General features: G+C 43.8%; 1 protein-coding gene across 2 annotated transcripts; it reads left to right on the top strand.

Moving 5' to 3' along the window:
* The first annotated feature begins 27,756 nt into the window (after positions 1 to 27,756).
* On the top strand, positions 27,757 to 62,018 carry LOC106588414 (sodium/potassium-transporting ATPase subunit alpha-3). Of its 2 annotated transcripts, none has more exons than XM_014177362.2 (22): positions 27,757 to 27,939; positions 28,233 to 28,315; positions 42,531 to 42,662; positions 43,388 to 43,447; positions 43,590 to 43,793; positions 44,732 to 44,845; positions 45,892 to 46,026; positions 47,884 to 48,001; positions 49,400 to 49,668; positions 52,364 to 52,562; positions 52,994 to 53,238; positions 53,587 to 53,779; positions 54,040 to 54,352; positions 55,207 to 55,357; positions 55,635 to 55,803; positions 56,438 to 56,592; positions 59,053 to 59,176; positions 59,311 to 59,456; positions 59,786 to 59,916; positions 60,088 to 60,189; positions 60,427 to 60,518; positions 61,005 to 62,018. In XM_014177362.2, the coding sequence occupies exons 2-22, from the start codon at positions 28,310 to 28,312 to the stop codon at positions 61,031 to 61,033; spliced, it is 3,087 nt and encodes a 1,028-aa protein (XP_014032837.1). In that variant the 5' UTR covers positions 27,757 to 27,939; positions 28,233 to 28,309; the 3' UTR covers positions 61,034 to 62,018. The 2 variants fall into 2 exon arrangements, with proteins under 2 accessions (XP_014032837.1, XP_014032836.1); XM_014177361.2 differs by having other exon boundaries at positions 27,778 to 28,068.
* Positions 62,019 to 72,089: the final 10,071 nt, after the last annotated feature.

Raw genomic sequence — 72,089 nt, 5'->3', positions numbered from 1 at the left:
CATCGAAAACTCCCCGCAATACATTCGGAGGATATGGTGGCTAAACAAAATATACAACCACAACCTGTAGAAGAAAAAAATTCAACAGGAGGCCATCAGTAATGTAATCAGGAGAAGGAAATGGACTGGACATACACATCAAACATAACACGACTACAACCCATACGGAAAAAGAAAGCAGGGAAGGCCAAAAACCAACTGGAGATCTTCCACTCTTCAAGAACTGAGTAAAGTAGGGATCTCCTGGCTAGAGGCAAAAAGCCCTTGCTCAGAAAAGAGTGAGGATGGGGGCCATGGTGGGGGCCCTATGCTCCCAACGGTGCCAAGAGGTTTATGTCAAGTAAGTCAGGCGATCCAATCCGTCAGCTGGCATGGAGTCAACCCGGAATTGCACTCAGTCCCAGAGACCTGATTGGCTCGTGCAACGGGTGTGGGGAGCGGGCTCACGTGGTGCACACACACACACACACACACACACACACACACACACACACACACACACACACACACACACACACACACACACACACACACACACACACACACACACACGTTCATGTGAGTTATTGAACTAATACAGAAACTTTTCCCAAAAGTGATTCACAGTACTTCTCATGCTCCGCCGGAACCAGTGTGTCATGGCTAGATGGCTGGTTGGATGCGGGCGAGCGAGAGCAAGTCAACCTGAAGAAAGTGGAAGAGCGAAGGTGGAGAGGAGAATAGAGTGTGATGGGGAAATAGAGTAGCAATGAGAGATTGAGAGTTTAGGGAGGGTGATGGAGAGAGAGAGATGTGGAGAAGGAGAGAGTAGAGAGAGAGAGAGATTATTGGTGAAAGAGGGGGAAAGGAAGAGAGAATGGAATCACACCATATTGTGGTCACCACGGCTAGCAGTTTGATCCATTATGTATGAGACCTCCCTATTGGCAGTGATGGGCCACTCCAGTATGGATTGCGTGACCTCTTTAAAGGCACAGTGAAACACTATCCCTTCCCTCCCCCCACACACAAAGCTACAAACAAAGTACTACTACAGGGGTTGGGTTAAATGTGGAAGACACATTTGAATGCGTTCAGTTGTGCAACTGACTAGGTATCCCCTTTCCTTTCCCTTTCCCTAAAAGCAATATAATATACTTAATATATAGTACATGTTCTGCTTAATATATTAGCCCCAGGGACTGGTTTCTACGTATCTTATGACAAAGCAAGGAAAGAATGCAGTGTTGTTAAATGCAGAAGTCTGGCACCCTAGTGGCTGAATTAGATGACATCATTGAGATAGAACGTCGATGATGTCATATTTTGATCTAGAGCTCAAAGACTGAGGTTATGAATGATATCCGTTTTTAGGTATCCTCTGTCATTTGCGTAGAAAGATTCCTGCTAATTGTGTGCTCCCCAAAATGCCATAGTATCAACGTCTGATAGTCATTTTAGGGGTATATGTGGCCGTATAAAATGATTAGTGCTGAACACACAGCAGCAGGAAGAGAGAGGGGGTTCAAAGGAGGGGAGGGGGTGGGGAGACAGAAAAACAGCTGGGAGGCAGATTAAGCACACAATAACAGAGAGGGGGGTGGAGAGAGAGATAGCTGTAGCAGCAGCAGTAGTACTATAAATATTAATAGTAGTAGTAATAGTAGTAGTAATGGTGTTGATCTTAACAGTAGTAGTATGGCCCTGGTAGTGTTGAAGTGCTCAGTAACAGTAGTAGCAGTAGTTGCTGTGCTAAGCTGTGGCACTCGTCTCCAAAACCTAGCCTCATTCCACCGCACTGTCGGTCTAATGTGACATCACAGCAATTACGCAATAGCTGTTAGTGATCTTGTGAGAAAGACACTGCACAGGTCAAGAGGTGTTCTCGTCTGATAAAGGATGGATAGACTGGCCTGGTCAGTGCATATCTATCTTCTTCCTCGTCCTCTGTCTGATCCTCCCATACTCATCAGCCACCCTTAAGAGTACCATAAGGAGCCCTTGTTCTCACATCTCAAGGAGCTTATGCAACAGCACAGCATGTGTCTGTGTGTGTGTGGTGTGTGTGTGTGTGTTCTCCCCTGCTCTGTGGACCAACGATAATGTTATTCAGAGGATCCATGACATCTCCCTTAACCCTAACCTTAACCTTTAACCTTACCCTAACCGTAACCACAAACCCTAATTGTAACCCTAACTGTAATTATAACCCTAAGCCCCTAAGCCTAAAATAGCCTTTTCCTTGTGGGGACCGGCGAAATGTCCTCCTGATCCCCACAAGTAGAGTAAAACCAAACACACACACCTGATCCTCAGTCAGACTCCTGCCATTGACTGCAAAAATAAATGCATTTCCTGTTTTCCAAATCCCACGCTACTCTCTTCTCCTCCCTCACTCCTATCACCTTCTGTCACAGTTCTCACACTCAGTCCACTCCTCCCCTTCTCATCGTTGCCTCTTTTCATTTTTCTCCCTAGCTCTCTGTTCTCAGTCATCCTTAATGTTGCTTTCATGCTCCGTTCACAGTCTCCCTTCTCCATGTACACCTTGGCCCATCTGCTGTTGCTAGCCCTAATTCTGACTTGTGCTCTGATATCTGTTTCACCGATTTTTGCTCTCGTAAAAGCCTGGGTTTTCTGCACGTTAACACCAGAAGCTTATTACCTAAAATGGATCAATTGAAAGTGTGGGTTCACAGCTCCAATCCAGATGTGTTGGTCATAACTGAGACGTGGTTAAGAAGGTGTTTTGAACACTGATGTTAACCTTTCTGGTTAGAACCGTTTTCGGCAAGACAGATCTTCCAAAGGTGGTGGTCAGTTGTCTCCACCAAGTCTGTCTCCAAACAATTTGATTTGCTGGTTTTAAACATTCAACTTTCAAATAGCTCTTTGTTGACTGTTGCTCTGTGTTATTGTCCACCATCAGCACCGGCCTGTACCCTACCTGCCCTAAGCTCTCTCCTGGCCCCTTACACTAAGTCTAAATTTGTCCTGCTAGGTGACCTAAACTGGGACATACTTAAACCACCTGACCAAGTCCTAAAGCAATGGGAGTCCATAAATCTTTCTCCAATTTTTTACCAATCCCACAAGGTATGACTCTAAACACCCAGAAAAGGCTACTCTCCTTGATGTTATCGTCACAAATAATCCTGATAGGTGTCAGTCTGGTGTTTTCTGTAATGACCTTAGTGATCACTGTTTTACAGCCTGTGTTCGTAATGTCTGCTCAGTGAAACGACCTGTCCTGGTGTGTCATAGACGCTTGCTAAAAAACTTGAATGTGCAAGCCTTCGTTCATGACCTGGCATCTGTAAATTGGTAGAGATCCCCTCTGTCAAATATGCTTGGACCTTCTTTTTCTATATTTTCAGTGGTATTGTTAACAAACACGCCCCCGTATAGAAAAAACAGGTTCAGCCCCTGGTTCGACCGTGATCTGGCAGAATTACTCCACCTCAAGAATTCCATTTGGCGAAAGGCTCGGCACACGCATACTCAAGCTGTGACTGGCTCTTGTTCAGGCAAATGAGAAATAAGTGCACTCAGGCTATCCGGAAGGCTAAAGTTAGTTACTTTAAGGAGCAGTTCTCTCTATGGGTCTAACCCCAAGAAGTTATGGAAAACGGTTAAAGACCTAGAGAATAAACCCTCCTCCTCACAGCTGCCCATGTCCCTTAATGTTGATGATGTGGTTGTTACTGACAAGAAGCATATGGCTAAGCTCTTTAATCACCACTTAATTAAGTCAGGATTCCTATTTGACTCAACGATGCCTCATTGCCCGTCCGACATTTCCTCGTCTCCCACCCCTTCTAATGCGACTAGCCCCGATGCTCCGCCCTCTTTTTCTCCTGCCCCACTACAAAGATTCTCCCTGAGTCTGAGGTGCTAAAGGAGCTCCTTAAACTTGACCCCAAAAAAACATCTGGGTCAGATTTAGATTTTAGTCATTTAGCAGACGCTCTTATCCAGAGCGACTTGCAGTAGTGAATGCATACATTTCATACATTTTTTCTTCATACTGGTCCCGCGTGGGAATCAAACCCACAACCCTGGCATTGCAAACACCATGCTCTACCAACTGAGCCACACGGGACCAGATGGTTTAGATCCTGTCTACTTTAAGGTTGCAGCCCCTATCATCGCCAAGCCTCTCTGACCTTTTTAACATCTCTCCTTTCTGGTGAGATTCCCATTACTTGGAAAGCAGCCATGGTGCGTCCTTTATTTAAAGGGGAGAAGCTAATCCTAACTGTTATAGGCCTATTTCTATTTTGCCCTGTTTATCAAAAGTGTTGGAAAAACTCAATAATCAACTCTTTCTGGTATGCAATCTGGTTTCCGCTCAGGTTATGGATGTGTCACTGCAACCTTAAAAGTCCTAAATTATGTCACCATTGCCCTTGATTCTAAGCACTGTTGTGCTGCTCTTTTTATTGACTTGGCCAAAGCTTTTGATAAGGTAGACCATTCCATTCTTGTGGGCCGGTTAAGGAGTATTGGTGTCTCTGAGGGGTCTTTGGCCTGGTTTGATAACTACCTCTCTCAAAGAGTGCAGTGTATAAAGTCAGAACATCTGCTGTCTCAGCCACTGCCTGTTTCAAAGGGAGTACCCCAAGGCTCGATCCTAGGCCCCACGCTCTTCTCACTTTACTTCAACAACATAGCTCAGGCAGCAGGAAGCTCTCTCATCCATTTATATGCAGATTATAGTCTTATCCTCAGTTGGCCCCTCACAGATTTTGTGATAAAAACTCTGCAACAAAGCTTTCTTAGTAAGCTTTCTCTGCCCTTAACCTTGTTCTGAACACCTCCAAAACAAAGGTCATGTAGTTTGGTAAGAAGAATGCCCCTCTCCCCACCGGTGTGATTGCTACCACTGAGGGTTTAGAGATTGAGGTAGTCACCTCATACAAGTACTTGGGAGTATGGCTACACGGTACACTGTCCTTCTCTCAGCATATATCAAAGCTGTAGGCTAAGGTTAAATCTAGGCTTGGTTTCCTCTATCATAAACGCTCCTCTTTCACCCCAGCTGCCAAACTAACCCTGATTCAGATGACCATCCTACCCATGCTAGATTACGGAGACGTAATCTCGAGCGGCTAGATGTTCTTTACCATTCGGCCATCAGATTTGCCACCAATGCTCCTTATAGGACACTTCACTGCACTCTATACTCCTCTGTAAACTGGTCATCTCTGTATACCCGTCACAAGACCCACTGGTTGATGGTTATTTATAAAACCCTCTTAGGCCTCACTCCCCCCTATCTGAGATACCTACTGCAGCCCTCATCCTCCACATACAACACCCGTTCTACCAGTCACATTCTGTTAAAGGTCCTCAAGCACACACATCCCTGGGTAGCTCCTCTTTTCAGTTCGCTGCAGCTAGCTGCAAAAACACTCAAACTGGACAGTTTAATCTCCATCTCTTCATTCGAAGAATCAATCATGGACACTCTTACTGACAGTTGTGGATGCTTGATGTATTGTTGTCTCGACCTTCTTGCCTTTGAGCTGTTGTTTGTGCCCAATAATGTTTGTACCATGTTTTGTGCTGCTACCATGTTGTGTTGCTACCATGTTGTTGTCATGTGGTGTTGCTACCATGCTGTGTTGTCATTTGCCTTGCTCTGTTGTTGTCTTAGGTCTCTCTATATGTAGTGTTGTGGTGTCTCTCTTGTCGTGATGTGTGTTTTGTCCTATATTTTTTTTTTGAATCCCAGCCCCCGTCCCCGCAGGATGTCTTTCGCCTTGTGGTAGGTCGTTATTGTAAATCAGAATTCGTTCTTCACTGACTTGCCTAGTTAAATAAAGGTTAAATACAACATAAAATCCCTTCTCCATTCACAGCCTCCCTTCCATTCCTTTTTTGTGTAATGACAACATAAATCTGTCTGTCTCTCGCTTCCTCCCTGTTTTATTCTGGGGGTCTGTAAAACAAACATACACACACACACACACACCACTGTGGTGATCTCATCTGAGATTATGTCAACCTGGATTACAGTGTTCATATTAAAGCCCCCCGGAGCAACATGCATTAATAATAACACACAGCTATGTCGTCATAGAGTCACATGTAGCGACACGCTCACATACATTGTCTTTGACACAACATAGAAATTCCCATTAACAAGTCACACAATCGTGTGCGCCACAGGAGGTTGGTGGCACCTTCATTTGGGAGGACGGGCTCGTGGTAACGTCTGGAGTGGAATTAGTGGAATGGTATCAAATACATGAAACACATGGTTTGATTCCATTCCATTTGCTCCATTCCAGCCATTATTATGAACCGTCCTCCCCTCAGCAGCCTCCACTGATGTGCACATACTTTACTAACTCAAAACATTTCCGTTGGTGTGCTTACTGTACTATACTGCACTGTAATGTACTATACTACTATTGTTTGACTCTAACATATACACTGAACAAAAATATAAATGCAACATGTAAAGTGTTGGTCCCATGTTTCATGAGCTGAAATAAAAGATCCCAGAACTGTTCCATAAGCACAAAAAGCTTATTCATCTCAAATTTTGTGCACAAATTTGTTTACGTCTCTGTCAGTGAGCATTTCTCCTTTGCCAAGATAATCCATCCACCTGACAGGTGTGGCATATTAAGAAGCTGATTAAACAGCATGATCATTACACAGGTGCACCTTGTTCTGGGGACAATAAAAGACCACTCTAAAATGTATAGTTTTGTCACACAACACAATGCCACAGATGTCTCATGTTGAGGGAGCCTGCAATTGGCATGCTGACTGCATGAATGTCCACCAGAGCTGTTGCCAGATAATTTAATGTTAATTTTCTCTATCATAAGCCGCCTCCAACATAGTTTTAGAGAATTTGGCAGTACGTCCAACTGGCCTCACAACCGTAGACCATGTGTAACCATGCCAGCTTAGGACCTCCACATCCGGCTTTTTCACCTGTGGGATCGTCTGAGACCAGCCACCTGGACAGCTGATGAAACTGTGTTTTTGCACAACCGAAGAATTACTGCACAAACAGTCAGAAACCGTCTCAGGGAAGCTCATCTGCATGCTTGATGTCCTCACCAGGGTCTTGACCTGACTGCAGTTGGGCGTCGTAACCGACTTCAGTGGGCAATTGCTCACCTTCGATGGCCACTGGCAAGTTGGAGAAGTGTGCTCTTCATGGATGAATCCCATTTTTAACTGTACTTGGCAGATGGCAGACAGTGTGTATGGCATCATGTGAGCGAGCGGTTTGCTGATGTCAACATTGTGAACAGAGTGACCCATGGTGGTTGTGGAGTTATGGTATGGGCAGGGATAACCTATGGACAACAAACTCAATTGCATTTTATCGATGGCAATTTGAATGGACAGAGATACCCTGACAAAATCCTGAGGTCCATTGTCATGCCATTCATCTGCCACCATCACCTCATGTTTCAGCATGATAATGCACGGCTCCTTGTTGCAAGGATCTGTACACTATTCCTGGAAGCTGAAAATGTCCCAATTATTCCATGGCCTGCATAATCACCAGACATGTCACCCATTGAGTATGCTCTGGATTTGACGTGTACGACAGCATGTAACTTCACACAACCATTGAAGAAGAGTGGGACAACATTCCACAGGCCACAATCAACAGCCTGATCAACTCTATGTGAAGGAGATGTCTCACTGCATGAGGCAAATGGTGGTCACACCAGATACTGACTGGTTTTCTGATCCACGCCTTTACCATTTTTTAAAGGTATCTGTGACCAAGAGATGCATATCTTTATTCCCAGTCATGGGAAATCCATATATTAGGGCCTAATATATTTATTTTAATTGACTGATTTCCTAATATGAACTGTAACTCAGTTAAACCTTAGAAATTATTGCATGTTGCCTTAAAAATGTTGTTCAGTGTACATTATTGTGGTATATACAGTGCATCGTATGGTTGTCTACCATCCTGTATATGAATGGTAAGGATTGGGGCTAGGGTTAGGGTGGAATCAGGATGTGGACATGAAGCTAGGGTTAGGGTTGAACCAGGATGTGGACATCAAACAAGGTTTAGGTTAGGGTTGTGGTTTAGGATAGGGTTAGGGTTGAACCGGGATGTTGATAGGAAACTAGGGTTAGGGTTAGGGTTGTGGTTGAGTCTACGGTTAGGGTTGAACTGGGATGTAGACATGAGACTAGGGTTAGGGTTGAACCAGGATGTGGACATGAAGCTAGGGTTAGGGTTGTGCTTGGAGCTAGGGTTAGGGTTGAACCAGGATGTGGACATAACACTAGGGTTAGGGTTGTTGTTGAGACTAGGGTTATGGTTGAACCAGGATGTGGACATCAAACTAGGTTTAGTGTTAGGGCTGAGGCTAGTGTTACGGTTAAACCAGGATGTGGATATAAAGCTAGGGTTAGAGCTGAGGGTTAGGGTTAAACCAGGATGTGGACATGAAGCTAGGGTTAGGGTTGTGGTTGTTGTTGAGACTAGGATTAGGGTTGAACCAGGATGTGGACATGAAGCTAGGGTTAGGTTAGGGTTGTGGTTGTTGTTGAGACTAGGATTAGGGTTGAACCAGGATGTGGACATGAAGCTAGGGTTAGGTTAGGGTTGTGGTTGTTGTTGAGACCAGGATTAGGGTTGAACCAGGATGTGGACATGAAGCTAGGGTTAGGTTAGGGTTGTGGTTGTTGTTGAGACTAGGATTAGGGTTGAACCAGGATGTGGACATGAAGCTAGGGTTAGGTTAGGGTTGTGGTTGTTGTTGAGACTAGGATTAGGGTTGAACCAGGATGTGGACATGAAGCTAGGGTTAAGGTTGTGGTTGTTGTTGAGACTAGGATTAGGGTTGAACCAGGATGTGGACATGAAGCTAGGGTTAGGTTAGGGTTGTGGTTGTTGTTGAGACCAGGATTAGGGTTGAACCAGGATGTGGACATGAAGCTAGGGTTAGGTTAGGGTTGTGGTTGTTGTTGAGACTAGGATTAGGGTTGAACCAGGATGTGGACATGAAGCTAGGGTTAGGTTAGGGTTGTGGTTGTTGTTGAGACTAGGATTAGGGTTGAACCAGGATGTGGACATGAAGCTAGGGTTAGGTTAGGGTTGTGGTTGTTGTTGAGACTGGGATTAGGATGGACCAGGCTGCAGACATGAAGCTAGGTTAGGTTAGGGTTGTGGTTGTTGTTGAGACTAGGATTAGGGTTGAACCAGGATGTGGACATGAAGCTTCATGTAGATCCTTTAAGATAGGGATCATGACTGAGCATGTTTGAGTTCTATTAATATCTCCCAGTCTTCCTATGGGGACTGATTATAAACATCATCTTGTGGATGGAGGGTTAATTGCCTTTGTTCCACTTTTCTTTTTAAAACAGTGCAGCGGAGGATAGGAGATAATTACTCTAGCAATTAATCTCTCTTTCACGCTTTTGCTCACTCACTCTGTTTGTCTAATTCTCTCCCTCTCACACCTTTCCTGAACCTGCCTTTATCCCTCTTTGTCTACTGTCTCATTTTTCCAATTTCGTTTCATTTAGTCAGCACTGATTAGGAGGCAAGGTTACCTGACAGTCGGTGCCATAGCGACCAGGTTAAGTTTTCTTGTTCAGTGTACATTCTTGTGGTATATACAGTGCATGGTATTGTTGTCTACCATCCTGTATATGAATGGTAAGAGTTGTGGTTGAGGGTTAGGGTTGAACTGGGATGTTGATAGGAAACTAGGGTTAGGGTTGTGGTTGAGGCTTGGGTTACTATTGAACCCGGCTGTGGACGTGAAGCTAGGGTTAGGGTTGAACCAGGATGTTGATAGGAAACCAGGGATAGGGTTGTTGTTGAGGGTTAGGGTTGAACTAGGATATGGACATGAAGCTAGCGTTAGGGTTGTGGTTGACTCTACGGGTTAGGATTGAATCGGGATGTGGACATGAAGCTAGGATTATGGTTCTGGTTGTGGTTGGAGCTAGGGTTAGGGTTGAACCAGGATGTGGATATGAAACTAGGGTTAGGGCTGAGGGTTAGGGATCAACCAGGATGTGAACATGAAGCTAGGGTTAGGGTTGTGGTTGAGACTAGGATTAGGGTTGAACCAGAATCTGGACATGAAACTAGGTTTAGGGTTAGGGTTAAACCAGGAGGTGGATATGAAACTAGGGTTAGGGCTGAGGGTTAGGGTTGAACCAGGATGTGGAGATGAAGCTAGGTTTAGGTTAGGGTTGTGGTTTAGGATAGGGTTAGGGTTGAACCAGGATGTGGACATCAAACAAGGTTTAGGTTAGGGTTGTGGTTTAGGATAGGGTTAGGGTTGAACCGGGATGTTGATAGGAAACTAGGGTTAGGGATAGGGTTGTGGTTGAGTCTACGGTTAGGGTTGAACCGGGATGTAGACATGAGACTAGGGTTAGGGTTGAACCAGGATGTGGACATGAAGCTAGGGTTAGGGTTGTGCTTGGAGCTAGGGTTAGGGTTGAACCAGGATGTGGACATGACACTAGGGTTAGGGTTGTTGTTGAGACTAGGGTTATGGTTGAACCAGGATGTGGACATGACACTAGGGTTAGGGTTGTTGTTGAGACTAGGGTTATGGTTGAACCAGGATGTGGAAAGGAAACAAGGGTTAGGGTTGTTGTTGAGACTAGGGTTATGGTTGAACCAGGATGTGGACATGAAACGAGGTTTAGGGTTAGGGCTGAGGCTAGTGTTACGGTTAAACCAGGATGTGGATATAAAGCTAGGGTTAGAGCTGAGGGTTAGGGTTGAACCAGGATGTGGAAATGAAGCATTCCCTGTAGCTCAGTTGGTAGACCATGGTGTTTGCAACACCAGGGTTGTGGGTTAGATTCCCATGGGGGGCCAGTACGAAAAAAAATTATGAAATGAAATGTATGCATTCACTACTGCAAGTTGCTCTGGATAAGAGCGTCTGCTAAATGACTAAAATGTAAAATGTAAGCTAGGGTTAGGGTTGTGGTTGTCACTAGGATTAGGGTTGAACCAGGATGTGGACATGAAGCTAGGGTTAAGGTTGTGGTTGTTGTTGAGACTAGGATTAGGGTTGAACCAGGATGTGGACATGAAGTTAGGTTAGGGTTGTGGTTGTTGTTGAGACTAGGATTAGGGTTGAACCAGGATGTGGACATGAAGCTAGGTTTAGGTTAGGGTTGTGGTTGTTGTTGAGACTAGGATTAGGGTTGAACCAGGATGTGGACATGAAGCTAGGGTTAGGTTAGGGTTGTGGTTGTTGTTGAGACTAGGATTAGGGTTGAACCAGGATGTGGACATGAAGCTTCATGTAGATCCTTTAAGATAGGGATCATGACTGAGCATGTTTGAGTTCTATTAATATCTCCCAGTCTTCCTATGGGGACTGATTATAAACATCATCTTGTGGATGGAGGGTTAATTGCCTTTGTTCCACTTTTTTTTTAAAACAGTGCAGCGAGGATAGGAGATAATTACTCTATCAATTAATCTCTGTTTCACGCTTTTGCTCACTCACTCTGTTTGTCTAATTCTCTCCCTCTCACACCTTTCCTGAACCTGCCTTTATCCCTCTTTGTCTACTGTCTCATTTTTCCAATTTCGTTTCATTTAGTCAGCACTGATTAGGAGGCAAGGTTACCTGACAGTCGGTGCCATAGCGACCAGGTTAAGTTTTCTTGTTCAGTGTACATTCTTGTGGTATATACAGTGCATGGTATTGTTGTCTACCATCCTGTATATGAATGGTAAGAGTTGTGGTTGAGGGTTAGTGTTGAACTGGGATGTTGATAGGAAACTAGGGTTAGGGTTGTGGTTGAGGCTTGGGTTACTATTGAACCCGGCTGTGGACGTGAAGCTAGGGTTAGGGTTGAACCAGGATGTTGATAGGAAACCAGGGATAGGGTTGTTGTTGAGGGTTAGGGTTGAACTAGGATATGGACATGAAGCTAGCGTTAGGGTTGTGGTTGACTCTACGGGTTAGGATTGAATCGGGATGTGGACATGAAGCTAGGGTTATGGTTCTGGTTGTGGTTGGAGCTAGGGTTAGGGTTGAACCAGGATGTGGATATGAAACTAGGGTTAGGGCTGAGGGTTAGGGTTGAACCAGGATGTGAACATGAAGCTAGGGTTAGGGTTGTGGTTGAGACTAGGATTAGGGTTGAACCAGAATCTGGACATGAAACTAGGTTTAGGGTTAGGGTTAAACCAGGAGGTGGATATGAAACTAGGGTTAGGGCTGAGGGTTAGGGTTGAACCAGGATGTGGAGATGAAGCTAGGTTTAGGTTAGGGTTGTGGTTTAGGATAGGGTTAGGGTTGAACCAGGATGTGGATATCAAACGAGGTTTAGGTTAGGGTTGTGGTTTAGGATAGGGTTAGGGTTGAACCGGGATGTTGATAGGAAACTAGGGTTAGGGTTAGGGTTGTGGTTGAGTCTACGGTTAGGGTTGAACCGGGATGTAGACATGAAACTAGGGTTAGGGTTGAACCAGGATGTGGACATGAAGCTAGGGTTAGGGTTGTGCTTGGAGCTAGGGTTAGGGTTGAACCAGGATGTGGACATGACACTAGGGTTAGGGTTGTTGTTGAGACTAGGGTTATGGTTGAACCAGGATGTGGACATGAAACGAGGTTTAGGGTTGGGCTGAGGCTAGTGTTACGGTTAAACCAGGATGTGGATATAAAGCTAGGGTTAGGGCTGAGGGTTAGGGTTAGGGTTAAACCAGGATGTGGACATGAAGCCTTCCCTGTAGCTCAGTTGGTAGACCATGGTGTTTGCAACGCATGGTGTTTGCAACACCAGGGTTGTGGGTTAGATTCCCATGGGGGGCCAGTACGAAAAATATGTATGAAATGAAATGTATGCATTCACTACTGTAAGTCGCTCTGGATAAGAGCGTCTGCTAAATGACTAAAATGTAAAATGTAAGCTAGGGTTAGGGTTGTGGTTGTTGTTGACACTAGGATTAGGGTTGAACCAGGATGTGGACATGAAGCTAGGGTTAGGGTTGTGGTTGTTGTTGAGACTAGGATTAGGGTTGAACCAGGATGTGGACATGAAGTTAGGTTAGGTTAGGGTTGTGGTTGTTGTTGAGACTAGGATTAGGGTTGAACCAGGATGTGGACATGAAGCTAGGTTAGGTTAGGGTTGTGGTTGTTGTTGAGACTAGGATTAGGGTTGAACCAGGATGTGGACATGAAGTTAGGTTAGGGTTGTGGTTGTTGTTGAGACTAGGATTAGGGTTGAACCAGGATGTGGACATGAAGCTAGGGTTAGGTTAGGGTTGTGGTTGTTGTTGAGACTAGGATTAGGGTTGAACCAGGATGTGGACATGAAGCTAGGGTTAGGTTAGGGTTGTGGTTGTTGTTGAGACCAGGATTAGGGTTGAACCAGGATGTGGACATGAAGCTAGGGTTAGGTTAGGGTTGTGGTTGTTGTTGAGACTAGGATTAGGGTTGAACCAGGATGTGGACATGAAGTTAGGTTAGGGTTGTGGTTGTTGTTGAGACTAGGATTAGGGTTGAACCAGGATGTGGACATGAAGCTAGGTTTAGGTTAGGGTTGTGGTTGTTGTTGAGACTAGGATTAGGGTTGAACCAGGATGTGGACATGAAGCTAGGGTTAGGTTAGGGTTGTGGTTGTTGTTGAGACTAGGATTAGGGTTGAACCAGGATGTGGACATGAAGCTTCATGTAGATCCTTTAAGATAGGGATCATGACTGAGCATGTTTGAGTTCTATTAATATCTCCCAGTCTTCCTATGGGGACTGATTATAAACATCATCTTGTGGATGGAGGGTTAATTGCCTTTGTTCCACTTTTTTTTTAAAACAGTGCAGCGAGGATAGGAGATAATTACTCTATCAATTAATCTCTGTTTCACGCTTTTGCTCACTCACTCTGTTTGTCTAATTCTCTCCCTCTCACACCTTTCCTGAACCTGCCTTTATCCCTCTTTGTCTACTGTCTCATTTTTCCAATTTCGTTTCATTTAGTCAGCACTGATTAGGAGGCAAGGTTACCTGACAGTCGGTGCCATAGCGACCAGGTTAAGTTTTCTTGTTCAGTGTACATTCTTGTGGTATATACAGTGCATGGTATTGTTGTCTACCATCCTGTATATGAATGGTAAGAGTTGTGGTTGAGGGTTAGTGTTGAACTGGGATGTTGATAGGAAACTAGGTTTAGGGTTGTGGTTGAGGCTTGGGTTACTATTGAACCCGGCTGTGGTCGTGAAGCTAGGCTTAGGGTTGAACCAGGATGTTGATAGGAAGCCAGGGATAGGGTTGTTGTTGAGGGTTAGAGTTGAACTAGGATATGGACATGAAGCTAGCGTTAGGGTTGTGGTTGACTCTACGGGTTAGGATTGAATCGGGATGTGGACATGAAGCTAGGGTTATGGTTCTGGTTGTGGTTGGAGCTAGGGTTAGGGTTGAACCAGGATGTGGATATGAAACTAGGGTTAGGGCTGAGGGTTAGGGTTGAACCAGGATGTGAACATGAAGCTAGGGTTAGGGTTGTGGTTGAGACTAGGATTAGGGTTGAACCAGAATCTGGACATGAAACTAGGTTTAGGGTTAGGGTTAAACCAGGAGGTGGATATGAAACTAGGGTTAGGGCTGAGGGTTAGGGTTGAACCAGGATGTGGAGATGAAGCTAGGTTTAGGTTAGGGTTGTGGTTTAGGATAGGGTTAGGGTTGAACCAGGATGTGGATATCAAACGAGGTTTAGGTTAGGGTTGTGGTTTAGGATAGGGTTAGGGTTGAACCGGGATGTTGATAGGAAACTAGGGTTAGGGTTAGGGTTGTGGTTGAGTCTACGGTTAGGGTTGAACCGGGATGTAGACATGAAACTAGGGTTAGGGTTGAACCAGGATGTGGACATGAAGCTAGGGTTAGGGTTGTGCTTGGAGCTAGGGTTAGGGTTGAACCAGGATGTGGACATGACACTAGGGTTAGGGTTGTTGTTGAGACTAGGGTTATGGTTGAACCAGGATGTGGACATGAAACGAGGTTTAGGGTTGGGCTGAGGCTAGTGTTACGGTTAAACCAGGATGTGGATATAAAGCTAGGGTTAGGGCTGAGGGTTAGGGTTAGGGTTAAACCAGGATGTGGACATGAAGCCTTCCCTGTAGCTCAGTTGGTAGACCATGGTGTTTGCAACGCATGGTGTTTGCAACACCAGGGTTGTGGGTTAGATTCCCATGGGGGGCCAGTACGAAAAATATGTATGAAATGAAATGTATGCATTCACTACTGTAAGTCGCTCTGGATAAGAGCGTCTGCTAAATGACTAAAATGTAAAATGTAAGCTAGGGTTAGGGTTGTGGTTGTTGTTGACACTAGGATTAGGGTTGAACCAGGATGTGGACATGAAGCTAGGGTTAGGGTTGTGGTTGTTGTTGAGACTAGGATTAGGGTTGAACCAGGATGTGGACATGAAGTTAGGTTAGGTTAGGGTTGTGGTTGTTGTTGAGACTAGGATTAGGGTTGAACCAGGATGTGGACATGAAGCTAGGTTAGGTTAGGGTTGTGGTTGTTGTTGAGACTAGGATTAGGGTTGAACCAGGATGTGGACATGAAGTTAGGTTAGGGTTGTGGTTGTTGTTGAGACTAGGATTAGGGTTGAACCAGGATGTGGACATGAAGCTTCATGTAGATCCTTTAAGATAGGGATCATGACTGAGCATGTTTGAGTTCTATTAATATCTCCCAGTCTTCCTATGGGGACTGATTATAAACATCATCTTGTGGATGGAGGGTTAATTGCCTTTGTTCCACTTTTCTTTTTAAAACAGTGCAGCGGAGGATAGGAGATAATTACTCTAGCAATTAATCTCTCTTTCACTCTTTTGCTCACTCACTCTGTTTGTCTAATTCTCTCCCTCTCACACCTTTCCTGAACCTGCCTTTATCCCTCTTTGTCTACTGTCTCATTTTTCCAATTTTGTTTCATTTAGTCAGCACTGATTAGGAGGCAAGGTTACCTGACAGTCGGTGCCATAGCGACCAGGTTAAGTTTTCTTGTTCAGTGTACATTCTTGTGGTATATACAGTGCATGGTATTGTTGTCTACCATCCTGTATATGAATGGTAAGAGTTGTGGTTGAGGGTTAGGGTTGAACTGGGATGTTGATAGGAAACTAGGGTTAGGGTTGTGGTTGAGGCTTGGGTTACTATTGAACCCGGCTGTGGACATGAAGCTAGGATTAGGGTTGAACCAGGATGTTGATAGGAAACCAGGGTTAGGGTTGTTGTTGAGGGTTAGGGTTGAACTAGGATATGGACATGAAGCTAGCGTTGTGGTTGTGGTTGGAGCTAGGGTTAGGGTTGAACCAGGATGTGGATAGGAAACTAGGGTTCTGGTTGTGGCTGAGGCTAAGGTTAGGGTTGAACCAGGATGTGGATATGAAACTAGGGTTAGGGCTGAGGGTTAGGGTTGAACCAGGATGTGGACATAAAGCTAGGGTTAGGGTTGTGGTTAAGACTAGGATTAGGGTTGAACCAGGATGTGGACATGAAGCGAGGCTTAGGTTAGGGTTGTGGTTGAGACTAGGATTAGGATTAGGGTTGAACCAGGATATGGATATGAAGCTAGGATTAGGGCTGAGGGTTAGGGTTGAACCAGGATGTGGAAATCAAGCTAGGGTTAGGGTTGTGGTTTAGACTAGGATTAGGGTTGAACCATGATGTGGACATGAAGCTCAGGTTGGGGTTAGGTTAGGGTTGTGGTTGAGACTAGGATTAGGGTTGAACCAGGATGTGGACATGAAGCTAGGATTAGGGCTGAGGGTTAGGGTTGAAACAGGATGTGGCCATGAAGCTATGGTTAGGGTTGTGGTTGAGACTACGATTAAGGTTGAACCAGGATGTGGACATGAAGCTAGGGTTGGGGTTAGGTTAGGGTTGTGGTTGAGACTAGGATTAGGGTTGAACCAGGATGTGGACATGAAGCTAGGATTAGGGCTGAGGGTTAGGGTTGAACCAGGATGTGGACATGAAACTAGGTGTTACATTCCCCAGTTTCTGTGTTGTGGGTTTGCATGTGTGTCTATTTCAGGAAATGGCTTCCCGGATTCTTAAAGCAGCTGATTGGTCAGCCCCATCGCTGGTTGGAGCTCTGACCCCTCCCACTCGTCAGGGGATACAGCTATTTCTTCAATTCCCAACTCTTTCTCCAGTTTGATAAAACCCAGTGTTCCTTCGTCAGAGAGGAGAGCTTCTTTTTATGTCCTGTGTTGGTTGTGGTGGTCAGTGAAAGTTTTTGGGATATTATTTTGTAGTCGCTCCTTCAGAGGTATGTGTCTGACAATAGGACTTAGTGTTTGTGGTTATTGACATTTCATACTTAAAGTATTGGTAAATTATTCTGTGTTTCATTTGTTCCCCGGGGGAGGGGGGCGGACGGACGCACGCACGCACGCAACTTGGGAGTGTTTAGGCAAGAGGCCTGCGGGCATACATAACCCGTAGTATTTAATCTGTCTATGTACACTAGGTAAGACCTGGGCGGACCACCCCCTGTATTTTGGTTAGCGCGCCAGGTGGTGCTAAAGGTTAGGTTAGAAGTGGGAAGGTAGGTAAGGTAGGAGAGGGGATTCCTTAACTTTTACTTTCTTTGCTTTGGTTCCGTCCAGCCCCTTTTCCCCACATTACCGTGTGTTAGGAATAATAAATTCCCTGTAAACGGTATTTTTCTCTGCCTCTGTCGTCCTTCCCCGCACCAACAATCACATACTTTTTTCCCTCCACGGGGAGTTGAGATGGAGTGGGGTGTTGCGTTCCCTCCTCCGAGAGGCGTACGTAACACTAGGGTTGGGGTTAGGTTAGGTTTGTGGTTGAGACTAGGATTAGGGTTTAACCAGGATGTGGACATGAACCTTTCTGTAGTAGATAGGGATCATGACTGAGCATGTGTTACGGGAATTAAGTTATCAATGTTCTTAAACCGAACTTCAATTTAACTACTCAGTTTGTATACCAGAAGTCGTAAGGTTCTGGTTGAAGGAAACAAATTGAGACCCAGCCTACAATGATCAGAATGTTTATTTACGAGAGCTCTAAAATCCACACAATGCACACAGCCTTTTATATTACACATTTCGTCATACAAATGCCCCTCCTCTTCTCTAACACTGACGATGCAGTTTACAAACTTTTCGACAACACATACATTGTTTATCATATCTTGCACCTGCGACCTAATCTACTGTAGCCTCAATGTTTCTCCCCTCCCCGGGACAGGGAGACCTTTCTTCCTGTTATCAGTTCCTCCGTGCTCACAAGTTGTCTGCTGTCTGTTAACAGTTCCCCTTCTCCTTGAACGTCTCACTTCCATTGCTACATATTAAAGTCTCAGCTTGTCCCATGCACACACATTAGTACATTAACCTTATAATCACTCGGTTATACATTTTCAGGGTGAAATCATTTAGTCAAACCTTTAATCATATAATTTCCATTACAGCATGTTTTCCACCAGATGAGTTCTATTAATATCTCCCAGTCTTCCTTTGGGGACTGATTAGAAAACATCATCTTGTGGATGGAGGGTTAATTGCCTTTGTTCCATAAAGACCACACCTAAAAAAAAATATATAATTTTCCTCACTCACTCTGTTTGTCTAATTCTCTCCCTCCCACACCTCTTCCGAACCTCCCCGTATCCCTCTCCTTCCACTGTCTAATTTCCCCCATTACGTTTCATTTAGTCAGCAGCCTGATTAGGAGGCGAGGTTACCTGACAGCCGTTGCCATAGCGACCCAGTTAAGTTCTCTCTCTCTCCTCTCATACTTTCGCTATAGGCCAAGTCAAAGAAAGAGACGAAGAGAGATGACGAGGAACAATCCAATATGACTTTTGCCACGCTAACCTTCTCCCTCTCTATCTCTCCATCGGCTCTCTCTGTAAGTTTGTGTGTTTGTGCGTGTGGGAGTATGCGAGAGATAGAGACAGACAGAGACAGAGAGATATAAAAAGATATAGAGAGAGGCTCAGTGAAAATCTGTGTACATTGGCAAGAAAATGTATGTGAACCCCTTGGAAATTCCTGGATTTCTGCATAAATTGGTTATAAAATTTGATCTGATCTTCATCTAGGTCACAACAATAGGCAAACACAGTCTGCTTAAACTAATAACACACAAACAATTACACGTTTTCATGTCTTTATTGAACACACTGTGTAAACATTCACAGTGCAGGGTGGGAAAAGTATGTGAACCCTTGGATTTAATAACTGGTTGACCCTCCTTTGGCAGCAATAACCTCAACCAAACGTTTTCTGTAGTTGCGTATCAGACCTGCACAACGGTCAGGAGGAATTTTGGATCATTCCTCTTTACAAAACTGTTTCAGTTCAGCAATATTATTGGGATGTCTGGTGTGAACTGCTCTCTTGAGGTCATGGCACAGCATCTCAATCGGGTTGAGGTCAGGACTCTGACTGGGCCACTCCAGAAGGCGTTTTTTCTTCTGTTGAAGCCATTCTGTTGTTGATTTTGTTGTCCTGTTGCATCACCCAACTTCTGTTGAGCTTCAATTGGCGGGCCTTACGTTCTCCTGCAAAATGTCTTGATAAACTTGGGAATTCATTTTTCCGTTGATGATAGCAAGCTCTCCAGGTCCTGAGGCAGCAAAGCAGCCCCAAACCACAATGCTCCCTCCACCATACTTTACAGTTGGGATGAGGTTTTGATTTTGGTGTGCTGTGTCTTTTTTTCTCCACACGTAGTGTTGTGTGTTCCTTCCAAATAACTCAACCTTAGTTTCATCTGTCCACAGAATATTTTGCTAGTATTTGTGGAACATCCAGGTGCACTTTTGCAAACTTCAGACGTTCAGCAATGGTGTTTTTGGACAGCAGTGGCATCTTCCGTAGTGTCCTCCCATGAACACCATTCTTGTTTAGTTTTTTCGTATCATAGACTCGTCAACAGAGATGTTAGCATGTTCCAGAGATTTCTGTAAGTCTTTAGCTCACACTAGGATTCTTCTTAACCTCATTGATCATTCTGCTCTGTGCTCTTGCAGTTATCTTTGCAGGATGGCCACTCCTAGGGAGAGTAGCAACAGTGCTGAACTTTCTCCGTCTATAGACAGTTTGTCTTACCGTGGACTGATGAACATTAAGGCTTTTAGAGATACTATTGTAACCCTTTCCAGCTTTATTCAAGTCAACAATTCTTAATCTTAGGTCTTCTGAGATCTCTTTGTTCGAGGCATGGTTCACATCAGGCAATGCTTCTTGTGAATAGCAAACTCAAATGTTGTGTGTTTTTTATAGGGCAGGCAGCTCTAACCAACATCTCCATTCTCATCTCATTGATTGGACTCCAGGTTAGTTGACTCCTGACTCCAATTAGCTTTTGGAGAAGTCATTAGCCTAGGGGATTCACATACTTTTTCCAACCCACACTGTGAATGTTTAGAAAATACAATGATTTGTGTGTTATTAGTTTAAGCACACTATGTTTGTCTATTGTTGTGACTTAGATGAAGATCAGATCAAATCTGATGACCAATTTATGCAGAAATCCAGGTAACTTTTTCTTGCCACTGTATTGTGTGTGTGTATCCTCCTCTCATCTCCTATAGATCTGATTTCACCCAGGTTGTATCCAGTGCAGACCGTCTGTCTTCATTTTCCTGACCCTCTCTCTCTCTGATGTCCCTGTCCTTGACTCTCTCTACCTCTCTCACTCTCTCTGATGTCCCTGTCCTTGACTCTCTCTACCTCTCTCACTCTCTCTGATGTCCCTGTCCTTGACTCTCTCTTCCTCTCTCACTCTCTCTGATGTCCCTGTCCTTGACTCTCTCTACCTCTCTCACTCTCTCTGATGTCCCTGTCCTTGACTCTCTCTTCCTCTCTCACTCTCTCTGATGTCCCTGTCCTTGACTCTCTCTACCTCTCTCACTCTCTCTGATGTCCCAGTCCTTGACTCTCTCTTCCTCTCTCACTCTCTCTGTTGTCCCTGTCCTTGACTCTCTCTACCTCTCTCACTCTCTCTGATGTCCCTGTCCTTGACTCTCTCTACCTCTCTCACTCTCTCTGATGTCCCAGTCCTTGACTCTCTCTTCCTCTCTCACTCTCTCTGATGTCCCTGTCCTGGACTCTCTCCACCTCTCTCACTCTCTCTTATGTCCCGGTCCTTGACTCTCTCTACCTCTCTCACTATCTCATTAATTCTTTATCTTTCTCCAATTTGCGCACTTCTTTACTGTAAAGGATTTTTTTTGTTTAAATCCCTGTTTGGTGAGCATTTCTCCTTTGCCAAGATAATCCAACCACCTGACAGGTGTGGCATATCAAGAAGCTGATTAAACAGCATAATCATTTCACAGGTGCACCTTGTGCTGAGGACAATAAAAGGCCACTCTAAATGTGCACACGTCTTAAGTTGAGGGAGTGTGCAATTGGCATGCTGACTGCAGGAAGGTCCACCACAGCTTTTGTCAGAGAATTTAACCTTAAGTTTTCTACCATAAGCTGTCTCCAACATTGTTTTAGAGAATTTGGCAGTATGTCCAACCGGCCTCACAACCGCAGACCACTTGTAACCACGCCAGCCCAGGACCTCCACATCCAGCTTCTTGTCTGAGACCAGCCACCTGGACAGCTGATGAAACTGTGGGTTTCAAAACATAGAATTTCTGCACAAACTGTCAGAAACCGTCTCAGGGAAGCTCATCTGCGTGCTCGTTGTCTTCACTTGACTGCAGTTCAGCGTCGTAACCGACTTCAGTGGGCAATTTCTCACCTTCGATGGCCACTGGCACGCTGGAGAACTGTGCACTTCACAGATGAATCTCAATTTCTACTGTACCGGGCAGATGGCAGACACCGTGTATGGCATTGTGTGGGTGAGTGGTTTGCTGATGTCATCGTTGTAAACAGATTGCCCCATGGTGGCAGTGGTGTTATGGTATGGATATTCATAAGCTACGGACAACGAACACAACTGCATTTTATCGATGGCAATTTGAATGCACAGAAATACCGTGATGAGATCCTGAGGTCCATTGTCTTGGCATCTGCCACCATCACCTCATGTTTCAGCATGATAATCCACAGCCCCATGTTGCAAGGATCTGTACACAACTCCAGGAAGCTGAAAATGTCCCAGTTCTTCCATGGCCTGCATACTCACCAGACATGGCATGCTCTGGATCAACGTTTACGACAGCGTGTTCCAGTTCCCTACAATATCCAGCAACTGCGCACAGCCATTGAAGAGGAGTGAGAAAACATTCCAAAGGCCACAATCAACAGCCTGATCAACTCTATGTGAAGGAGATGTGTCGCTCTGTATGAGGCAAATCATGGTCACACCAGATACTGACTGGTTTCCTGATCCACGCCCCTACTTAAAAAAAAAAGGTATTTACGTCCAACAGATGCATATCTGTATTCCCAGTCATGTGAAATCCATAGATTAGGGCCTAATGCATTTATTTCAATTGACTGATATCCTTATATGAACTGTAACTCTAAAGTCTGAAATTGTTGCATGTTGCATTTATATTTTTGTTCAATATATTAATCAGACAGCAATTCTCTATGAACTCAACAAAAGAGAGTGACCTTGCCAGCTGCTACAGAATCACAGAGTTCATATGTCATTGTGTCCTCAGTCTTTGTACCTCTGACGTCAATCATTATCAAACGATATGAGAACAATCCATAACATTCAGAAACAAGTCTAGTGACCTTCAACACCTGACACAAATGTGTGTCACAAATAGAACACTTTAAATCATGTGTATTACGTAAACGGGAAACAAATACAAATGCTAAGCAGTGTGTTAATTACACTTAACTGAATATGATCTCTATTCATCTTAAATATTCCCCATTACTGTGACCTTATTACCACCACACCCCCAATCATGAGTCTTTGACCGCAGTAAAATCCCACATGACTGTTGAGTCATAGTCATCTCCTTTTCTGCACTCTGGACATGTTGGGTAGTACCCACCCAGAGTAACCATCATGTCCTAATGGCCTGGTACTCTGGGCTCTATTGTCCCTCCAACCACTCTGACATCAATGCAAATTAATCAAAAATCACATCAAACACTTATCAAAACAGTAGGCCAATTATACTATTCATTTGAAGAAAGAAATTCAACAGCAGGTTTAAACAGTGCTGGACGTTGTTTAGAAGACTAACACAACGAAATAGACAGCCTTTCTATGGTGATGATTCATTCACTCGTGTATATTAGAGAGCTTATCATTGTGCCCTTATGCAATACATAGCCTACCGCATATTATGCATGGAAGCAAAACATAAAACAAAACTGATTTAAGATGTCTTTGGTACATTATTGGTCCAGCCTATACTCTGAAATTAAACAAATTTGAATAATGGCCTTAGGCTATAGCCTTAGGCTATGCTGATGGTTCACTGTTTGTGCAGGGCAGCTTACATTTAGCCCACAATTAGTGAATTTGTATTTGATGTCGAATAGCCTAGTAATAGGGAATTGTTTATATCTTCATAATTAATTGAGTGACATTACCTTCAGCTATACAGAATATCTCACCACCGTGCGTTTCCATCTCCTCTCTCCTTTATGCTTTTCTTGAGCGTGCAGTTTAGTGAAATATGTTTTGTTGCGAAAACATGTTACCACAAACAGATTTCACCTGAAGGAACAAGGTTTGAGAGTCCATGGCATACAGAGTTCAGGTGGAATATCACCTGTCGGGCAGCAAGAGCATGGTCCTCAAACAGTGGTTGATGCATGCAGTGAAATAAGTGTTACTATATTTATTTCTGAGCACATGCTCTGCTATAAACCTGAAGTAGCCTAGCGGACCGGCGGGAAAGCGCACGGACTCCATCTCTATTTCAGTGCATATAGATGACATGCATTTTCCCCCCTGTCCATGTGATAATGGGCCATTCTAAATGTAAACAAATTTTACATATTAGTAAAGACAAGATTAAATTGAGAATAGTCTGATGGGTGAAAATGTGATCTCTTTTTTACTAATACATTTTTACTAATACTGTATAACTTTATTCTAAAGCGGTATCCATACTCATTAGATGTCGTGATCACAATATAGTGGCTATATCCAGGAAAGCCAAGGTTCCAAAAGCTAGGCTTAAAATAGTGTATAAGAGATCATACAAAAACATTTTTTGCTGTGGCTCTTATGTGGATGATAAAACCATTTGTTGGTCTGATGTGATTAATAAGGAGCATCTAGACACGGCACTTGAGGAATTTATGAAATTGCTTCTTCCAATTGATAAACATGCACCTGTTAAGAAACTGACTGTTGGAACTGTTAAGGCTCCATGGATTGATGAGGAATTGAAAAACTGTATGGTTGAAAGAGATGGGGCAAGAGGAGTGGCTAGTAAGTCTGGCTGTACATCTGATTTACTGCAAATTTAAAAATGATGTGACTAAACTAAAATTATGGGCAGAAACACATATTCAACTCCATTTTTCATTGAATCAGATAGCGTATCTATCACAAAACCATTTGATGTTGCCAATTATTTTAATGATTGTCAGTTTAGTGTGAACCCCTTTAACTCCACCCAACACAGGATTCAGTGTTCTTCAGCACACAACCCCAGCACAGAAGACCAGGACAGGTAAGTATGCTCAAGGTACATTTTATTTGAAATTCATGGGTTAACATGGATCAGGCCCCGTTTCCCCACAGCAGACTGTGTCGACACAGTAGAGCCTCCCCTTAGGTAGGTTACCCTCCGCCTTACTACCTCAGGTAAGTATCGGGCATGCGGAAGTGACACATCACATTATTCTGATAATGGAAGGCACTGCAAACAATATGGTGAAAGGCACTACAATCTAACCCTGGTGCTGAACAGAATATGTGGCCCTCCCTTGGCCCTGCGCTACTATGCCAACCCCTCTAAAGGACTCTCCTGCTATAGGACAAAATAGGGAGGGGGAAAGACACACAAGACAACATACAAAAAAATTAACATCTCTGTATGGCGATATCCAGATCCACACAGCTGCCTGTCCTGGAATGCACCCGGTCTGAGAATTTGCTTGGCGAAGTCATCTCTGGCCCTGCCTCCACTTTCAGTGGTGTGTCAAAATGGCCCAGAGAGAGAAAGAGTAGTGTTAGGGGAACCCAGGAAGAATGACGTCCCTTATTTGGCAGAGCTAAAGCTCCTAGATGTGCATTGTACCAAATCCTATCTCGGTCCTCTGCTCTCAGATCACCACTCAGCTCCAGAGCCTAGTTCATTTTCAGCGCAGCCGCCCAAATCCTCACTTGAATTGTGGTAAGACGTCTCGTCCCACAGACACTGGTCCAGTGCGATCACAGCAAATGTCCAAGACATGGAAACTTGGATAAGGGACCGATCCCCACAGAGAGACATTCTCCACTCAACTTCCAGCCCCAAAGAAGACAAAACACTGGGTTTTTAAAGGAAATGACAGCCAATCTCCAGCTACCTGTCTGATTAGGTAACTCGCTGCAGGTGCATCTGATCACACCAGCCCCGCCACCCACTTATCCGCTTATCTACCAATCCATCTCGTGACAATTACTTCATTGGCAAAGTGGGCAAACTTTGTCAGGAAATTCCAACGACGAACAGTGAGCCATCGTATTCACACATAAAAAAACGAATAATGAAAGAAAAGCATTGTAAGTTAGAATTCTGTAACGTTAGTGTATTGTTATCGAACCTCCTGGCACTCAACATGTACTGCACTGACACAGATGACTGATGATTGGTTGAAAGAAATTGATAATAAGAAGATTGTGTGAGCTGTATTGTTAGATTTCAGGGTAGTCTTTGATATTATTGACCATAAGCTGTTGTTGAAAAAATTGTATGTGACAAATACATTTTCACACAAGCACTGATATTTAACCCTTCCTCCTAGGCTGAGTCTCCTCCTACACATCTGTACAAACATTGTTCTTTACTGCTAGGCAGGACACTAAGTGATACGGTCCATAAACTATTATTTCTCCCTTAACGTGACCTGACCTGATCTCGACCCCCCTTCGTCACTAATCCATGGCTCTCTCCCCTTATCAATGCCTGCCACGTGATCGCTTCCCTACACTCAATATTTCAATAGGATACCTGATATAATGTAAACGTTATACATTACCCTCTCTCCCTCAGTGACATGAATAAGTATATTTCATATTCTCAGAACCCAACAATAAGAAACATTAATGTGTTGGAAATTCCAAGTTGTTTGCATAGTCATCATACACACAGCACTGGACACACACACTTACCCCACCAGACATGCCACCAGGGGTCTTTTCATAGTACCCAGGTCCAGAACAAATTCAAGTAAAGTACAGTATTATACAGAGCCATGAGTGCATGGAACGCCCTTCCATCTCATATAGCGCAAGTGAACAGCAAACCTGGTTTAAAAAAACAAATAAAGCAATACCTCACGGCACAAACCCTCTCCCTCATGTGACCTACATGTACTTGTTGTGTATAAGTACCGACATGTATGCGTAACTGATAGATGCACACACACACACACACACACACACACACACACACACACACACACACACACACACACACACACACACACACACACACACACACACACACACACTCACACACACACACTTCATGTTAATGTTTATAAATGCATGTAAATTGTAGTCTTTTGTCTGTAATGTATCTTTCATTATGTGTCAGACCCCAGTAAGACTAGCTATCGCCATGTGGAGAGATAAGAGATGCATGGAGACCACAGCTAACTTTGGTGTGGAGAGATAAGAGATGCATGGAGACCACAGCTGACTTTGGTGTGGAGAGATAAGACGCATGGAGACCACAGCTAACTTTGGTGTGGAGAGATAAGAGACGCATGGAGACCACAGCTAACTTTGGTGGGGAGAGATAAGACGCATGGAGACCACAGCTAACTTTGGTGTGGAGAGATAAGAGACGCATGGAGACCACAGCTAACTTTGGTGGGGAGAGATAAGATGCATGGAGACCACAGCTAACTTTGGTGTGGAGAGATAAGAAATGCATGGAGACCACAGCTGACTTTGGTGTGGAGAGATAAGAGACGCATGGAGACCACAGCTAACTTTGGTGTGGAGAGATAAGAGATGCATGGAGACCACAGCTGACTTTGGTGTGGAGAGATAAGACGCATGGAGACCACAGCTAACTTTGGTGTGGAGAGATAAGAGACGCATGGAGAACACAGCTAACTTTGGTGTGGAGAGATAAGAGACGCATGGAGACCGCAGCTGACTTTGGTGTGGAGAGATAAGAGACGCATGGAGACCACAGCTAACTTTGGTGTGGAGAGATAAGAGACGCATGGAGACCGCAGCTAACTTTGGTGTGGAGAGACAAGAGATGCATGGAGACCACAGCTAACTTTGGTGTGGAGAGATAAGAGACGCATGGAGACCACAGCTAACTTTGGTGTGGAGAGATAAGAGACGCATGGAGACCACAGCTGACTTTGGTGTGGAGAGATAAGATGTGTTGATGTGTTGTGAAGACCTTCATCTCTCAAGAGGTAGGAATTTCATGTGTGAGGTAGGCTAACTGTCAAGCAAACTACTAAGTATGAAAGTATAAAAGTTTTCATAGTTGTTAGACAGTTGATCTGTCAAGCCTTCTCTCACTTCAGTTATTGGCAAATGTTTGACCATCCTGAAGCTAAATTGGACTGGTGATCTGTCAGTTGTCTTTTTGTAATGCGACCTATTGTGGCTCAGAATGGTCTGTGGTTGGATTATAGTTGCGAGTGCGACTGATTACATAGCGCACTTGCAATAGGTCTGTCCTGCTTTGCGTGTCTATGGGAGTGCCTGTGCATCTCACACACCCACTGGCATTTCTTTCACACGCGGAGTGGTGTGGAGAGTGGAAAGGGAGAGGGACGGCAGCTGTGCATAGCAGCGGAGGGAGACAGAATCCGAATATCGCTAACCAAGACGCTCGGCTCTTCAATTTGACCTGGTATCATTTTCACGTGATACTAAGCAACGCTTATTGCTAGGATGCCTGTAATTGTATATTACACCTAAAACGGGCCCTTTAATTCGCTTTTGTTTTTTTGTGGGGGGGGGCGAATGCAACTTTGCATAGGTATTCAATGAAACCTTGCCTTCTCACGTATTCCTATGCTGTTCCTCTTTTAAATGAGATCTGATCATTTATTATTAGAGCAAAAGCCAATTGTGTCAGGAAGAAGAGCGTTTGTTCCTCAAATTGGTCGAGTTACAGTTTCCTCTTCTGTTTTTATACTATAGCCTACTATCAGCTATTCTGCTTGAATCCAGCCTAAAACAGTTTCATCTGCTGAGGATACCCGACTGACTGAGCGGAGATGGGGGTAAGGGCTATTTCCATTCTAATTGGTGTGCGTAACAATGAGTCCATGAATGGATAGCTGTAACCTATGAGGCATGTGTAACGCACCTGAAAGAGAATAAATATCATATTAGAATGGCATAGTCCACCATAGTATTTCGATTGCTTGTGAAACTATGGCAAATTGGTGCGACTTTACTTGCATGACTGTTAAACGTGTGCAGTGTAGCTATGTTGATTCAATGCAATCGCACGAATTACAGTGCAACACCTTTAATTACTGTCTATTCTTTCATTACCTTATATTTTCTTGCCATGTCTGTGTTAAATAGCAACATTACTGACATTGTTATAATCTGTTATCTGCCCTGTTTTCCGAATTGCACCCGAACCGATCCGCGACACACTTCCAATCTTCTCCTCTCCAGACGCCAGTCGGTGCGTCATAATGGAGTTACCAGGAGAGGGGAATCTGTTGTTTCATTCCCGCTCCAAAATGGACATTAATAACGCTAAACATCTGTAGGCTATCGATGGATGGACCTAGATGGATGGACCTCGTGCCAAATTGAAAATAAGCTGTTCTCTAAACCCAAATCCCAAATTAGCCGGATGTTTTTTTTGGGCCATTCACTATTTGGAAACTATATTTCATTGAATTTGAATGGCACATATAGATATTGCCAAGAAGAATTACAATAGGTTAGGCTACCGAAGAAAGGCAATGGTGATGCAGTAAGGATGGCGGACAACCTTATCAATGCTCGACATCTCATTAAATCTAAATAGGTCTAATTCCATTACATTATGAGTCTGGTTGTAATAATTTTGTTTCACGTTTTGACCCCTTGCTTTTATTGCACACTGATGGCCTCCGTGATTGTAATTTGGAATTGATGGGGAGGCGACACGGACACATTCAGAGGGTGGGTGTGGGATACTAAATGCCGATAGATAATATTTGAATTGTCGACCACTTGTTTTATACCCATCCTACAGAGTAATATTTTAAGTCACGGAAGCTGTATAAGTCGTTGCTTATGGATATACCGAAAGGGAATTAGTGGAGAGGTTCGGTTGGCGTACCAATCGGAAGCAGACAGATGCGTCAAAATGGATGCCCAATTCCCCATTTCGATGTAGGTTAGGGAAGTTGTCATAGCCTAATAATCAAGCATGCCAGTGTAACAGAAAACCTTGCTCATTTCCAGTGGCGATTTTGGCACGTACATTTTGGTGGGGCAAAAAAAGATATGTGGGATGCATTCCAGCAAAGCCACTACACTACACAACACAACACTAAACAATACATTAATTGCACTATACCACTGCTACACTTGGCTATCAGCGGAGCCTTGTCTGGCAACTAAACACTTCATTCAGCCTCATTTACTGCCTTTTAAAAATCCATAACTGATATGGCTGACTTGCTTTAACAAATGTGGTTTCTACTGACAATTGAGATGTACACGCTATGGCATAAGGGGACGACAAGCAGATAAGAGGCAATCTGTAATTTTGATTAAGACATTCATTTTGAAATGTGCAGTTACAGAATTCAGAACATGGGCATTCTTACAGTGTTCTCCCTGTACACCAAGTCAGAACCATAGGATAAATAAAGGGGGCATATAAGCAGACAATGAAAGCTCTTATAATATTCAATGATTACATTTCTCAAAAACAGGTTATAGGCTACATGTGCACCACCAAGTTAGAACAGCAGGCGAAATTAAAAGGTGAAAATAGACCAAATTATTAGGGTGAGGCTACTAACAACTTACACAACATACACTTAGTATTACTTTCTTAGCTACAGTATACATACAGTTGAAGTTGGAAGTTTGCATACACCTTAGGTTGGAGTCATTAAAACTCGTTTTTTAACCACTCCACAAATTTCTTGTTAACAAACTATAGTTTTGGCAAGTCGGTTAGGACATCTACTTTGTCATTGACACAAGTCATTTTTCCAACAATTGTTTACAGACAGATTATTTCACTTATAATTCACTGTATCACAATTCCAGTGGGTCAGAAGTTTACATATACTAAGTTGACTGTGCCTTTAAACAGCTTGGAAAATTCCAGAAAATGATGTCATGGCTTCAGAAGCTTCTGATAGGCTAATTGACATCATTTGAGTCAATTGGAGTTGTACCTGTGGATGTATTTCAAGGCCTACCTTCAAAGTCAGTGCCTCTTTGCTTGACATCATGGGAAAATCAAAAGAAATCAGCCAAGACCTAAGAAAAAAAATTGTAGACCTCCACAAGTCTGGTTCATCCTTGGGAGCAATTCTCAAACGCCTGAAGGTACCACGTTCATCTGTAGAAACAATAGTACGCAAGTATAAACACCATGGGACCACGCAGCCGTCATACCGCTCAGGAAGGAGACGCGTTCTGTCTCCTAGAGATGAACGTACTTTGGTGCGATCCCAGAACAACAGCAAAAGACCTGAAGATGCTGGAGGAAACAGGTACAAAAGTATCTATATCCACAGTAAAACGAGTCCTGTATCGACATAACCTGAAAGGCCGCTCAGCAAGGAATTAGCCACTGCACCAAAACCACCATAAAAAAACAGACTACGGTTTGCAACCGTGAAGCACAGGGGTGGCAGCATCATGTTGTGGGGGTGCTTTGCTGCAGGAGGGACTGGTGCACTTCACAAAATAGATGGCTTCATGAGGAAGGAAAATTACGTGGATATATTGATGCAACATCTCAAGACATCAGTCAGGAAGTTAAAGCTTGGTCACAAATGGGTCTTCCAAATCACAATTACCCCAAGCACACTTCCAAAGTTGTGGCAAAATGGCTAAAGGACAACAAAGTCAAGGTATTGGAGTGGCCATCACAAAGCCCTGACCTCAATCCCATAGAAGTGAAAAAGCATGTGCGAGCAAGGAGGCCTACAAACCTGACTCAGTTACACCAGCTCTGTCAGGAGGAATGGGCCAAAATGCACCCAACTTATTGTGGGAAGCTTGTGGAAGACTACTCGAAACGTTTGACCCAAGTTAAACAAGTTAAAAGCAATGCTACCAAATACTAACTGAGTGTATGTAAACTTCTGACCCACTGGGAATGTGATGAAAGAAATAAAAGCTGAAATAAATAATTCTCTCTACTATTATTCTGACATTTCACATTCTTAAAATAACGTGGTGATCCTAACTGACCTAAAACAGGGAATTTTTACTCGGATTAAATGTCAGGAATTATGAAAAACTGATTTTAAATGTATTTGGCTAAGGTGTATGTAAACTTCAGACTTCACCTGTATCTCCCTGGCATGTTACATAATTTATGCAGCAGCATACAATATATTTTTGGACTCACCTTGTGATGAGTGGTCCTCACCACGTGGTCCTTCGTGGGCAAATTTTGTCATCAAACTTTGTCATCAAAGTCTGGCATTCTCTGGATTTATGGTGCTTTCAAGACAACTGGGAACTCGAAGGAAAAAAAAGTTAAATCATGATGACATCAGTGATCTTCAGGTAATAGCTCTAGAAAGAGGCCCGAGTTTCCAATTTCAAATTCTGAGTTGGATGAAAGTTCAAAACGTATTTTCCCAGTCGTAGCTTGTTTTTCCTGAGTTCCCAGTTGTTTTGAACTCACTAAAGTCATATTTTGCAGTTCCAAGTTACAGTGGTTTTGAGCGAGGCACAAATCATGCTTCATTTACGGTATGTTGATGTTTATAATTTTTAACTAGGAAAAGAGACCCTTAATCTTAGACTTGGGACCACACATTCACTCCACCGAATAGCAGGCTAATGATTGCTTTGCAATGCTTGCAGTTAGCCACTGATTCCTTCCAAACCACTCATTGTTGAATTTGCAATTTCCAGCTTGTTGTGTAATGTTTATGTCCAATGGCCGATGAGCACAGATACATTTTATCTGTAATTTATCTTCATTATTTCTCTTCATATGACAAGGATTAAAAAGGATTTGCCAGTAGATTGTCGACTTGATTCATGATGATGACTGCTAGCTAAGATTTTGAAATTATGATGCCAGTCAAAGCTTCTGTAGATATAACGTGATTTGATGTAATTGCATCTGTGGCCAATGAAATTGAGCCTTCTTGGATGGGCATTTCTAATGTAACTCTATGGCAGCACCCAAGGGGCTTGAATTTTCGAGCTCTACCCTGAGATTTGGTGGTGACGTAGTGTCCCCATGAGTGACAGAACACTGAGCCAATCACGGCGCCACGCTCCGTATTTTCTGCTGCCTTGCCCCACCACCACAGAAAGCACTGAGCTAGGCTGAAACACCTGCATTTTGGAGCTGCCTTACTCAAGAAAACATAAAAGAGACCATGTTTGTATGCGGCTTTATTAACTCAATGATATATATATATTTTTTTTTACATTATTTGCAAACTGATATGTGATATGTATTAATGCCAAAATAACATGCAATACAGGCAAGCCCCCAAAAATTCCCTGCCCCACCTGCCCCAAATGACGGGTCGCCACTGCTCATTTCATTTCTATCTGACACAGACTGCCAAAGTCCTATTGATTAGCCATGGCAAAAAATACAAAATGTTCCAATCCATCATTGTATAGCCTGCCTTAAACCGATGATGTCATGATTCATGGTTTGTGATGAAATATGTTCCGTGCTATCCAGGATCCTTTGGACGTCCCTACCCCATTGAAATTTAAAATGGTTAAGGTTAGGGTTAAGATTATGGTTAGGGTAAGGGTTAAAGTTAGGGTTAGGGTTTATGCTAGGCAATTCCAAAGGATACTGAATAGCACTGGCCAATGAAATACACTGGCCCTTATTCCTTTAGTTGGACCTAATTTGGGGCGACAGTTGATCTCACGGGATGAGTATTAAGGCTATCATCAGTCTACTTGAAATGGTGTCACGCTGTCATGGTCGTAATGCCCGTCGGATAGCCGGAGAGGGGGACCGTGTACAACTCAATCATTTTCACACTTCAAAGAGGGAGTCTGGCCAGAGCGAGAGGAAACTCCCATACTAGGGCTAGGATTCGTTGACATACCGCCATGGGGGGATAAAAACGGGGTGGTCAGGTTTATAAATGGTTGTACTTGACAAGACACCAAGGCCATCCAAATCAATCAATCAATAGAGGCTGGCCCAGGGACAAAATATGGGAGAAGGTCAGCCATTGTATTAGGCCTTGTGGTGGAGTGGTTCTTGCCAGAGACACAGATTTGAGATGATACCCCATAGAATGAGGGAGGGTCCTGACGGAGATGAAGAATGTGGGAGGGAGGAAAGATAGCAGGGAAGTCTCTGTGGTGAGCAGTGGTGGGAAAAGTATCCAATTGTCATACTTGTGTAAAAGTAAATTTACCTTAAAAGAAAATGACTTGAGTAAAAGTCACCCAGGAAAATACTACCTGAGTAAAAATCTAAAAGTATTTGGTTTTAAATATATTTAAGTATCAAAAGTAAATGTAAATGCTAAAATATACTTAAGTATCAAAAGTAAAAGTATAAAGCATTATTACGTTTCAGGTAAGACCCGAATGCAGACTGTGTCGAAGTAACAATGTTTATTACAACAACAGGGGCAGGAAAACGACAGGTCAAGGCAGGCAGGGGTCGATAATCCAGAGTAGTGGGGCAAAAGTACAGGACGGCAGGCAGGCTCAGGGTCAGGGCGGACAGAAAAGGTAAAACCGGGAAAAACAGGAACAATCAAGAGACAGGAACAGAGGGAAGAACGTTGTTAGGCTTGACGAAACAAAACGAACTGGCAACAGACAAACAGAGAACACAGGTATAAATACATAGGGGATAATGGGGAAAATGGGCAACACCTGGAGGGGGGTGGAGACAAGCACGAAGACAGGTGAAACCGATCAGGTGTGACAAGCATTTAAAATTCCTTATATTAAGCAAACCAGACAGTTCCATTTTTTAAATGTATGTATAGCCAGGGGCACACTCCAACCCTCAGACATCATTTACAAATGAAACGTGTGTTTAGTGAGTCCGCCAGAATGACCAGGGATGTTCTTTTGATAGCTGTATGAAATTGGACCATTTTCGTGTCCTGCTAAGCATTCAAAATGTAACGAGTACTTTTGGGTGTCATGGAAAATGTATGGAATATTGCAGTGCTAGCTGTGCCACTAGAGATTCTGGGTTCGAGTCCAGGCTCTGTTGCAGCTGGCCGTGACCAGGAGACCCATGGGGCGGCGCACAATTGGGTTAGGGGAGGGTTTGGCCGGCAGGGATGTCATTGTCCCATCGCGCACTAGCGACTCCTGAGGCGGGCCGGGCGCAGTGCACGCTGACACGGTCGCCAGGTGTACGGTGTTTCCTCCGACACATTGGTGCAGCTGGCTTCAGGGTTAAGTGTGCATTGTGTCAGGAAGCAGTGCGGCTTGGTTGGGTTGAGTTTCGGGTGACGCACGGCTCTCAACGTTCGCCTACCCCGAGTCCGTACGGGAGTTGCAGTGATGAGACAAGACTGTAACTACCAATTGGATACCATGAAACGGGTGAAAAAGGTGTAAAACATTTTTTTATAATAATAAAAAAGATTGATGAGGGAAAAAACAATTGAATCCATTTCAGAATTAGGCTGTAATGTAGAAGGGTCTTGGTCAGCCATTGTTATGATTGATGGCTGAGAAGAAGAGTGATGGCTAGATTATGTCTTCTGTTTTCTTTCCTCCATGGCTGCCATTAATGTCCTTGGTGTTGGCTGTGGATGAATAACCAATCCCAGGGCTTCTTTGGGAGGCTGCTGTGGATGATGGAATGTGTTTGTGTGTGTGTGTGTGTATGTATGTATGTATGTATGTATGTATGTATGTATGTATGTATGTATGTATGTATGTATGTATGTATGTACTGCATGTATGTATGTATGTACTGCATGTATGTGTGAGACAGAACAGGGGGGCAGTTCTGCTATATGTATACAGTAATCTGCAGTGACTACTGCATATAGCCTGCCCTATACAGTGCATTCAGAAAGTATTCAGACCCCTTGACTTTTCCAAATTTTCTTATGTTACAGCCTTATTCTAAAATGGAATAAATAATTTTTTCCCCTCATCAATCTACATACATTACCCCATAATGACAAAGAAAAAACAGGTTTTAAGATTTGATTTTCAAATTGATAATTTTTTAAAAACTCAAATATCACATGTACATAAGTATTCAGACTCTTTATTCAGTACTTTGTTGAAGCACCTTTGGCAGCGATTACAGCCTCGGGTCTTCTTGGGTATGACGCTACAAGCTTGGCACACCTGTATTTGGGGAGTTTCTCCCATTCTTCTCTGCAGATCCTCTCAAGATCTGTCAGGTTGGATGGGGAGCGTCTCTGCACGGCTATTTTCAGGACTCTCCAGAGATGTTCGATAGGATTCAAGTCCGGGCTCTGGCTGGGCCACTCAAGGAAATTCAGAGACTAGGCCCGAAGCCACTCCTGCGTTGTCTTGGCTGTGTGCTTAGGGTCGTTGTCCTGATGGAAGGTGAACCTCCGCCCCAGTCTGAGGTCCTGCGTGCTCTGGAACAGGTTTTCATCAAGGATCTCTCTGTACTTTGCTCCATTCATCTTTCCCTCGATCCTGACTGGTCTTACAATCCCTGCCACTGAAAACATCCCCACAGCATGATGCTGCCACCACCTTGCTTCACCATAGGGATGGTGCCAGGTTTCCTCCAGATATAACGCTTGGCATTTAGGCCAATAAGTTCAATCTTGGTTTCATCACACCAGAGAATCTTGGCTCTCCTGGTCTGAGAGTCCTTTAGGTGCCTTTTGGCAAACTCCAAGCGGGCTGTCATGTGCCTTTTACTGAGGAGTGGCTTTCTGTCTGGCCATTCTACCATAAAGGCCTGATTGGTGGAGTGCTGCAGAGATGGTTGTCCTTCTGGAAGGTTCTCCCATCTCCACAGAGGAACTCTGGAGCGCTTTCAGAGTGACCATCTGGTTCTTGGTCACCTCCCTGACCAAGGCCCTTCTCCCCCGATTTCTCAGTTTGGCCGGGCGGCCAGCTTTAGGAAGAGTCTTGGTGGTTCTAAACTTCTTCCATTTAAGAATGATGGAGGCCACTGTGTTCTTGGGGACCTTCAATACTGCAGAAATGTTTTTGTACCCTTTCCCAGATCTGTGCATCCACATAATCCTGTCTCGGAGCTCTATGGACAATTCCTTCCACCTCATGGCTTGGCTTTTACTCTGACATGGACTGTCAACTGTGGGACCTTATATAGACAGGTGTGTGTCTTTCCAAATCATGTCCAATAAATTGTATTTACCACAGGTGGACTCCAATGATCAATGGAAACAGGATGCTCCTGAGCTCAAGTTCGAGTCTCATGTCAAAGGGTTTGAATAGTTATGTAAATAAGGTATTTCAGTTTTTTTTTGTTGCTACATTTGCAAATGTTATAATGAGGTATTGTGTGTAGATTGATGAGAATGTTTATTTATTTAATCAATTTTTAGAATAAGGCTGTAACGTAACAAAATGTGAAAAAGTCAAGGGGTCTGAATACTTTCCGAATGCGCTGTATGTAATGTGTAACGTTTCTTGACAGCATCCGCTAAGTTATAGGACCTGTATTGGTTTGTCTCCTCTCAATCAATGTCTGATTTATTGAACTAGTCTGGAATCTGAATAACCTGAGGACAGCCAATAAGCCACATGGTCTCCACTTTGATGAACACAGCAAGTGTCTTAGTATGTCCATGATATAGCTCTCATTTGCATTCTCCTCCCCGCCCCTCCTCTATTGTGATTGGTTGAGCAACACCCTTGCCCCAATTGTCAATCCAATAAATCAGTTTCAGTTGTACAATGGGTGTACAACCATTATGCATCAGTCTATGTTGGTTAAACGTTAGCCTATACTAGAGTACAACATTTACGTTTTATAGACATCAAAGTAACACTTTCTGTGTATCTGTCCAAAAATCTCAATACAGAATTTCTAAATCATTCTACATTGAGATTCTGAGATGGAATGTTTTTCACATTGATTAAGACAATGTTGAAAATTCTAACATTGCTGCATGTTGCTTATCGTCATGACCAATACACAACCATACAGTACCCCCCCACACACAAAAAAAGGGGTGACATTGCATTCAAAGTTGCGTTCAAATGCAGCGGTGTCAAGGCGTTGGTGACGGGAGGAGCTCCTTGTATGTATGAGTCACCAGTGCCACTGGAGAGGGTGACTATGGACCGTTGAATAATGCAGTCCTGTCAAAAGGCCTATAGGCCTATCTCATCTGCGTTGATGGGACCTCTTGTTTCCTGCATGTCTGGTTTCCAACAGCTGTGTGTGTGTGTGTGTGTGTGTGTGTGTGTGTGTGTGTGTGTGTGTGTGTGTGTGTGTGTGTGTGTGTGTGTGTGTGTGTGTGTGTGTGTGTGTGTTCCATACTGCTCTAATGTACGTCAGGGATATCCAATAAACCATGTCTTAGTAGTGGAAGGCCGTCATTGATTTCCATGTATGGCAAACATGACATCACTTCCTGTCAGAGGTGTGAACATTGGCTTTTACTGGTTTTCCTTCAGGGTAAATAGAACAGCTTGGTGATGCATCAGTTAAATGGTGGTCAATTAAATTAATATTTCTTAACAGTCCAGGGATTGGCCGTTGCCAGGAAACGAGCCAGGTCTGTCAATCTCATTCAGTCAATAGTAGCCATTTTGGTCATACAGTGTGTTTGACCAGTGGGCTTAGAGATATGAGGTGTAGGATTAAAGCAAGAGGAGAGATGAGTAGGCTTTCTAGAAGTTAATGAGTGAAGTGAAATGCCATTCAACCCATATGCAGCCCTGTCTTAAAGCACAGTCAAACAGCGAGGGCGATCAAACTTAACATCATATGCTTAACGCAATCACATGCTGAACACTATCAAGTAAACGATGTACTTACATCAATGTATCTCATTTGATGAAAGCCCCTACCCCACCACACTGGATGAACCGATCAGAGAAAAGAGAGAGACAGATGGGTAGGCTTCTGGGGAGGGGGCAATGTAGGGATGGGAGGGAAGGATGGATGGATGATGGAGGGGGGAGGAGAGGGAGCAGGGGGGGTCTCTGGTCAGTGTGCGTCAGTGTTTTCTAGGTCGATCCACTGATCGGTCTGTAGTGATAATCTGCTTCTCTGTGAAAGAGAGGTCTGTGGTCTACAGGATCTAGTCTGTGGCAAAGCACTCTGAAATATTCTAGGGCAGGTCTGCACTGGTACGGAAACTGTACTTCCTCTTTCTTGGGTATCAACACTTGTTTCATAGGAAACTACAGGTTAAACACAGCTCCTGCAACCCTGTGGCCTATTTTCTAGCCTGTGGCATGCATTCTGAAATTCAAAGTGAGTAAAGATAAAGTTAACTATATTTCCTGGTTACCAATTGTTGTGTAGGAAATTACAGATGAAACAGCTTTAATCTGCATACCTGTAGGCTACAAGTACCATAGGCTACTGCTGGTGTATTGAGATAAGGCGTTATGCTCAGCCCAAATTCCTAGTGTCTGAGACAAGGAGTTCGGATCTAGAATCAGGTCCCGCCTTTCAATGTAATCTCATTCATCATGATCTAAAACTGATCCTATATCAGCACTCATATACTCTGAGAATTTCTTCTTAGAAATTCCTCAGGTAGAGCCTGTACCAAAGTGCAAGCAGTGGTTAGTGCTGAGCAGGGGTCCTTCTAATGAACAAGGCGGGCTAGTGTGTGCCTGAGTGGGAAGACTCTTGGGCATCAGCCTTGACTATGAATGGATGTGTGGGCTACACGTGTGTGTAGTGGGCTGGGGGCAGAGAGGGAATAGCCAATGGCATTGAGCGAGGAAGCAGTCAATATCACGAGTGGATGGTTGTATAATTGTCTGTATTGGTGCATATGTTATTAATCCACAGAATGACTGGGTAAAAAAGGATGTGTGTGAATGGGTGAGTAAATGACTCAGTGATTGGGCTTGTGGTGCTGGATGTAGGGTCCAGTCTGAAACCTGTGTTCAAATCCCACCGCTGCCACAAACGGTAGGTGGTTGAGTGACTTTGGGATGAATCCCAACATGAGAAAGGTTTACACAACTCAAAGTTTCCCTTGAATCATGCACTCTTTTCAGAATTATCCAGCTCTTTGTGAGCAAGGGAATGAGTGAATACGTGTAAGTGATAGAAGATAGGGGAGAGAAAAAAATGGAGTAGAAGGTGAAAGCGATTAAGAGAGATAGTGGTAGAACATCAGAATGATAGAAGACGAGAGAGAGAGCGAGAGAGAGGGAATAAAAGAGAGTAAGGATTACTATACTGTTCAGTGGGTTTGTCCTATACTGTAGTAAACAGTGGTAATCCCACCTCCTGCTCCAAATCTTCCCACTATCCTTCTTATGACATATGGCTTACAATCACATCACTCACGCACACACACAAACACACACATGCGCAAACACAAACGGGGACACGCTCACACATAGAGCTTCACACCGACCCAACATCATACTGAATCACGTACACAGATACTGAATACTTCATATACAAATAAGTAAAGGCACGCATACACACACGCTTACACCTACCATTACAATAACAGCCATACTGTACAACAACACCTCACACACAATATGGTCTAGTATCTCGGTCGCTATATCATCTTAATGATTATCAGTAATTGCAAGTGGATTCTAATAGAAACAAGAGCGCAGACTAACAGGATGTTGGGGGTTTACCAAAATAGAAAACAAACACAAACCGTTGCCATGGCAGACAAAAGTCTGGATTAAACCTACAGATAAGGGCCCCCACAAATGTTTCTTCTCACCCCCTCCCCTCTGCCTTTTCAAATTTAATTTGAGAGCAAAGGGACTTAAGTGGATTATCAGCATAGTCAGTCAGTGGTAGGCTAGGCAACTGTGGGGTTTAGTGGATGACATTTTGGCTCTACTGTGGAAGACTCAGGGGTACTTCCTGGTTTGTGTGTGTTAGATTCTGGCAGATGTAGTAGGAAGATGAACCACCAAAGGCTCCTGTGATGCATATCTTGTAAAATGTCAAGCTGCGGGATTTAGCTCTGATACAATGATTTGGAGTAGTTTCATAGGACAGGTTATATATCCATATCTGCATGCTTTTGAATCTCTCCCCTGAGTGGCAATGTCTAGTCTTTGATCAAGCGATGCAGACTGTAATTCAGCCATGAAACGTGATTACCTTGTGGACTGCACAAGATGGATACAGCGTGAATGTATCAGGTGACGAAACCCAAAGGCCGCTCATAGTGTATTTTACTGTCTTACTGTGATTGAATAGAGACCCTAAAGTTGAGACGATACATTGCCACTTGTATGTATTAGGACAATATGGCACATAATGGCACAGATAGGCACATACAGTGCATTTGGAAAGCCATGATGTGCTCCAACTCCCCAACCGACTCGGGAGGCGAAAGTCGAGTCATGCGTCCTCCGAAACATGACCCGCCAAACCGCTGTTGTGACGCCTCTAGCACTGCGATGCAGTGCCTTAGAAATCTGTTCGACTTGGGAGACCCACCAGTTTTTTAAAATATTTAATTCATTTGCAAACATTTAAAAAAAAAATGTTTTTGCTTTGTCAGTCTGGGGTATTGTGTGTAGATTGATGAGGGAAAAAAACAATTGAATCAATTTTATAATAAGGCTGTAATGTAACAAAATGTGGGAAAAGTCAAGGGGTCTGAATACTTCCCAAATACACTGTATGTGTGTTTCTTTGAAGAGTGTAACTGTTTGTTTAAATCATTTTGTATGCCGTTATTCCATCTTCTATCTGTCTTGGGTGTCATTGTACTCTGTGACATTTTCAAACCCATCCATAACAACTACTTTTGGTCATACAGTGTTCAAGAGGCATGTAAACACATACACGCACATATAAGGCACATAGTTTAGTAGGTCTATCATTGACCAATTCTCCTCTCAGGACGTTCTCAGGACTTGCTGTGGTCCGTAGTCTCCCTGATCATCATGGCCCCTGGAGCCACAGGGCCACTGTCATGCGCTTTCCATAGAGACGACCATGTGAGGTCCCTCTCACTGCTGCCACTGTGGCACTGTACTCTCACAAGGCTCGCATTGTCCACGGAGGAGAGAAAGAGGGAGGGATGTGAAGAGAGTTTGGGAGAGAGAGAGAGATGAAAGGAGAGAAAGAAACAGTGAAATAGAGGGTGGGTGTGGAGGGAGTAATAGAGGGTGGGTGTGGAGGGAGTAATTGAGGGAGGGAACGGTAGAGGAAGAAAGCATGTTTGGGTGCCTTTTCATTGTGTAGGAAATCATTAACTCATCACTTACTGTTAAATAGGGAGCTTTTAGCAGTCTTAAGGGAAACGAAGCAGCAGGAGGCAGGTGGGTACATGTGGTTAGATTTATTTACAAAATGGTGCTAATGTTCCAAAGTGACGTTGATCACTGTACGTATTTACAAAGTTCCCACTTCAAGCTTCAATATTTAAAAGAAAAAGCCTTCAATCGGGTTAACAAAAAAAAAAAGATTTACCATAAAAGACACAGGTCTGGCCTTTCCTGTTGAGATACCAAAACCGATCTGACAAGAAAATCCCAAAATGGGTGTTTACTGTGAATACGCTTGGTCACTCCTTGTCTCAATGACAGAAATGCATTTTAATGTTGGGAAACATAAACATTTTCAACTGAGAAATGAAAGTCTCAAATGGTGGGAATTTGGATAGTGCACTACATATAGGACACGTCTAGTTTTAAACCATAACCAATTGGTCCTGATTAGACAAAACCTTCCATTCTGGACCATTTTATACATGCATCCTCCTGGCTGTTATACCTTCATCATTTTCATGTGGAATACACAAAGCTAGAGTGGAAAATATTTAGGGAGCTATGCCCAATCATATAATTATGGGAGCCTTGCACTTCATTCTCTGTTTGCTTGTTTGATTGTGGCCTACACTCAAGTAGCTAACAGTGATATTGTGGGTTATCTGAGTGCATGAATTCCTATGTAATTGTGGCTTTAGCTTGTGGTGCACGTAGGATACCAGCTGGCACCAGGAAGCCCACTTCACTGCCATACTCAAAGTTACTACGGCAGCATTGAGGCATTCACAGTCTAAAATGGTGGTTTTGGGATTAGCTGACCCACACGGTGTATTAACCCAACCTTTTTCTATGTAAAATATGGACTAGTCAGGGATCTGTGTTCTGAGACTCTCTTTGTTTGTCTCGCAGTATGGACGGTCAGACAGCTACCGCGTGGCCACCACGACGGAGAAGGACGAGAAGGAGTCCCCCAAGAAGGCGGACTCCAAGGCAGACAAGAAGACCAAGGACATGGAGGAATTGAAGAAGGAAGTTCCCTTGGTATGTAGTGCATCATTCCTACTTCCTGTTTCCTGTCAGTGCACCGTGGCCTAGAGCAGTGTGTCCTGCGACCGGCACTGGTCCCTGGGATGTTGCTAACTGGTCCCTCAGATGGTTAGCTGAAACCAATTTAGATTCATCTAGAGTGCTAGTTTTAGCCCAAGGAGAAAGGACCATAACTTGCCGGACACTGGTATAATAAAAGTTTGAGAAACACTATCCTAAAGAGCACCCACTGGGCACAGACATCAATTCAACGTCTATTCCACGTTGGTTCAACGTAATTTCATTGAAATGACATGGAAATAACGTTGATTCAACCAGTGTGTTCCCAGCGGGCAGTCTTTATGTATTCTGTTTGGGACAGCAACAAAGTTGTTAATAAATGACTTCTCAGATGTTTGGACAATGGATTTGGGCAGCCTGTATTCCTGAAAATCTATTTTATTTTTGGCAGTAAATGAATCTCATGGGTGTCAAGCAAAGGAAATTGTTTTTTGTTGTTGGTACGAATAGTAGTTTGTGGCGAGAGGCACTTCCAATATAAACTAATCCTGTTTGAAGAAGATTTACTCTTTTATGAGGCATAAGGCCAAACCATGAGGATATTAATATCCCTCTGAAACACAGCTGGAAAATGTCTCCAGCGCTATTCACAATATATATTTGCAAGAATGTAGTTAAAACTAGAGATTTATTCAATGTTTTCAACTTTTCTCTTATAGACGGAACACAAGATGTCCATCGAGGAGGTATGCCAGAAGTACTCTACCGACATAGTCCAGGTACGTTCATCACCTCAAGACTTTTCCCAAAACCTGTGTTGGGGTTTTTAAAACGAAACATATTGGAACATTAATGGTAATATCAGTTGTCACACAAAATATCAGCCAATCCCTCTCCCTCCTCACTCACCCCCTCTTCCAGGGTCTGACCAATGCTAAGGCCGCTGAGTACCTGGCTCGTGACGGCCCCAACGCCCTCACGCCTCCCCCCACCACCCCCGAGTGGGTCAAGTTCTGTCGCCAGCTGTTCGGTGGCTTCTCCATCCTGCTGTGGACTGGCGCCATCCTCTGTTTCCTGGCCTACGCCATCCAGGCCGCCACCGAGGACGAGCCCGCAGGAGACAATGTGAGTGACAGAACCACACAAAATGGCCACCATTATCACTTGGCAGGGGACAAAGGGATGCAAGGTTATAGATGGCCTTTTGGTTTCAGCTTAATGTAGTGTTTCCAAAATGTGGCATTAGGATTCAACTTGGGAGGTTGTGGCTGATTCTTACTTGGCACTAAAATATTTGGGAAACTCTATGACTTGGTGAACAAGGAAGTGTCTAGTGTCTAGTGTCTAGTGTTGAGATGAGTCAGAGTCCCATGTGTTTCTTAGATCCAGCTATATGGTTCAACCAACCCTAAATGAATGGGGAGTATAGGCACCATCTAAAATGATTAATGGTTAAACAATATTTCTCTCTCTCCTTGCTCTCTCTCTCCAGTTGTACCTGGGTAATACTAAATGAGGCATTTGAATTTCCACGAATTTCATTGAATTTATCAATGATTTATTTCCTCTCCTATATATTTTCCATTAATTCAAAGTCAAATTCAAATTATTCTGCATCCTGTGTACTATTTCAATAAAAATGTAAGAACTGAATTTGAATTGATCAGCCATTCTCAATTCAAATCTGAATTGACCCCAACCCTGCATGGCATGTGGCATTTTAGATTCAGCCATATAGTTCAACCAAACCTAAATGAATTAAAAAGCTAGGCACCATATTAACATTATCAAACAATGAAGTTATATTTTTCTCAGCAAACAGTGAACGTTCCTGCAACGTTAGGTAACGTTCCAATGGAGTCCCAATTTGTTTTTCAGATAACTTTAGCATGACAACATCCCATGAATGCTTTTTAAATGTCCTGGGAAAATGTTATTTGATAAACATTAGTAGAAGGACATAATAGTTATTTTACATTTACATTTAAGTTATAAGAACGTTTGTATCAAATGTTCCAATACTGTTTGTTTTTTACATCGTTTGCTGCGTTCTCTCTCTCCAGTTGTACCTGGGTATCGTTCTCTCGGCTGTGGTCATCATCACCGGCTGTTTCTCCTACTTCCAGGAGGCAAAGAGCTCCAAAATCATGGAGTCCTTCAAGAACATGGTGCCCCAGGTAAACAAACCTCTTCTTAGACCTTACCACCCTATCCTATTATCTCCTACATTGCCACCAGTTATAGCAGGGTTCCTCAACTGGCGGCCAGCAAGCTGAATTTGGCCAGCAGTTGATTTTATTTGCCCCCCAAGTTTTCTGACCCAAAAATATATATGTATTTAACAAAATCGCGACATGAAAGACTGTAAAACAAAAACAAATCAACTCCAAGTGATTTTAATTCTGGAAATCTGTTAAAAATATTCCCAGACATAGTATAGAGATATGTGTGATCACATACAAATGTAAGCAAGGTTTAAAATGATCATGTATTAGTCAAATGTTATAACTGTTTGGGCATCTTGCGTTCAATTTGCAGTGTACAAATTATTTATAATTATGTTCCCGGCCCCCAGACCATCCTCTCGAGAAAAAAACGGCCCTGAATCTAGTTGATGATCCCTGACCGTAGGACTCAGTGTCTGTAATACTAATTCCAATCCTATTAGTCTCATCATATGTGTTTTACAAATTATAATCCAGACTTGTTTTTCTAGATGACAATGGGTGGGGTAGTTGTGGCAGTGACTCAAAATAATCTGTGACCCTAATCCAAATGTTCCCCCTCAAAACACACGTAGCCGACATTGTTTTGGCCATTGTAACCAGCGGTTAGTCTATTCTACGTCTTTGTAAGTGAACATGATGCATATGGTCATTCAGTGGTGAGTTAATAGCCAGTCAGACAGCGGCTCAAATGTTCAGTCTCTATGTAGTCCATACATACAGTCCATAGGTAAGCATTTTCTATCCAGACTCTTTCTATGGTCAGTGTCAATAGTCAGTCAATGGTTAGTTGGTTACTTTACAGTCCACTATTTATCTGCCTATCTCTATGCAATTACGTAGTTATAACATAAAACCCCATCATTACTAGTTAGTTTAGGGTCAGTGATAGCGTGTAGTGGGTTTTACTGTTACCCCAGTGTTACACCTGTATGTATAGTCAGTTAATGGTTGGTTTATGGTTCCTACTTTACCATTGGGGTTTCCTCTGTCCACAGCAAGCGCTGGTGATCCGTGAGGGTGAGAAGATGCAGATCAACGCTGAGGAGGTGGTGGCTGGAGACCTGGTGGAGGTGAAGGGAGGAGATAGGATTCCCGCCGACCTCAGGATCGTCTCTGCTCATGGCTGCAAGGTAAACCTACACACACAGACATAAACACAGAATAGGTTTTACTATCCTTGTGGGGGACCAAAAAATTGATTTCCATAAAAAATCCTATTTAAAAAACCTAACCCTAATTCTAACCCTACCCCTAATTGTAAACCTAACCCCTAAGCTTAAAATAACCTTTGGAGAATGTTCCTTGTTTTACTATCCTTGTGGGGACTTTTGAGGATTTCCTGTACCCACGAGGATAGTAATACAAACTGATACACACACACACACACACACACACACACACACACACACACACACACACACACACACACACACACATATATACACTGCTCAAAAAAATAAAGGGAACACTAAAATAACACATCCTAGATCTGAATGAATGAAATAATCTTATTAAATACTTTTTTCTTTACATAGTTGAATGTGCTGACAACAAAATCACACAAAAATAATCAATGGAAATCCAATTTATCAACCCATGGAGGTCTGGATTTGGAGTCACACTCAAAATTAAAGTGGAAAACCACACTACAGGCTGATCCAACTTTGATGCATCCGCCAACTCCTGGACAGTCTGTGGTGCAACGTGGCGTTGGTGGATGGAGCGAGACATGATGTCCCAGATGTGCTGAATTGGATTCAGGTCTGGGGAACGGGCGGGCCAGTCCATAACATCAATGCCTTCCTCTTGCAGGAACTGCTGACACACTCCAGCCACATGAGGTCTAGCATTGTCTTGCATTAGGAGGAACCCAGGGCCAACCGCACCAGCATATGGTCTCACAAGGGGTCTGAGGATCTCATCTCGGTACCTAATGGCAGTCAGGCTACCTCTGGCGATCACATGGAGGGCTGTGCGGCCCCCCAAAGAAATGCCACCCCACACCATGACTGACCCACCGCCAAACCGGTCATGCTGGAGGATGTTGCAGGCAGCAGAACGTTCTCCACGGCGTCTCCAGACTCTGTCACGTCTGTCACATGTGCTCAGTGTGAACCTGCTTTCATCTGTGAAGAGCACAGGGCGCCAGTGACGAATTTGCCAATCTTGGTGTTCTCTGGCAAATGCCAAACGTCCTGCACGGTGTTGGACTGTAAGCACAACCCCCACCTGTGGACGTCGGGCCCTCATACCACCCTCATGGAGTCCGTTTCTGACCGTTTGAGCAGACACATGCACATTTGTGGCCTGCTGGAGGTCATTTTGCAGGGCTCTGGCAGTGCTCCTCCTGCTCCTCCTTGCACAAAGGCGGAGGTAGCGGTCCTGCTGCTGGGTTGTTTCCCTCCTACGGCCTCCTCCACGTCTCCTGATGTACTGGCCTGTCTCCTGGTAGTGTCTCCATGCTCTGGACACTACGCTGACAGACACAGCAAACCTTCTTGCCACAGCTCGCATTGATGTGCCATCCTGGATGAGCTGCACTACCTGAGCCACTTGTGTGGGTTGTAGACGCCGTCTCATGCTACCACTAGAGTGAAAGCACCGCCAGCATTCAAAAGTGACCAAAACATCAGCCAGGAAGCATAGGAACTGAGAAGTGGTCTGTGGTCACCACCTGCAGAACCACTCCTTTATTGGGGGTGTCTTGCTACTTGCCTATAATTTCCACCTGTTGTCTATTCCATTTGCACAACAGCATGTGACATTTATTGTCAATCAGTGTTGCTTCCTAAGTGGACAGTTTGATTTCACAGAAGTGTGATTGACTTGGAGTTACATTGTGTTGTTTAAGTGTTCCCTTTATTTTTTTGAGCAGTGCATATACATAGCTCACATTAAAATATAACACACTCACGCAACTACATATTTTACATACAAGCTTTTTAAAGTTGTAATCAAGTTCCCTGTATTTTGTCCTTCTCCTATAGGTGGATAACTCCTCCCTGACAGGCGAATCAGAACCCCAGAGCAGGTCACCTGACTGTACCCATGACAACCCCCTGGAGACCCGCAATGTCGCTTTCTTCTCCACCAACTGTGTTGAAGGTACGGTCGTCTTGGCAACTGCATCGTCCCCATCTCCCTCTTCCTCTTCCTGCTGGCCCATTTCCTTCTTCTCATCATCATCATCATCATCATTGTTGTCGTCTTAACCATCACTGCCCCATCACTCTACATGTCGTCTTTCCATTCCTGTTTTCTTTCTTTTTCTCTTACTTTTCTCTTTATCCACCTCTGAACGGGTTTAAGGTGGAAAATGCTGGCTGCCATAGCAACAAGGCACCCATCATTTTAACAAGCACCCAACCCAGCGCCCACGCACACTCTGTCTCTCTCTCCTTCTTTCTTTCACCTCTCTCTTCCTCCCTCTTCTTTGAATTCCCTGGCTGCCCTTTTCCTTCCCATCTGTCCATATCGCCTCATCTTTGAGAACACTCCATCTGGTGTCAATATTAGCTTAGCGTTTCCCTATGGCTCAGTGGTCTAATGGTAGTGTCAATAGAGGATGACACACATAAATGGCTAAGGTCTAGATTCAGTCAGTTCAGCTTTAACCTGCGGTAACTGACAACTGCATAGCATATATTTGTTTTTTGTTTAGGCAACGTCGGAGGCGTAACTGCGTTGGAGCGGTCGAATCCACGATCGGCCTGTGTGTTATACCTGCCGCGGACATTGCCCATTGGATGCATTAGTAAAAATCCCATGCAGCCATGTTGCAATGTAATCCACACCTCGATTCGGCTTGTATAAATACTTCTAATTTTGTTGAATGATTTTTAAATTTGAGTGTCATTATTTTTATAGAGCCTACACTTTCTCTTTGGAAACTTCTAAAGCGAGTGGGATGGCTGTGGCTTCGTGACAATGACCACAAGAGCAGCCGCTCACCGATTTGACAGCTCCAACGCAGTTACACCTCCAACATTGCCTAAACCAAAAGAAAACGATGATATGGAATGCAATTGTCGGTTACGGCAGGTTAACGCTGATCTGACTGAATCTAGGCCTTAGTTGTATGATGAAGCTAAGGCCTGGCACTGGTTACCTGTAGGCCCCAAATATACTAAAGAACTATGATTTACTTCATAGAATGGTATATGCCGCCCCCATGTGGTCAGAACAGTGTATGGCACCTGCGCTGGTGGCGATAAGAACTACTTCAGTGGCATTTCAGTAAATAACACTTCAGCAGTTCAGTATTATAATTTTTTGAATGATTACTTTAGGGCTATTTACTGTAAGGGAGTGATACAAAAAATGATTATTAAAAACATTTGATTTGCACTTTGAGTTTTTCCTCCAAGTGCTTTTCATTGTATGGGGGTAACTCATCATTTTACACATGGCACCACAAATGGTATTCCAAATCTTTGACGATACACTAATATAACATGCAAGTAAAGTCATCTAACGTCCTTCTCTTCTCCTCACTGTCACCAGGCACTGCGCGTGGCATCGTGGTGTGCACTGGCGACCGTACCGTCATGGGCCGTATTGCCACCCTCACCTCCGGCCTGGAGTCGGGCAAGACCCCCATCGCCAAGGAGATCGAACACTTCATCCACCTGATCACAGGCGTGGCCGTGTTCCTGGGCATCACCTTCTTCATCCTGGCCGTCTGCCTGGGATACACCTGGCTAGAGGCCGTCATCTTCCTCATCGGCATCATCGTGGCCAACGTGCCCGAGGGCCTGCTGGCTACTGTCACTGTGAGGGGATATTTTGGTGGATTTTAGTGTTGTGTTGTGTTTTGTGTGGCGGACGGAGTTGCGAGGGGAAGTCGGGGGTAGTGAAGAGTGGACTGTGTGTTTGTGTGTGTTCTGCTTTATCCTCTGTGTCGGTGTCTTGTGTTGTACTTCTGTGTCTGTCTGTCTGTCTCTTACTCTGCGTGTTATATCTCTGTGCTAATATTTCCATGTGTTCCAGTATCGCTGTGTGGTTATCCGTCTGTCTGTAATAATAAAGGCGTTCGAATCCACGGGTCTGCTGTGATGGTTGTGGTGGTGTATCTCTCCACTATTAGTGTATCTCTCTCTTTTTCTCTTTCTCTCTCTCTCTCTCTCTCTCTCTCTCTCTCTCTCTCTTTACAGCCCTTTGATTTTTGTGTACCTGTATCTCTCTCTCTTTTGCTCTCTCTCTCTCTCTTTTCTCTCTCTCTCTCTCTCTCTCTCTCTCTCTCTCTCTCTCTCTCTCTCTACAGCCCTTTGATTTTTATGTACCTGTATCTCTCTCTCTTTTGCTCTCTCTCTCTCTCTCTCTCTCTCTCTCTCTCTCTCTCTCTCTCTCTCTCTCTCTCTCTCTCTCTCTCTCTCTCTCTCTCTCTCTCTCTCTCTCTCTCTACAGCCCTTTGATTTTTATGTACCTGTATCTCTCTCTCTTTTTCTCTCTTCTTCCCTCTTTGTGTCTGTGTCTCTTTTTCAGGCTCTCTCTACGCCTGCGTCATTCAGTGTCAGTGACTCCCCCTGGTCAGTTGTCCTCTATGACAACTGTTAAGAGAGACTGATAAATGCTAGGCTAATGTTAATGTAGATGCTGGGCTGTTGCCGCTCTCGCTGCTTGGCTAGTAGCCTGTATGGCCCATGATCCGTTCCGCCATTTTGAAAGTCGCATGAAACACTGGCGCCTGCCTTTCACTGCTTTTTACTCTGTGCTTGGCTTTCCTTCTCTTTCTTTCTATCTTTCTGCATTTCTCTTCTGGGCTGTGAAATATACTGTAGTATTTGATTTGGCTCTAGTGCATTTTAATGTGATGGGGGGGGTGGAATGACGGGGGTTTGTACAACTCCATGTCTAAAGGGTAAGTGTGTAGGTATCTTGTATTGGTTGGTCATGGGTTTCTTCTCTGCAGATGCAAGTAAGTTGTTGATTGGTTTTGAGGGTCTAGGGCATCTACACCTGGAGTTGTGCATCCCATGTTTTTACTTTTACGATTCGGTGCTAATCTTTTCTCTCATTTTCTCCCATTCTCTATTTGTTACTTTCTTTCAACCCTGTCTTCTTTTCGCAATCTCTGTTGCTTTCTCTGTCTCTCTCTTTTCTCTCTCCTTTCTCTGTCTCTCTCTTTTCTCTCTCCTTTCTCTGTCTCTCTCTTTTCTCTCTCCTTTCTCTCTCTCTCTCTTTTCTCTCTACTTTCTCTGTCTCTCTCTTTTCTTTCTCCTTTCTCTGTCTCTCTCTTTTCTTTCTCCTTTCTCTGTCTCTCTCTTTTCTCTCTCCTTTCTCTGTCTCTCTCTTTTCTTTCTCCTTTCTCTGTCTCTCTCTTTTCTTTCTCCTTTCTCTGTCTCTCTCTTTTCTTTCTCCTTTCTCTGTCTCTCTCTTTTCTCTCTCCTTTCTCTGTCTCTCTTTTCTCTCTCCTTTCTCTGTCTCTCTCTTTTCTTTCTCCTTTCTCTGTCTCTCTCTTTTCTCTCTCCTTTCTCTGTCTCTCTCTTTTCTCTCTCCTTTCTCTGTCTCTCTCTTTTCTATCTCCTTTCTCTGTGTCTCTCTCTCTCTTTCTCTCTCTCTCTTTCTTTCTCTGTCTCTCTCTTTTCTCTCTCCTTTCTCTTCTCCTTTCTCTGTCTCTCTCTTTTCTCTCTCCTTTCTCTGTCTCTCTCTTTTCTCTCTCCTTTCTCTGTCTCTCTCTTTTCTCTCTCCTTTCTCTGTCTCTCTCTTTTCTCTCTCCTTTCTCTGTCTCTCTCTTTTCTTTCTCCTTTCTCTGTCTCTCTCTTTTCTCTCTCCTTTCTCTGTCTCTCTCTTTTCTTTCTCCTTTCTCTGTCTCTCTCTTTTCTCTCTCCTTTCTCTGTCTCTCTCTTTTCTCTCTCCTTTCTCTGTCTCTCTCTTTTCTCTCTCCTTTCTCTGTCTCTCTCTTTTCTCTCTCCTTTCTCTGTCTCTCTCTTTTCTCTCTCCTTTCTCTGTCTCTCTTTTCTTTCTCCTTTCTCTGTCTCTCTCTTTTCTTTCTCCTTTCTCTGTCTCTCTCTTTTCTCTCTTTCTCTGTCTCTCTTTTCTCTCTCTTTCTCTGTCTCTCTCTTTTCTTTCTCCTTTCTCTGTCTCTCTTTTCTCTCTCTTTCTCTGTCTCTCTCTTTTCTCTCTCTCTTCTCTCTCCTTTCTCTGTCTCTCTCTTTTCTCTCTCCTTTCTCTGTCTCTCTTTTCTTTCTCCTTTCTCTGTCTCTCCTTTCTCTGTCTCTCTCTTTTCTCTCTCCTTTCTCTGTCTCTCTCTTGTCTCTCTCTTTTCTCTCTACTTTCTTTGTCTCTCTCTTTTCTCTCTCCTTTCTCTGTCTCTCTCTTCTCTGTCGCTCTTCTTCTTCCTCTCTCTCTCTCTCTCTCTCTCTCTCTCTCTCTCTCTCTCTCTCTCTCTCTCTCTCTCTCTCTCTCTCTCTCTCTCTCTCTCTCTCTCTCTCTCTCTCTCTCTCTCTCTCTCTCTCTCTCTCTCAGGTGTGTCTGACCCTGACCGCTAAGCGTATGGCTCGTAAGAACTGCCTGGTGAAGAACCTTGAGGCGGTGGAGACCCTGGGCTCCACCTCCACCATCTGCTCTGATAAGACTGGCACCCTGACCCAGAACAGGATGACCGTGGCCCACATGTGGTTCGACAACCAGATCCACGAGGCCGACACCACCGAGGACCAGTCTGGTAGGAGAGGGGTTTAAGTTCACTGAACTCGTTGTTTATGTTCTTTACTATATAACATCAAAGTCACTGCACCTTAGGCATGCATATTGTGATCACAGTTATTAATATGGTGGCACCTGTTTAGGTGATTTAGATAGTCTTGTCGTCTCTGGAATTAGATTACATTTTGCAAACCAGCATAATGTGGTTTGCAGGCCTGATGTGGCACCCGAGTTAGAAGTATCAGACCACTGTGTTAGGGAATAACTAGGCCATCAAAGATTGGCCTTATGTTGTTTGTAACATCTTGTATCAAAGGATTAGCATTTTTTTAATGGTAGTACATGTATTTATGCAGGCCTTGATGGAGGCTTCAGGGCTGCCTGTGAGCACATGAACGCAACAACCATGTGTCTGTCATTAACAATTCTTCCTCCCTCTCTTCTCCCCAGGCGCCTCTTTCGACAAGAGCTCGGAGACGTGGTTGGCGCTGGCGCGCGTGGCGGCCCTGTGTAACCGGGCGCAGTTCAAAGCGGCTCAGGATCAGCTTCCAATCCTGAAGAGGGACGTGGCGGGCGACGCCTCCGAGTCCGCGCTGCTGAAATGTATCGAGCTGTCCTGCGGCAGCGTCAGACAGATGAGGGAGAAGAACAAGAAGGTGGCCGAGATCCCCTTCAACTCCACCAACAAGTACCAGGTGAGGGACCAACATGGAGAACAAGTGCGCACCCTGGATCCCTGGGGCTGTATGTATCGAATGTCTCAGAGAAGGAGTGCTGATCTGGGATCAGGTTACACCTATCCATGTGATCTTATTCACTGTGTTACAAAAGGCAAAAGCGATCCTGAATCAGCCGGATACATACGGCCCTAGGCCTAGATGTGGGTCTGACCCTGGTCTTACCTGGGTCCGGGTTAGGGTTGAAGCTATGGTCAGGGAAAACAAGGGTTTTCTAAATCCTTATATAAACAGTTTGTATAAGGACTTTGTATAAGAGGCTGAACACGGTGTATGATTGTGCTCCCCCCTTGCCCCTCTCCCCAGCTCTCTGTGCATGAGACGGAGGACGAGAACGACAACCGCTACCTGCTGGTGATGAAGGGAGCGCCAGAGAGGATCCTGGACCGCTGCTCCACCATCTTGATCCAGGGCAAGGAGCAGCCCATGGACGAGGAGATGAAGGAGGCCTTCCAGAACGCCTACATGGAGCTGGGAGGACTGGGAGAGAGAGTACTTGGTGAGACAGGAGGGAGAGAGGACAGAGGCGGGATGAGGGAGGGAGTCCTGGGTAAACAAGAGGGTGGGAGAGAGGTATAGAAAGTTCCAGGGCGCTTGCACGGAGCTGAGAGGACTAGGAGGGAGAGTGCTCGGGTAAGAGAGAGAGAGGGAGGGAGGGAGGGATGAGAAGAGGGAAGAGGGTAAGAAATGGGAACCTAAACCGTCCTTTCAGAATGTATACACTAATACTGATAATAATGCCAATCTAATACTCCCCAGGTTTCTGCCACCTGCTAATGCCTGAAGACCAGTACCCCAAGGGCTTTGCCTTCGACTGTGACGACGTCAACTTCACCACAGAGAGCCTGTGCTTCGTGGGCCTCATGTCCATGATTGACCCTCCCCGTGCCGCCGTGCCCGACGCCGTGGGAAAATGTCGCTCCGCTGGCATCAAAGTCATCATGGTGACCGGCGATCATCCAATCACAGCCAAGGCCATCGCCAAGGGCGTGGGCATCATCTCCGAGGGCAACGAGACCGTGGAGGACATCGCCTCTCGCCTCAATATCCCTGTCAGCCAGGTCAATCCCAGGTAAGGAGAGTGTGTGTGTGTGTGTGTGTGTGTGTGTGTGTGTGTGTGTGTGTGTGTGTGTGTGTGTGTGTGTGTGTGTGTGTGTGTGTGTGTGTGTATGTGTGTGTGTGTGAGCATACTTTATCTATCTTGCTTTCACACGTATATACAGTGAGTGTACACAATATTAGGAACACGTGCTCTTTCCATGACATAGACTGACCAGGTGAATCCAGGGGAAAACTATGATCCCTTATTGATGGCCCTTGTTAAATCCACTTCAATCAGTGTAGATGAAGGGGAGGAGACAGGTTAAAGAAGGATTTTTAAGCCTTGTGACAATTGAGACATGGATTGTGTATGTGTGCTGTTCAGAGGGTGAACGGGAAAGACAAAAGATTTCAGTGACTTTATACGGGTATGGTAGTAGGTGCCAGGCGCTCTGGTTTGTGTCAAGAACTGTAACGCTGCTGGGTTTTTCACGCTCAACACTTTTCCGTTTGTATCAAGAATGGTCCAGCACCCAAAGGACATCCAGCCAACTTGACACAACTGTGGGAAGCATTGGAGTCAACATGGGTCAGCATCCCTGTGGAACGCTTTTAACACCTTGTAGAGTCCATGCCCCAACGAATTGAGGCTGTTCTGAGGGCAAAAGGTGGTGCAACTCAATATTAGGAAGGTGTTCCTAATGTTTTGTACACTCAGTGTACTTAACCAAGCACTCAGCCAGTCAGATAGTCAGTCAGTCACACCCAATTGCTTGCATAAACGTGTGAACTAAAAACACTAACTTTCTGCAGTTCTGTGTGTGTCTGTCTCAGTGATACCAACCATACTCTCACTCACTGTCTTCCTGTGTGTGTGCGTTCCAGGGATGCCAAGGCGTGTGTGATCCACGGGACAGACCTGAAGGATCTGTCCCAGGATCAGATGGATGACATTCTGAGGAACCACACTGAGATTGTGTTCGCCAGGACCTCCCCACAGCAGAAGCTCATCATCGTGGAGGGCTGCCAGAGACAGGTGAGGGGCGCACACGCGCGCACGCACACTCGCGCACGCACACACATACACATACACACACACGCACGCACACACACACACACACACACAGAGAAAGTCATGCAATGTGCACACACGCACACAAACAGACACGTCTGGCTTTCTTGACATGAAAGGACTTTAAAGTATAGAAATCTGAAGAAACAGATTCCCCACTACAGATTCTCATACAGTAGTAGATAGAATATGAAGGCTTTTATAGGAGGCTTTTAACAATTTTCACTAACCTGTCTTTCAGGGTGCCATCGTGGCTGTGACTGGTGATGGTGTGAACGACTCTCCCGCCCTGAAGAAGGCTGACATCGGCGTCGCCATGGGGATCTCCGGCTCAGACGTGTCCAAACAAGCCGCTGACATGATCCTGCTGGACGACAACTTTGCCTCCATCGTCACCGGAGTGGAAGAGGGTGAGAGACAGAGGGAGAGGGAGGAAAAGAGTGAGGAAAGAAGGGAAAGAGGGAGGGAAACGAGAGAAAGAAGCAGGGAGGAGAAAGCTAGGTGGGAAAGAGGTATACAGATGTAGGATCTTAATTTGATCACCCTGTTGCAGGAGAATTTTTCCGCAATGCAAGAAATGAAAAATGTTAATTTATGAGGTTTTTAAAAAGGCTTCTGAAGTTTTTGTTATTTCCACTTTGAAATTTCAGACTTGATTTTCCCTTACGAGAAATGTATCAACTCCTACAAAAATGCCCATTAATTATAATCCACATAATAATTCACATTTCCTGTTGCTGCAGGATTATTTCCCTGCTGTAGCAAATTAGCTCAAATTAAGATCCCACATCTGTAAGGAGGATGAAAATGAAGGAGAGAAAGGGGGTGGTATGAATGACAGGTAGGATGAAGAGAGTAAGAAAGGTCAGCGAGACTAGAGAAGGAGACAAGAAAATAGAGGTAATGGAATATTTAGAAACAAAAGAAAAGTGCTGTTTAGAAAGGTAACCTATCTGTAATATGAGCCTATTGTATGAAAATAAGATATATAAGGATGTCGTCCTGGGCTAGCCTATACAAGCTTTTTCTCTTGTGTCCCTCCAGGCCGTCTGATCTTTGACAACCTGAAGAAGTCCATTGCCTACACCCTGACCAGTAACATCCCTGAGATCACCCCCTTCCTCTTCTTTATCCTGGTCAACATCCCACTGCCCCTAGGGACCATCACCATCCTCTGTATCGACCTGGGAACCGACATGGTGACATACACACACACACCCACACATGCATGGCACATGCACACACACACAGGCAAATTGTAGTTTGTTCAATTTATAAATTTTCAAATCAAATCAAATTGTATTTGTCACATGCGCAGAATACAACAGGTAGACCTTACAGTGAAATGCTTACTTACAAGCTCTTAACCAACAATGCAGTTTTAAGAAAATACCCCCCAAAAAGTAAGAGATAAGACTAACAAATCATTTATTAAAGAGCAGCAGTAAATAACTATAGCGGGGCTATATACAGAGGGTACCAGTACAGAGTCAATGTGGAGGCTATATACAGGGGGTACCGGTACAGAGTCAATGTGGAGACTATATACAGGGGGTACTGGTACAGAGTCAATGTGGAGACTATATACAGGGGGTACCGGTACAGAGTCAATGTGGAGACTATATACAGGGGGTACCAGTACAGAGTCAATGTGGAGGTTATATACAGGGGGTACCAGTACAGAGTCAATGTGGAGGCTATATACAGGGGGTACTGGTACAGAGTCAATGTCCAGGGGCACCGGTGTCGAGGTAATTGAGGTAATATGTACATGTACTGTAGGTAGAGTTATTAAAGTGACTATGCATATATAATAACAGAGAGTAGCAGCAGCATAGAAGAGCGGGGGGGGGGGGGGGGCAAGCAATTGGTCTGGGTAGCCATTAGATTAGATGTTCAGGAGTGGTAGAAGCTGTTTAGAAGCCTCTTGGACCTAGACTTGGCGCTCTGGTACCGCTAGGGTGGCTGGAGTCTTTGACAATTTTTAGGGCCTTCCTCTGACACCGCCTGGTATAGAGGTCCTGGATGGCAGGAAGCTTGGCCCCGGTGATGTACTGGGCCGTACGCACTACCCTCTGTAGTGCCTTGCGGTTGGAGGCCGAGCAGTTGCCATACCAGGCAGTGATGCAACCCATCAGGATGCTCTCGATGGTGCAGCTGTAAAACATTTTGAGGATCTGAGGACCCATGCCAAATCTTTTCAGTCTCCTGAGGGGGAATAGGTTTTGTCGTGTGGACGCCAAGGAACTTGAAGCTCTCAACCTGATCCACCACAGCCCCGTCGATGAGAATGGGGGCGTGCTCGATCCTCCTTTTGCTGTAGTCCACAATCATCTCCTTTGTCTTGATCACGTTGAGGGAGAGGTTGTTGTCCTTCCACCACACGGTCCGGTCTCTGACCTCCTCCCTGTAGGCTGTCTCATTGTTGTCTGTGATCAGGCCTACCACTGTTGTGTCATAGGCAAACTTAATGATGGTGTTGGAGTCGTGCCTGGCCGTGCAGTCATGAGTGAACAGGGAGTACAGGAGGGGACTGTTCACGCACCCCTGAGGGGCCCCCGTGTTGAGGATCAGCGTGGCGGATGTGTTGTTACCCACCCTTACCACCTGGGGGCAGCCCGTCAGGAAGTCCAGGATCCAGTTGCAGATAGAGGTGTTTAGTCCCAGGGTCCTTAGCTTAGTGATGAGCTTTGAGGGCACTATGATATTGAACGCTGAGCTGTAGTCAATGAATAACATTCTCACATACTGTAGGTTTTCCTTTTGTCCAGGTGTGAAAGGGCATTGTGGAGTGCAATAGAGATTGCATCATCTGTGGATCTGTTGGGGCGGTATGCAAATTGGAGTGGTTCTAGGGTTTCTGGGATAATGGTGTTGATGTGAGCCATGACCAGCCTTTCAAAGCACTTCATGGCTACAGATGTGAGTGCTACGGGTCTGTAGTCATTTTGGCAGGTTACCTTAGTGTTCTTGGGCACAGGGATTATGGTGGTCTGCTTGAAACATGTTGGTATTACAGACTCAGACAGGGAGAGGTTGAAAATGTCAGTGAAGACACTTGCCAGTTGTCCTGGTGTTCCGTCTGGCCTTGCAGCCTTGTGAATGTTGACCTGTTTAAAGATCTTACTCACATCGGCTGCAGAGAGCGTGATCACACAGTCGCCCGGAACAACTGATGCTCTCATGCATGTTTCAGTGTTACTTGCCTCGAAGCGAGCATAGAAGTTATTTAGCTCGTCTGGTAGGCTCGTGTCACTGGGCAGCTCTTGGCTGTGCTTCCCTTTGTAGTCTGTAATAGTTTGCAAGCCCTGTCACATCCGACGTGCGTCGGAGCCGGTGTAGTACGATTCAATCTTAGCCCTGTATTGACGCTTTGCCTGTTTGATGGTTCGTCTGAGGGCACAGCGGGATTTCTTATAAGCTTCTGGGTTAGAGTCCTGGTCCTTGAAAGCGGCAGCTCTACCTTTTTAGCTCAGTGCGAATGTTGCCTGTAAGCCATGGCTTCTGGTTGGGGTATGTACTTAATTTGAATCAAAGGTCAGTTATCTCATCCAAGTGTGTGCTTTGGTCTGTTGTTCTTTGCACCACAAAGAGAGTCAGTCTATTGGAATGTGTATTGACATCCACCGTCTTCTCCTAACGCTACTGTATGCCTACAGGTGCCAGCTATCTCCCTTGCCTACGAGGCAGCAGAGAGTGACATTATGAAGAGACAGCCCAGAAACCCAGCCAGGGACAAACTGGTGAATGAGAGGCTGATCAGTATCGCCTACGGACAGATTGGTGGGTTTTTAAAAAGTCTATCTCTCTGTTCACGTCATTAGTCTGCGATGGATTGACTCCCGGCCTAATTCTAATTCTAGTTCTATAGGCAGAGTAGATAAAGCTAACACACCTTTCTCCCTCTGTCTCTGTAGGGATGATCCAGGCTCTGGGAGGGTTCTTCTCCTACTTTGTGATTCTGGCGGAGAACGGTTTCCTGCCCTCTTTATTGGTGGGCATCAGGCTAAACTGGGACGACCGCTCCAACAACGACCTAGAGGACAGCTACGGACAGCAATGGGTACGCTGCCCACCTTTCTCTCTTTTTTCTCTCCCTCCGTTTTCTTTTTTCTTCATCTTTTAAAAAAAAAACACGTTTTATTCTTTTTTTTTCTTTCTCTCGTCTTTACTCACTCTAAGTTTTTACCCCTCTGTCATCTTATTTTATTTCATCCAGTCCTCATTAGTCTCATTAAATGAATTGCTCTCTTAGTCATCGCCACAGCTTTCCGCTTAGTCATCACAACAACTATCCACTTAATCATCACCACAACGTTCCACTTAGTTACCTCTACTCTCGTTCGCTCTTTAACCCTCCCTCCTTGTGATTTCCTCTCCCTCGCATGCCAGACCTATGAACAGAGGAAGATAGTGGAGTACACCTGTCACACAGCCTTCTTCGTCAGTATTGTGGTGGTACAGTGGGCTGATGTCATCATCTGTAAGACCAGGCGCAACTCTGTCTTCCAGCAGGGCATGAGGTCAGAACCCTTTATATTTGCACCTGTCCTCTAATGACACAGACTTTGGCATGATTAAAAAGCAGACCTCTTCTTTTCTCTCTTCAGATTCTGTAGGGTTATGAAGCCCCTCTACTTTATGTCTCTCATAGCTAGGATAAATGTTGAGATTCATTATTTGTTTGTTTACAGGAATAAGATCCTGATCTTTGGGCTGTTTGAGGAGACGGCCCTGGCTGCTTTCCTGTCCTACACCCCAGGCATGGATGTGGCTCTCAGGATGTACCCCCTCAAGTGAGTACTCCAACCTCTGTTCTCATTCACACAGAGCAACAGCACCCTCTACTGAGTGACGTTCATATGACAGTTACTTGACAGTAAATTACGACTGTGTGGACTGGAGACTATTTCAATCCATTAATGGGGAAATGATTTCCTCTTTAAGGAGAATTATTCACTCAACTGAATCGCCCTCTGGCTTTTTCTTCCTTTTTCTCTCCATCCGTCTTTTTCTCTCTTTCTCTGTCTCAGGCCCAGCTGGTGGTTTTGTGCGTTCCCGTACAGTTTCCTCATCTTTGTTTACGATGAGATCCGCAAACTCATCCTGCGCCGAAACCCCGGAGGTACTAGTTTCTCACAAACACACTTACTGTACTCACTATAGACTTGTGTATGACGTACTACAGTACCCATAATAACATTTACTACGATGGAACTGGGTATCTTTCACAGAGCATTGTGGGTACTGTTGTACATCATGCTACAAAATTGAGAAAAAAAACAAGAAAATGCTGCTGTTGGGTTTGCTTAATATAAGGAATTTTAAATGATTAATCCTTTTATACTTCTCTTTTGATACGGCAATTATATTTATGTTTGGTACTTATGTATATTTAAAACCAAATACTTTTAGGGTAGTATTTTATTGAGTGACTTTCACTTTTACTTGAGTCATTTTCTATTATGGTATCTTTACTTTTACTCAAGTATGACAATTGGATACTTTTTCCACCACTGCCTCTGATACAAATGTTTGCTGTTTCAATTAAAAATAATTCCTCTCTCTCTTTCTCTCTGTTCCCTTCATTTTCTCCTTCCTTTCTCTTTAGGCTGGGTGGAAAAGGAGACATACTATTAAATTATCAAACCATTCTTTACTTCTCACCCCCTTACCTCCCCCTCTTTTTCTCCTCCCTACCTCCACCCGTCCCTCTAATCACATACAAACCATACAAGAAACCGCATCTGAAAACTCCTCCATTCCTCATTCCGTATTTTCATCCAACATCGCCTTGAGGACAAGAGGACCAACCACAGAGAAGGAGAGGAACAGGACGATCACGCCAGATCCCTGTGCCCCTCTTCGTCTCTGCCTTTTTTTCTGCCAAAAGACTACAGCATAGTCAACACTGCCAATACTCTTCGAATGTTTACTATACTGTTATGACACTGTTTATAAATGTGCTAATACACTGTCATGTACAAAATACCGGTATCACTCTCCTCTATCGACTACAAAATGGCAGCTGCATCTAGATTCCACGGCGAGTGGTGTGGCGCCGTTGTCACCTGTTCCACCCCGGCATCCTCTCGACACGCTCCCTCCCTCCACAAATCCTCTACTTAACATGCCCCTCAAGCCACTCCCACCACTCCCTGGCCCAATGGGTATAACAGAAAGATCCCACCGCTGACAACAGTAAACGTGGAATAATCACCCACGGCCTCTACAGGGGTAAAACAAAATCCCCCTCCTTCCTGCTCGTGTTCCCCTCCCTCCTCCTCCTGTTTTTCTGCCAATGTTGTTGTTTTCTAAACAATTGTTCGTAACATTACTGTGTGTTTTTTAATGTTAGGAGTGGGTCTGAGAACTGCTTGTCTGTCCGTCCCTGTTTATCCGTCTGTTGGTGAGCACCGTGCGATTTCCCCTGTCCTTGTAAACTCCCCCCCCCCCCCATCTCACCCCTGCTAATAAAATACAACAATCTTTCTGTATCCTAAGAAAAGAGATTTCTCTCCCATGTCATTATTTAAATAAGTGAACAATGGAATAAGACACTGTACCTTACATGCGAAACAGCAGCAAGAAATGAAATAAAATATAAGGATCCCTCTTTTTTTCAGTTTGGCCTCAGTTTGTTTTTGTGTGTGGGGTTTGGCAGAGGAAGGCAAGACTGTAAATACATTTTTCACACTATCAACACTCCTGATACCATTTTAAGGCAGACAGGGTGTCTTGGGTTAAATACCAGCGGGATTGAAGGGTTGTCTGCAATGAGGTGTGTTGGGAGCGCCAATAGTGAGATGATCATCACTTCTTACTACACTTATTTTCACACCGCACACAATTATTCTGCTCTACCTACTCACTCATCATGGTTGGGAAAATAATAATACATTTTTTTTTTAAGGCACAAAAAAAAGAACAAAAAAATTAAATAATGGAAATATGCTAATGAATAATCAAGGTAAAGTAACATTTCATAGGTATCCATCCATTCACCACCTCAGTGGAATACATACGGGCAATAATGATGACGCTCTCATCCTCTCTGTACACCACCAGGCTTTCAAATTGCTGTACATCCATTGTTGTTTTCCCTCCCATTTAGATCCTGCTCTACTGTAGCTAGTAATATGGAAGCCATATAAGTCCTAAAAAAACATGAACATATACACTGGTGGAAAAAGTACCCAACTGTCATACTTGAGTAAAAGCAAAGATACCTTACATTTTTTTTGCAATTGCTCACACGCTTGTTGCGGAATTTGGCTCATTGTGTCAAAACTCTACACACAAGCCAAATAAGACACAACCCTTGGAGATAAACATCTCACTTTATGTCAAAACGAAACTCTGCAATCAACACCTAACAATCCTTTTTCAAAATGGCATTTTTGCAACAAAATGGCACACACATGCACCATTTGAATGACTCTTTCAAAGCAGCAACAACACACTGAGGTACTTTATACAAAACTAGTACTTTGTATACCTTTTTAATTTTCTCATACAGGCTTCTGTGAAAGATTGTTCCAGTACAGTACATCTACTCACATTTCAATTCCTTTGGGGTTTGTGGGTAGTTGTTTCCGTTTAGTCTTGTGTACCTGACCGGACTGTTATCGGTCTTTTGTTGAGGTGTATTCATTAAAGAAAAAAGAATGAGCACTTTACATGCTGCGCCTTGGTCTCCTTTCAACGACCCCTGTGACACTTGCTTTCCTTTTCCAAACACAACCAATCAAAATGCTACACTTATTCACCAGGTCACACACACACTCCTCACATGTGCAAACACTAATTGCTTAACTGATCACTAACCAATCACTGCTTTACTGTAGTATAGGCCTGGTCAGATTACCTGTTTTGAACAATGGATGCCAACAATGGACAGAGAGCAAGAGGAGTAAGAGGGAGAGGCGGGGGACAACAACGAGGACAAATTCAAAGACGAACAGTTGGGAGGAAGAGGAAGAAGAGGACGAGGGCAAAGAAGAGAAGGAAGGAGAGCCATCTCTGATGAAATTAGGGCAACACTTGTTGATCATGTGATCAACCCCGGTTTGACCATGAGAGAGGCTGGACAGAGAGTCCAGCCCAACTTGAGTCGATTTACAGTGGCGTCCATAATTAGAACCTTCAGAAATGAGAACAGGTAAGCAACTATCTAATGACTATTTTAGCTTTACAGTAATGTACTGTAAAATACGTATGACTGCATAGTATTGCATAAACATTTGTAACTCTAAGCCATCCATTTACTGCACTGCATTGAATGAGGTTGGTTATCATGCTGTACTACATTTTTTTGTACATTGTTTACAGTTCTTATGCTGAACACATACTGTGTTTGAATTCTGTACAGAGTGGAAAGGCAAAGACATCATGGAGGACGAGGACGCTTGTTTACAGATGTACAAGAGACTGCAATTATAAATATGGTTTTGGCCAACAATGCAATTAGGATTGGAGAGGTAAGAGAGCATATCTTGAATAATGACACCATATTTAACAACATCAATGCTGTAAGCCTGTCAACCATACAACGCATCCTCCAACGGCACCGAGTGACGATGAAACAACTTTACAAGGTGCCATTTGAGAGAAACTCTGACAGTCAAGAATATGCGACATGACTTTGTAGAGGTATGAATGCAACACTACTTCCAGTACTTCAGACATACCATATTTACTCATCTGTATATCCTTTTGTCTGTTACAGAGAGTATTGTAGCTGGATGCCCATGTAATTCGCCATTAATTTATTTATGTGGATGAGGTTGGCTTCAACCAAAACCAGGCGCCGCGGAAGAAATGTAATAGGACAGAGGGCAATTACCAATGTCCCTGGACAGCGTGGGGGTAATATGTGTGCTGCCATCACTCAAAACGGGGTCCTCCATCACAATGCCACACTGGGTCCGTACAACACCGGCCATATGCTCACTTTTCTGGATACAATTTACACAATGCTTGTCCCTGATCCAGATCAGGAGCCTGCTAGATTTGTGGTTTTATGGGACAATGTTAGTTTTCACCGGGCTGTTCTGGTCCAAAACTGGTTTGCCACCCATCCACAATTTGTAGTTTTGTACCTACCCCCATATTCACCTTTTCTAAATCCCATAGAGGAATTATTCTCAGCCTGGTGCTGGAAAGTGTATGATCGCCAACCCTATGCCCGCATGCCGCTTCTCCAGGCAATGGAGGACGCATGTGGGGACATAGAGGTTGCCTCTGTCCAAGGTTGGATACGCCATGCTAGGAGATACTTCCCTCGATGTTTGGCAAGAGAAAACGTATCTTGTGATGTGGACGAAGTATTGTGGCCAGACCCAGCCCGGAGAAGAGATGAAGCGTAGCTTAGCACTGGTGACTGCCCCCCCCTACCAATTCCTGGACTGCCCCCCGGGACCCCACACACACAATTGTGTTCTTTACTGTATTCTAAAGAATATACTTTTGGTTTACATATGTCTATGGTTTTGTTGTATGCTACTGTATACAACAGTAATGTTTGGCCTAATAAATATTTTCTGTTTCTACATTGCATTGGTGTTTACAGTGTACTTGTTACCCCTCTCAGCAGATTACTTTCACTGTAGAACATTGTATTGAAATGTAAATATAAGCCTATGAAAGACCAAACAGCTTTAGATTTAGAACAACAGTGTTTACATGGTATATCCAAAAATGTACTATTATGAAAGCAGTGTTTTCCATTTGATGCAAATGCTTCATTCTGACATGTGTTTATGGCATTTTGAATGCAGTGTTATATTTTGAAGGAGATGTGAGGCATTTTGCATTTTGTGTGTGCAGTTTTGGGAATTGTGTGTAGAGTTCTGAAAACGTGTGTTAGCAGTTAGAAAAAACTGTAATAACTGGTTGACCCTCCTTTGGCAGCAATAACCTTAACCAAACGTTTTCTATAGTTGCGGATCAGACCTACACAACGGTCAGGAGGAATTTTAGACCATTCCCCTTTACAAAACTGTTTCAGTTCAGCAATATTATTGGGATGTCTGGTGTGAACTGCTCTCTTGAGGTCATGCCACAGCATCTCAATCGGGTTGAGGTCAGGACTCTGACTGGGCCACTCCAGAAGGTGTATTTTCTTCTGTTAAAGCCATTCTGTTGTTGATTTACTTCTGTGTTTTGGGTCATTGTCCTGTTGCATCACCCAACTTCTATTAAGCTTCAATTGGCGGACAGATAGCCTGATGTTGGTGTGCTGTGCCTTTTTTTTCCCACACATGGTGTTGTGTTTTCCTTCCAAACAACTCAACTGTAGTTTCATCTGTCCACAGAATATTTTGCCAGTAGCGCTGTGGAACATCCAGGTGCACTTTTGCAAACTTCAGACGTTCAGCAATGTTTCTTTTGGACAGCAGTGTCTTCTTTCGTGGTGTCTTCCGATGAACACCATTCTTGTTTAGAGTTTTACGTATCGTAGACTCGTCAACAGAGATGTTAGCATGTTCCAGAGTCCTTAGCTGACACTCTAGGATTCTTCTTAACCTCATTGAGCATTCTGTGCTGAGGTCTTGCAGTCATCTTTGCAGGACGACCTGGAGAGTAGCAACAGTGCTGAACTTTCTCCATTTATAGACAATTTGTCTTACCGTGGACTGATGAACATCAAGGCTTTCAGAGATACTTGTGTAACCTTTTCCAGCTTTATGCAAGTCAACAATTCTTAATCTTAGGTCTTCTGAGATCTCTTTGTTCGAGGCATGGCTCACATCAGGCAATGCTTCTTGTGAATAGCAAACTCAAATTTTGTGAGGTTTCTTTTATAGGGAAAGGTAGCTCTAACCGACATCTCCAATCTCGTCTCATTGAGGGTTAGCTGACTCCTGACTCCAATTAGCTTTTGGAGAAGTCATTAGCCTAGGGGTTCACTAACTTCTTCCAACCTACACTGTGAACGTTTAGATGGTTTATTCAATATAGACACGAAAAATTCAATACTTTTTGTGTTATTAGTTTAAGTACACTATGTTTTTCTATTGTTGTGACTTAGATGAAGATCAAATCAAATTTGATGACCAATTTATGCAGAAATCCAGGTAATCTTGCCACTGTATGTATATTGTAGAATACTGCAGTCCGACATATCAGTAGGCCTATGTTACTCAGTGATTGTTGGCCAATGTTACAGTAATGTCATTTCATATTGAAAGAAAATAGATTATTTTAGCTTACTGTATCAATCATATCATATATGTGGATCTTCTGCAGAACTGAGAGACGGCCAGGCCATGGTGGAAGACACCGTTCACGCCAGAACAGGAGACCGCTACTGGGAACATGGTGGTGGCAAACAATACCATTAGACTACGAGAAATCCAGAACCACATAATTGCAGACAACACAATATTCAATAACATTCACCAGGTGGGCTTGTCTACATTGGACCGTGTATTTGGTGAAACTCAGAGGGTTAAAGAACAGCGCTATGTGCAAGTAAGTACTATACTGTGAATTTACTATCATATCAGCACTCTATAGACACATAACAGTACTGTAATCCAGTGTATTGTGCCTCACCATATTGACTGCTCTAGGTCTATGTCACATATTGTCTTTTTGTCTGTTTCAGAGAGTCTTGGAGCTGGATGCCACTGCAATTCAGCACATTTGTATTTACATTGATGAGGCTGACTTCAACCTAGCCAAAAGAAGGGGACGGGGACGGAACATTATTGGCCATTGTGAATGTCCCTGGACAGCATGGAGGCAATATCACCATGTGTGCAGCCGTTAGCCAGCAAGGTGTCCTCCATCACCATGCCAACCTTGGTCCCTACAACATCGCCCTTCTCATCACATTCCTGGACATACATGGCATCCTCATTCCAGCCGAGCAGAGGGGTGGACCAGAGCAGACCAGGTATGTTGTCATCTGGGACAACGTGAGTTTCCACCGGGCTGCTCTGGTCCGCAACTGGTTCATTGACCACCCACAATTTTTTGTTCTATACCTCCCACCATATTCCCCATTCCTAAACCCAATTGAAAAGTTTTTTTCAGCATGGCGATGGAAGGTGTATGACCACCATCCCCTCGCACGCATGCCTCTTCTTCAGGCATGTGGTGTAGTTGATATGGTGGCTTTTGGCGGCTGGATCCGTCACTCCAGAAGATTCTTTCCCTGCTGTTAAGCCAGGGAGAACATGGCTTGTGATGTAGATGAGGTGCTGTGGCCAGACCAAAATAGGAGGTAGGATGCAGCCTAATGTCTTTTTTACATTTTGCATGTGTTGTTGTCTTTGTGTTTAGAGTTTTGAAAGAATGAGGCAATTTCATTTTTTTACATTTTGTACAGAAAACCCTGTATCTTACTGAATGTTTGTCCTGTAGGGTATGGAAAGTGTTAAATACAAAAACACAAGTGTTCAAAAATACTGCATTTTGGAAATAAATGAATGTTTTTGTTAATGCATTGCATTTGTGTTTATTTATGTACAGTTGAATTCGGAAGTTTACATACACTTAGGTTGGAGTCATTAAAACTTGTTTATCAACCACTCCACAAATTTCTTGTTAACAAACTATAGTTTTGGCAAGTCGGTTATGACATCTACTTTGTGCATGACACAAGTCATTTTTCCAACAACTGTTTACAGACAGATTATTTCACTTATAATATACTGTATCACAATTCCAGTGGGTCAGAAGTTTACATACACTAAGTTGATTGTGCCTTTAAACCAAATTCCAGAAAATGATGTCATGGCTTTAGAAGCTTCTGATAGGCTAATTGACATCATTTGAGTCAATTGGAGTTGTACCTGTGGATGTATTTCAAGGCCTACCTTCAAACTCAGTGCTTCTTTGCTTGACATCATGGGAAAATCTAAAGAAATCAGCCAAGACCTAAGAAAAAAAATTGTAGACGTCCACAAGTCTGGTTCATCCTTGGGAGCAATTTCCAAATGCCTGAAGGTACCACGTTCATCTGTACAAACAATAGTACGCAAGTATAAACACCATGGGACCAAGCAGCCGTCATACTGCTCAGAAAGGAGACACGTTCTGTCTCCTAGAGATGAACGTACTTTGGTGCGAATCCCCAGAACAACAGCAAAGGACCTTGTGAAGATGCTGGAGGAAACCGGTACAAAAGTATCTATATCCACAGTAAAACGAGTCCTATATCGACATAACTTGAAAGGCCGCGCAGCAAGAAAGAAGCCACTGCTCCAAAACCGCCATTAAAAAAAAACAGACTACGGTTTGCAACTGCACATGGGGACAAAGATCATACTTTCTGGAGAAATGTCCTCTGGTCTGATGAAACACAAATAGAAATGTTTGGCCATAATGACCATCGTTGGAGGAAAAAGGGGAAGGCTTGCAAGCCGAAGAACACCAACCCAATTGTGATGCACGAGGGTGGCAGCATCATGTTGTGGGGGTGCTTTGCTGCAGGAGGGACTGGTGCACTTCACAAAATAGATGGCATCACGAGGAGGGAAAATTATATGAATATATTGAAGCAACATCTCAAGACATCAGTCAGAAAGTTAAAGCTTGGTCGCAAATGGGTCTTCCAAATGGACCAAGCATACTTCCAAAGTTGTGGCAAAATGGCTTAAGGACAACAAAGTCAAGGTATTGGAGTGGCTATCACAAAGCCCTGACCTCAATCCTATAGAAAATATGTTGGCAGAACTGAAAAAGCATGGAGGAATGGGCCAAAATTCACCCAACTTATTGTGGGAAGCTTGTGGAAATACTAATTGAATGTATGTGCACTTCTGACCCACTGGGAATGTGATGAAAGAAATAAAAGCTGAAATAAATCATTCTCTCTACTATTATTCTGACATTTCACATTCTTAAAATAAAGTGGTGATCCTAACTGACGTAACATAGGGAATTTTTACTCGGATTAAATGTCAGGAATTGTGAAAAACAGATTTTAAATGTATTTGGCTCAGGTGTATGGAAACTTCCGACTTCAACTATATATTTGCGTAGGTATACATTACTGTAACAATCTTTTACAACCGGATTGTAATGGTCGTCATATATACTGGACCAAGGCGCAGCGGGTTGAGTGCTCATTTTAACTTTTATTGAACACGAAACAAAACAAGAAAATGAACAAACGCACAGTATTGCAGGCTACACACACACACACACACACACACACACACACACACACACACACACACACACACACACACACACACACACACACACACACACACACACACACACACACACACACACACACACACACACACACACAGCTATGCAAAAACAACTTCCCACCAGGGACATGTGAAAACAGGGCTACCTAAGTATGACTCCCAATCAGCAACAACGATGTACAGCTGTTCCTGATTGAGAGCCATACCAGGCCAACACAAAGAAATACAGAAAATAGACAGATCATAGAAATACAAAACATAGAACATAACCAAAACCCCGGAATACACTAAACAAACACCCCTCTACATAAACACATATCCCAACAAACCCCAAACCACATAAAACAAATACCCCCCCTGCCACGTCCTGACCAAACTACAATAACAAATGACCCCTTTACTGGTCAGAACGTGACAGTACCCCCCCAAATTTTTTTTTAAAATAATAATAAATAAACACTAAAATAAACCCCCCAAACTAAAGGGAGGGAAGGGAGGGTGGCTACCGTCACCGACCTGACCAAACTACAATAACAAATAACCCCTTTACTGGTCAGGACGTGACACGGATACAGTGTAACACTGAAAATGCAAAAGGCATAAACCTTCTGGTTCGATATTCATAGTGTTTTGTGTTGAGCACATCCGTGTGTTGTTGGTTGGTAGACAGATCTAATACATTTGACGTGTGTGTCATTTTGATGCAAAAAAAAACATTTTAGAAAGAGAAAACAGTTTTGAATGAAGTGTTTGCTTTTGCTAGAGATTTATAGTTTTGCGTTTGTGTTTTGGGAAAATGGGCCAAAGATTCAGCAAACGTGTGTAAACAGTTGTGGAAAACTGTAATATATATTTAATTGCTCAAATATACTTAAGTATCAAAAGTAAATGTAAGACTATAAATCATTTAAAATTGCTTATATTAAGCAAACCAGACGGCATCATCTTGTTTATTTATTTACGGATATCCAGGGGCACACTCAACACTCAGACATAATTTACAAACTAAGCATGTGTGTTCCGTGAGCCCACCAGATCAGAGGCAGTAGGGATGACCAGAGATGTTCTTTTTAAGTGCATGAATGGACAATTTTAATGTCCTGCTAAGCATTCAAAATGTAATGAGTACTTTTGGGTGTAATGGAAAATGTCTGGAATAAAAAGTACATTCTTTTTTGGGGGGATTGTAGTGAAGTAAAAGTTGTCAAAAATATAAATAGTAATGTACAGATACCCCCAAAAATGTTTTACTTAATTACTTTACACCACTGTACATATAATATATATTTATGAAGATATGAGTCCTGAATATTTGTGAATATTAAGTCATTAGATTTAGCCTATAAATATATTAAATTCCTGAAAAAAATACATTTCAAACAACACACTTTGCAATATACTATGGGAGATGAATACTTAAGGAACCACAGATCAAGAGCATGATTCTAGTATATTCAATAATACCTTCCACTCACAAGGATCATAAAAACAGTCATACTTCTCTTTATTTGAAGGGGTATACGACGTTCCCTTGTTATTGTAGAGCCCACAAATGATTTGATCCAAACATTTATTAGTATTCATGATTCTTAAATAATGACCTATTGTTATTGAGATGTATTATATGAATGTTCATTTGAACATTATATTTTACATTCGCCTTTAGGGGCAGGGTTAGGGGGATTCATTTCTAAAGGTTTTAACTGTATCGCATAGGTTTACGGCGATGGGTGTTGGTGTGTGCTTGCTTTAGTAATGGGCTTCTGAACGTGTGTGTGTGTGTGTGTGTGTGTGTGTGTGTGTGTGTGTGTGTGTGTGTGTGTGTGTGTGGTGTGTGTGTGTGTGTGTGTGTGTGTGAGAGAGAGGGAGAGGGAGAGTTTGTGCTTCATGAATACTATTACAGGGCTGAGGAAGCCAATGTTGGCTTGCCCATTGCGCGCGCGCACACACACACACACACACACACACACACACACACACACACACACACACACACACACACACACACACACACACACACACACACACTATCCTGGGGATATAGGTCAACCCGTTTGCACTGGATCCAGCTTTCTAGACCTTCTCTCTCATGAGACTGACTGCTTTATCGCTCTCCATTGTCCATCAATTACTAGAAACCAGTTTAACCCAAATGGGCACATAAAACCCTTGATTGTTACAGCACATAAGTTACTGTAGCAGCTCCTGGGGCCAGGGGCCTTTGTGAGCCTTTGAAACCCAATACATATCTTTAATTATCGAGCTTACACTATCTCTCCCCGTCCCTCATAACAATAAAACACAATTCACAAACGCAAACAGTAGCATCTGCTTCATTGAATAACAAAACATGCCTTGAAGCTAGCTACCTCTCAGCACAGCACAAATATGTCGGCTCATTATGATGCGCACACACACAAACACACACACAGGGGCTCTCTTTGGCAGCCGTCCCCCTGTAATCTCCCCACAACGTGCCCCCCTCTCTCCCGCTTCACTGTTCTGTGTGATAGAATATCGATCGC

Source organism: Salmo salar, chromosome ssa27, assembly GCF_905237065.1.
Source record: "Salmo salar chromosome ssa27, Ssal_v3.1, whole genome shotgun sequence".
Lineage (NCBI taxonomy): Eukaryota > Metazoa > Chordata > Actinopteri > Salmoniformes > Salmonidae > Salmo > Salmo salar.
Note: the sequence above shows the minus strand (reverse complement) of the source record. Positions and strands in the feature narration are given on the sequence as shown.

Bases quoted from the DNA above. Each gene is read 5' to 3' on its own strand.
- LOC106588414 (XM_014177362.2), top strand. The intron at 59,457-59,785 runs GTACGCTGCCCA...CTCGCATGCCAG, and splicing joins ACAGCTACGGACAGCAATGG to ACCTATGAACAGAGGAAGAT. The intron at 59,917-60,087 runs GTCAGAACCCTT...GTTTGTTTACAG, and splicing joins GTCTTCCAGCAGGGCATGAG to GAATAAGATCCTGATCTTTG.